Source organism: Phragmites australis, chromosome 5 (genome assembly GCF_958298935.1).
Source record: "Phragmites australis chromosome 5, lpPhrAust1.1, whole genome shotgun sequence".
NCBI classification, from domain to species: domain Eukaryota; kingdom Viridiplantae; phylum Streptophyta; class Magnoliopsida; order Poales; family Poaceae; genus Phragmites; species Phragmites australis.
Genome location: NC_084925.1, coordinates 19418823 through 19490911, shown reverse-complemented (window position 1 = coordinate 19490911; position 72089 = coordinate 19418823). Strand labels below are relative to the sequence as shown.

Genomic DNA, 72089 nt, shown 5'->3' with positions numbered 1-72089 from the left:
TAAAACCTCATTCATCAATCTTATGAAAGTGCTAGGTGCATTAGTTAAACCAAAAGGCATCACTAACCACTCATATAGACCGAACTTAGTTTTGAAAGCAGTTTTCCATTCATCTCTCAATTTCATTCTTATTTGGTGGTAACCACTACGCAAGTCAATCTTTGTGAAAATAATAGAACCACTCAACTCATCAAGCATGTCGTCTAGCCTAGGAATAGGGTGACGATACCTTATTGTGATATTATTAATGGCTCTACAATCAACACACATGCGTCATGTACCGTCTTTCTTAGGAACCAAAAGAACAGGAACAACACAAGGACTAAGGCTCTCTCATACGTACCCACGGTCCAACAGGTCTTGGACTTGTCACTGAATTTCCTTAGTCTCCTCCGGATTGATCCTATATGCAGCGTGGTTTGGCAAAGTCGCTCCCGGGATCAAATCTATTTGGTGCTCTATCCCTCTCAATGGTGGCAGCCCCGAGGGTATCTCAGCTGGAAAGACATCCTTATACTCCTGTAAAAGGTTAGTGACAGCAGCAGGCAAAGAGCTAAATATATCATCAATTGAAAATAAAACCTCTTTGCATACCAAAGCATAGCACAAAGCATCATTATCTTGAATTTCAGCAAGGTCAGATTTAGTAGCAAGCATAACACCACCCTTTAACTTAATGCCTTCGGACCTAGGTGTGTTATTCTCTTTCTTAGGTGGGAAAACAGATTGAGCTACTTGCTGATTTTCAGATTCCAAAACACGTTCTTTCTTTTTTTTTTCAGCTAGCGCTTTATCACATTGCACAATTTTAGCAGGTGTCAAAGGAAGCAAAGTGATTTTCTTTCCCTTGTGCATGAGAGAGTATTTATTACTTCTACCATGGTGTGTAGCATCGGTATCAAATTCCCAAGGACGGCCTAACAAAAGTGAACATGCTTGCATAGGCACTACATCAAAATCAGCATAATCATGGTAGGAACCAATAGAAAAAGGTACTCTCGCAGATTGTGTTACCTTAACCTTGCTGCTGTTATTGAACCACTGAATGTAGTATGGATGAGGATGTGCACGTGTTGGCAAGGAAAGATTCTTCACAAGATCGGAGCTCAATAGGTTGTTGCAACTCCCGCCATCAATTATGGTACGAACACGTGCATCTTTGACAATGAGGAATGTCTGGAATAGATTATGGCGTTGTAGCTGCTCTGCTTGCTCCATTTGAGAACTCAAAACTCGCTTCACAATGAAGGTGCATGCTGCATAACTCTCCGTAGCAGCGGTACCACTAATCTCCTCCCCCTCACTATCCATGTCATGATCGGCTGCAAGATTAGCTTCAAATGCATATTCTTCCTCGACATCACTATGACTAACATATCCACCATCTACTGTTGCGGAGTATGCTCGCTGGCTTGGGCAATCCTTCATGATGTGGCCAATACCTTGGCAGCAACGGCACACAATGCCCGTTGTACGACCCGTGGTAGCTGCACTTGAAGAAGAGCTTGGCATTGGATCCTGCGAAACAGTAGATGTGCTCACCTCACGTGATGGTGGTGGTGCTCCTGCTGAACGCGCCCAAGTGTTGGAGGAGGGGGCAGCAGATCGTGTAGATGTAGAAGGGAATGTTTTTGCTTGTCCCGGTGGTACTCGTGAAGTAGATGTACTCCCAAAATTGTTCCTCAATTTCTGCACCTGTTGTCGACCCTGCAGTTCTTTTTCTGCCAAGATAGCAAAATGGAATAACCTATTGGTAGTATTGTAATCTTTATAATCAACAAGGTCCTGAATTTCACGTCTCAACCCGGAGTAAAAACGAATCATGGTATCCTCATCATCCTCTTGTATATTACAACGAAGCATAGCAATTTGAAGCTCTTGATAGTAATCATGCACAGATTTAGAACCTTGATGTAAGCGTTGCAATTTCTTTTTCAATTCACGTGTATAATCAGGAGGAATAAATCTATTGTGCATGGCACGCTTTAGTCTAGGCCATGATTCAGGTTCTAAGCCACTAGAAACTAAACCATTCCATAAAATAATAGCATAATTCATGAACTCACAAGTGGCTAGTCTAACTCTATGCATTTCAGGAATCATATGAGAACTATACTTTTGATCAATCATCATTTCCCAATCCAAATAAGCATCAACATCGTATGCACCATCAAAAGGAGGTATTGAAAACTTAATCTCAGAATAAGAATCATCGCGACCATTGCGATTAACATTATTACCTCTGTTACCTTGATGACGTTGTTGTTGTTCACGACGTACTATTCAGTAGGACGACGTTGCTCAGCACGCGCATCTTGCCCAACAAAAACCTCACCATCTTCCTGGTCACCATCTCCGTCACCATTATTATTATCATCATGTGAATGTTCATCATCCTGTGGTGGCTGTCGCAACTCAAGGTCGTTCACTCGCGTGACAAGGTTAGCAATGCTTTTTCTAATATCTATCAATATTCTAGTATGATCCTGCAAGGCTTTGTTGAGTTCTTCCTTGGACACACAATTCTTAAAATCCGACGGAGAGAAATCACCTGACATGGTTAGTAGAAAACAAAGGACAACACAATATTATCCCTATCAACTACTAAGTGGTGGAAGGTGGAATCACACACACTCAAGCGTCTTACCACGCTCTTACAAATGTTCTTACCAACGTAGCAAGGAGGAACAACCGGTGACAAGTCTGGAAACCGTGTGAAGCGTGGGATGATTGCAAGAGTGAACCTGTTCGGATTAAAGGAGGTGGAGCTTGGAAAGGCACAATATGGTAGCAAGGATTAGCAATAACTGTAATCAGATGAGCAAAGCTAAATAAATGTACAAAGTATGAATCACAGTTGCTGGTCTATCACGTGTCCCTAGTCCTAGCACAACAGCTGAAACAAAGCTAAACAGGATGATCAGATAAAGCACAAGATAGAAAGACACAGCAAACAACACAATTATCTGGGTGTTCTCTATGTGCTCCTCTTTTTTGTCTTTTAGCACTAGTAGAAATCACGATTTTATTTTGTATTTTTCTGATATTTTTTTCTGAACTAGGAGCACACAAGAAACAACCACATAAATTTTTAGCGCAAACGGATGCAAGATGTGGCCTATAGAAAATCAAGCACATTCTCTGAAAATCGTGCGAAAACTTCGCGACTCGAATACTCAATCTTCCAAGCCGAATTTGGAAAAAAAAAATTTGGTGGAACCCAGCAAAGCAGGGGAGCAACGGATGTAACTTTTTCTGTAGATGTCCGTGAGAAAAACATTTGCCTGATTCCGAGTCCGTATGAGAAAGTTATGGCCGTTTTACTGAACCCCTGTCGAGTTAGGGTTTTTTTTTTCAAAGCGCCTCTTGCAGAAATTATTCTCGTTAAGGTATGGCAAGCAATAGGATCGTGAGAGGAACAAGGAGGGCAGCGGTGGCAGAGCAATTGATACAAGGCGGCTTGCGACCTATCTAGGGTTGGCGTGGCGGAAAGTAACACAAGGCGGCTCGCGGTGGCAAATCGAGTAATGTGGTGGCTCGACTTGTTGGTGGGGATGGTGGCGATGGGATAGCAGCGTGATCAAAACAGCACGGAGCGTTGACTAAAGACCAAGAACACGACTCTAAACCAGCAACAAGACTCGACCACGGACATAAACTCAACAACGCGCAACTGAAAACAAAAATTGCAAAGGCACAAAGGGTTCTAGGGCAGCGGAAATTGACGGATTTTTTTTGGCTTTTTCTGGACTCTAGGTAATGAAAAACAGACTAATCTAAAGGGGAAAACGAAATTACCTAACGGGCAACCTGAAAATCTGATACCAGATGATGGGATTGTTGGCCTGATTTTCCGATAGATAGCGATAAGTCGGTAGGAGGAGAACTCGACGTTGATAATCCAAAGGCTTCGACCCGAACAGATCGTCTCCCTTGCAATCACTACACCACAACTCCATTGGTTATCAACCGTATCGCGCGGTTGACCTTACCAAGAAGGCTCAATCCCTGCAAATGTACCGAGAACACAAGCAAGAATGTAGAAGATGCAATCTGAAATATTGCGAATGAAATTCAAGCACTCGAAGTTGGGGTTCCACAAACACTTGCAGCGGCCTAGTCGGTCCGGAACAAGAGCGAAAATCTCACAATCTGTGTGTAGATCAATATCTAAGCAAAACCCAACCCTAATTAGGGCGGAGGCTACTGTATATAAGAGACTAGGGTCAGCTAAGGACCCCTGGACGCGTCCCAAATGGACTCCAACACGTTACACAGCCCAACGGGCCAAAAGATGGTGGCGCAGCACCCTGACAGATTCTGGATGTCTACTTGTTTTGATGATTCCTGTTGACTCAGAAAGAATTTGGACATGGGACCAGTCCCGTTGGAAAGCCTATCTCCTTATCTTTCCAACCATGTGTAGAATGTCAAAAACGGAGTCCGTATGCGTCCTGGGCGACGATTTTAGTGCAGTCTGATCCTAGACTCCGAAACGGACTCGAACTTGATTGGACCTCCACCTTGGCTTGGGCGCCCTTGCTGGTCTTCTCCTGTGTTCCTAAGTAACAATACATCACAATTATTCAGTAGCATCCCATTCTTATCAAAATATAAAGGAACACTAAGGAACTAGCTCATCTCATGATTTAGTTGACGTGCATGAGCTCGTGTCAATGGACCTATTGTTGGAGGGATACTCGGTGTGTGTGTATCCGAAAGAGTGATGTCCTCATCAGAGGCGGCGGCCAGGGTCCATTCCGTGCGCAACCAAAGGGGAAAAATGGTGTTTCGGGTGGGGAACAGAGCAAGGAAGGAGAAGGTGAGCTTATATAGCCGAGAGACTACGGGGGAGAGCCGGATTCGAGAAGATTGGCTGGTGGCCCCTAATGGCAATAAAGCGATTGTTTCCATGCAAAAGAGAGGGGAATCAAGGGGGAAAGGGTCAGGGAGAAGGTAATGGAGGGAGGGGATCGCGGTGGAGGGCTTTAATTTGCGAATAAAGGCTCAGGGGGGGCACGGATTTGGAACGGCCGGTGATTTGGGGCACTCGGGTGCCGTTCGGCCGGATGAAGAGGAAGATGAGTCTTGGCTCAAGCGGCTTGGCTGGTGGCTTGGCCGGGCCCGCACGGTAGAGGAAGGTGGGGAGCGGCTCGGGCGGAACCCAGCTCGGCTGAGCGGCCCCACCTGGCAACGAGAAGAGGCGGGGAGGGCGGTTCGTACATTGGGCCGGCGCGGGGAAAGGTAGGTCGGCGGTCCGTTCGGGAGAGGAAAGAAGGGAGGGGGAGTGGAAAGAGTGGGCTGGAAGAAAGGATTTGGCCCGAAGCTATTATCAAATTTAGAATTCCTTTTATTTTTTTATTTTGAACCAATTTTCATAAAGGGTTTGAACGAGCGATTTCCAGCGGATTGTTACAAACTTTTTCCACGCATAAAAACCCTATTGCATCTATAGTGGCATGAATGCAATAAACATTTAACCTAGGCCAATTAAATTTAGAAATTAATTTTTTCCTATTGAACAAAATTTCAACCACCTAATTAATTTCTAGCAAAATTTTAAATTATTGCAAAAATTGAAATTTAGGGTGTTACAACTCCGACCACGACACGATTACAAGACCCATCAGGGTCCAATACGGTGAAGCAGCACCTTATTTCTTTTACTTTGACTAAACTATAAGGAATATTTATTCTAGCTCATATTCATTGGAAAAGGCTCATCATAAGCTTTCCAGAATGTCCAAGATTGCCTAAAACGGACTTCGTATGAGAGAGTTATACCCGTTTTACTGACATGCTATCCTGAGACTCGACCACGACCATGACTTTGACAACGACTAGAGCTCAGCCTCGAGTCCGAGTAGACTTGGTCTTCGAGGGCTGATATCTGGGTAAGGTTGTGGTGCTTCTCCCATGTTCCTAAGCAATAAAATATCACAAGAATTTAGTAGTAATCCATCTAAGGAAGCATGAACAATATGGAATGAGTTTACCTGGTGGTCTAATTGTCATGCATGTGCTCTTGTAATTAGATCTTGTATGATTTGAGGATTATTTGCGATATTGATCATATCCGAAGGAGCCATGGGCTCATCATGATTCATTTCGGATACCAACCCGCTAGACCTGTTGGTCAAAATTTGGACCTAAACTTGGACCCATCAGGTGCAGAACCCGTTGGTACCCAAGACCATGGATCCAATTGCCAGCCCTAGGATAGCCCATCGACCTTGTATTTAAATCAGTGTAACTCTTTGTAGAATTGTCCAAATCATGCACCGTTTGTTTTATTATGAAGTAAACTTGATCCTCCTGTTCTTCCCTAATGGAATCGGCCTCCCACTGATTCCTCATGTTTTCTTCTTCAAGTACATGTGCCATTGAACACAACTTCAAATCAGCAAGCTTCATGCCTCATTCCTCGACCTCCAATAATGCTATTCCTTTAAGAAGCAAAGTCCCAATAACATGCTTTTGTCATCGGTGCTTTGTATGCATCAGAGATGTTTTTGGGTTCTTTTTGTGAATTCATGTCGTTCAGATGTACTCGAAGCATTCACAGTAATTAGTAGAACAACATGTAGAATATGAGTAGTAGGGAGATCCACATCATCATGTTCTAAGAGATGATGATCCTCCTCTCACCAAAAAAAGAAAAAGAAAAAATAACAGAGATGTGGATCGATGTAGCAAGGTCAAAACTCAATATGCCAAATACTTTCATACGAAACCACACTACTAAACTCAATATACCAAACTAACATTTTTGTAGTACTATGTGGCACTACCACAGAAACAACAAAAGCAAATAGTATGTCATAGACAGTTTCTTAGGAGCCATCACAGACCAAATATCTGCAAACAATTGCTAAGACAGACGTGTCTATAACAAGCCAGGCATCTAGGTATGAATGAAATCACAGATGAGTTTTATAAATCTGTCTGTTTCTATCATACAGACACAGATGACTTTTAGAAAAATCTATCTGTGACATTCTTACAGATGATTTCTTGTAAGATCCGTCTGTGTATACCAAGTAGACACAGACGGATTTTATAAATACCCATCTGTATTTAAAGATCCGTGAATGTTTTCAAATTTGACCACCTGTCTCCCTTGGCTTTGGCTTCCAACACACACAAACCGCTCGTCTCCTGAGGCTCTTTTGGCTTCACATACACAACCCCTCGTCTTTCCTCAATATCAATTGACGAGGAGTGTTCTTCTTCCTCACTCACCATATCCAAGTGTTCCGCCGCATTGAGAAGTGAGGAGTGTTCTACATCCTCACTCACCATTCGAGTTAGAGAAGCTAGATCTCACAAGTTTGACATCCCTTTCACTGCACCGAGGTGAGTATCATGTGGTTCCTTTCACTGCACTGATGTTTTCATTGCTTTTATCTATGCAACTAATGGCACAACTATGTTTCCATCATAGACCTGCAATGGTGCAGTTTACGACAATCAAGAGGTGGCGGGATGGGGTTGTCCCCATGGCTACTTCGATGGAGCAGATGCTTAGCATCTACTTTGGCCCGATGAAGTTCACAATCTTCGCTGCTATGAAGGCCCCCTCTATCAACATTGTGTACGCCATCAAAATTTTCTCATTCGGTTATACCGGATGAAAATTTCTCCATTGTTATTCATCTGAATTGACATGTTCATCAACTACAAGACATGCTTGAATGCCATTTTTTGATAAACCATGGCTCGAGGTTTCGCTGCAATACAATATGATTCTAGCTAATGCGTGAGATCATCAAGGTGTAGCCAGATCCGGATGATTGTGAGATGCTAATTGAATATGATTCTTGGGTTGACATTGTACTAAAATGCATGAGGCTGAGATGATTTCTATCATTTCATCTTTTTGAAAGACGATGTCAATCCACCCAAGTTTGCCAAACACTTTTTGTCTTTTTAGAAGACGGAATTGCCATGATGTCAATCATTTCCTCCTTTTGGAATACAGTGTTGATCTACCAATAATGATGTATAGGTAGCTAGGTTTTTGTGTTGTGAACAATGTGTGATGTTCTTAACCATTGTAATATGTAAATACATGTGTTTAGTTTTCTGAACAATGTATGATCAATATTGTGAACAATGTGTCAATGTGTTTAATTTTTGAATCATAAAGTGCATATCTGAGTGACCCTTCCCCCCTATAAGTAACTTGTTTCTTGGCTGCGTAGCCAGGAAGCAAATTTGCTTCTAGGGGAGAAGGGAGACACATACTATTTTTTATAAAAATCCATCTGTAACAATTAACACAGACGGGCTTTAAAAAAATCTGTCTGTGACTCTTAGTAGTCACAGATGGGTTTAAACAAATAGCTTTACTCACAGATGAGTTTAAACAAATATCATTGGTGATTATAACTGTGCAGAGATGATTATCTAGAAACTCCGTCTGTATGTAAGTGTATTACAAATGGTTCTGAAACCGTCTGTAACAAGGTTGATATCACAAATACTTTTGCAGAGGTGAAACCTATAATCGTGTGTGATAGGGTTTAAAATATGTATGTAATAATCTGTTCTAAGGTAGTGTTGGCAACCACCACACTACTACTCCTAAAAGACACAACATTCTTCAGTCAAATGACTTAGTGAAGATGTGGCAGTTAGACCAGAATATAGAAAAAAGAAAGTGTCCCAAGTCTTTTTGTTCTTTTGTTTGACCCCGAAGATGGTCCTTATGATAATGAGATTTATTTCTTTATAGGTATGATAATGAGATTTAGAATCTGCATAATTGTAGTGAACATGGCTCTCTTTGCGCATGTGTGTGATTTTGGTGATTAATGATAACATAGTCAATGTGACTAACATATTTGTCAAGTATATGCTTTAGTAGGTCTCATGGATACAATACATGAAGAAGCCATCGCAGCCAAGACAAAGATTAGGTGAATTGGAGGAGTCCTAGGAAAATTGACTACATCAGAAGATCCAGTGCTGGGTCATTTGTACAAATCGGAGTATTTCTGTCAGAAGGGACTAGAGAAGATTGCACTCACTGGACCTTCCGACCCTCAGTCAGTGGCAGCAAAATCAGAAGGACAGAAAAATAGTTCGGTGAACACAAAATTATTAGCACCGGACCTTCTGGCATTCAGAAGTTAGTTTCTGCTCAAAAAAGTCTAGCGTTCAGTGTTATTATCAGCGGACATTCTGGTGTGTGAAAGTTCATTTTGACTCAGTTTGCAAGCTCTCTACAAATTTTTGTCCAACGCATTGAGCTATACTCACTGGATGGTATGCACCGTAGTATTTGTTGCAGAAAATGTTCCAAGTGTTGAAGATTGAAGGTCAATGCACCGGATGGTCTAGCACTTAGAAGTTCAACTCGTCGAAGCAATTCTTGCAGAGAAGATTTCAGTGGCTTGGTTAGGCTCAAGAGAACATGCCGGATGGTCTGGTGATGAAGTGAAGAACACATCTGAATGTCTGATGCTCATAGATGGTTCTGAGTAGAATTCAAACGACTAGTTTTTGAGAATGTACACAATGAATGGTCCAGTGCTTGTACCTCTATTGAAGCCAGATCATCTGGTGTTCATAGTTTCTATGAGCTGTTGGGGCAACGGCTAGTCTATGAGGTTTAGGCTATAAATACCCCTCCACTCGGTCATTTGTAGGTTTGACAGTGTGCTAGAGTCTAGAGAAGCTCACATACACTTGAGAAGACATCCAAGCCACCAATGTGCTTAAAGTGATTATTGAAGGTAATTAAGCACATGATTAGAGAGTGATAAGAGCTAATAGGCCTAGAGAGAGTTGTGTCTAGGTGTTGCTGCCTAGAGAGGGGATCAAGGAGTGATCCTAGCTTGTACTAAGTGGTATGTCGGCACCTTGGAGTCTTGATGACTCCAAGCACCTTGGGCCTTGGTGGCTCAAGTTTGTTGACCCTCTAACATGGTGTGAAGTGGTGGCAAGACTTTTGTATAGGGATGCAGAGACACTTGCCTTGTTGGCTCAAGCTCCAAAGTGAACACGGTGGCAAGTGACTAGAAGAGAGGCTTGTGGTGAGGTCTTGCCTTGGTGGCTTGGTGGCTTAACCTACTTGAGACCTAGGTGTCTCAAGAGCCGTGACCGGGTGCCGTCCGGGAGATATAACCTAGGTGGCTGAACCAACTTGGGGTAGAGATGGTGTTTATACCATCAATACCACGAGATAAAAATCTCTTGCGTTGAGTTTGCTCTATCTACCTTATTTACGTTTCCACATTTACATACTTGCAATTTACCTTTCTAGATAGGTTTTAATTTCTTTTGAACGGTAGATTAGACACACTAGATAAACCTAGAGCACATTTAGATAAAAATCGATATAGGATTATCTTGTGAAGTTTTTAGAGCCAATTAGTTTTAAGTGTCCTAATTTACCCCCATGCCATCTTAGGATGTCACCGATCCCTAAAATTAGTATCAGAGCCTTTTGCTCTTGATAAGGTTTAACCACCTAGAGTTGTGACGTCCGGGGTTAGGTTGGATACCCATAGCGCTCCACATTTTGGCGGCACTAATTTCCCCCAATGGAAAATTCTAATGACTTATTTTCTTCAAGCCAAAGGGTTAGATGTTTGAAGAGTCACCGAGGAAGGGATGAGACAACGCCTCAAAAACAAAGAGAGAAAATGCGATGTATTAGTGAAGAGAATCCTTTAATCATCTTTATGCATTGATGCATTTAATCGTGTTTATTCTCTCACAAATGCACATGATATTTGGACTAGTCTTATTGAAATACATGAAGATACAAAGGATGTGCACAATGAGAAATATCATGTGCTAGTCTCCAAGCTCAAGAACATTAAACAACTTGCCCATGAAAGTGCTAATGACATGTACTCACGATTGAATATTCTTGTCAATAAGATCAATGGGTTAGGTTGGACACAAATTGAAGACGATCAAGTAGTCAGAAGGATACTTCAAGCTCTTCTTTGAAAATACAAGTTGATAATATCCATCATCTATGACAAGAGTGACATAAAGAAGATGACTCTAAGTCAAGTAATTAGCAAGATCACCGCCTACGAAATGATAATGAATATGAGGGTGGAAGCTTTTTCCTCATCTAATGTCAAGAAACTTGCTCTCACAAGTAAGCAAGCTCCATGTCCACACATGAAAGAGAAGATGAGGAGGCAAGAGAGTGATGAAGATGATGGAGATGAAGATGATGGAGATGAAGATGAAGAGAGCTATGAAGATGATGAGTGTCACACCCGGTTTTAACGGACAAAATCAAGTGCGGCTTATGTGTGTCTAGAAAGTTCAACACACATAAGGATATCATAGGTGAAGTAACAAAAATAATACTTTTAACCTACAACTATTTAACTCTTACATTAAAGACTTCACCTAAACAACATATTAGCTTAATGACAACAACTAAATGACAGCAGCGGAATAGAAGCATTAGCGACCTAGCAACTCCATAGGCACCGACCAGAAGACACACTCCTAGTACACCAGGTCGTCATCTTGAAAGTCTTCAAAGTCTTCTACTGAGTAACATATGTATTGTGGGAGATAGCAAGGGTGAGCACATGGATTCCTCAGCAAGTGTGGTAAAGATAATGATATGTAGGCTTACAACAAGAATAGGCTAACACATGGTATATTTGTGTAAGTGCGGGTAAAGAAAACGGTAATGTAATTCAAAAGCATTAAGCAGTTGTTAAGTAAATATAACCCAACAATCCGACAACTAACCATCCCATGAACCTTAACCAACTAGTACCACCTATATTATACCATAACCATCTAATCAAGTGATGATCCAAGTCTACCATTAGCGAGTGCATGGCTGCTATAACAGTTTTACACTCTGTAGATGTTGTCCAACTTTTAGCCACGAGCCTTGATACCCATATTGTTGTATTTGCAAGACACTTAACACACGTCAGTGGTGTGTCACCAGGAGATCACTACGAAGCATGGTCCATCAATTAGGTCCTGGTACCCCAACGAATGCCAGCTAGGTGTCTAATTGATATGCTAAGCCTTACCCATATCGGCCTCGTGTTTGAATGGCAATCTTGGGTTGTCGCTCCTCGAACCAGTCCTTATATGTGGCACTTGGGTAAAGACTATCCAACAGGGAAATAACCAACAAAACCTAACACCTTTTCTTGGAATGTATCCACAAGCCCACCACATGAACCACAATTATCAAACCAACTCGATGCCCAAGTCTTATGGTTCCATGTTACTAAAACAAGTTCATCATCACCATTTCATATGTCCATTAAACATGTATATGACGCTTCCCCAACATCCAAAAAGCATGGCAAAGCAATTCTACACAAGAGACTCATATCAACTACCACTTAGGCTTCAAGGAATGTAAAGGAAGAACTAGGTAAACCCTAACATAGATGACTATCCATCAAGTAGACAGACATTGCATGCAATTTTGTAAAACAAAACATTTAAAAACATAGGTTCAAGATGATCAAGGACACTTGCCTTCTCCTTACTGCTACTCAGTGTACTCTAGCTCCTGGTCTTGACATTCCTCAAGCTAATTTGGGGCGTTGTTGTAACGGGTGGCGTGACACAGGAAGGGCGTCGGTGACAGGAGAGGTGGTAGAGCGAATTGGATCTCATTGGGATGGTGGCTCCGACAGTCGATCAGCGAAGGCGACAACGGCACAAGCTTCAGCGGTCACAGGCGGTTCTTCCGGTGGGCTCGGACAATGGTGTGAGGTTCTGGAATGATGCGATAGTTAACTTGATCGAGGGCAGTAGCAATGGCGATCGTAGCGAACTCATTCTCGGTGATTTACACTAGAACTCGGTGAATTTCCTTGGGGAAAAGGATGAGGAGGGGCCGAGGAACATATATAGGCGGCTAGGGAGGCTCGGCTCGCGCTAGGACTCTAGGGCGGCAGTGGAAATCCTAGTGGAACACGGTGGCTGGCCGAGTTCGACTCAGAGACGACTAATCTGATTGATGGGTCCCACATGGTGGAAGCTCAAGGCGAAGGCGTCTTCAGCGTCGGTGTCTCGGGCAGGCTGGCGTAGAGGCGAACTGAGCCATACATGGAAAACAGGCCAAGAGTGGGAAAGAGCATGGCAGGCCAGGCCGGTTGGCTAGGCAGGCCGAACGGGAGAGGAAGCAGCCCGAGAAGAGTTTTATTTTTTTTCTTGTTCATTTTCTTTTCTAGATTCATTTGAAATTCGAATTCAAAGCAAAATCAACTCAAACAAAACCAAATAAACTCCAAAAAAACCCTACATGCCTATACTCAGCATGAATGCATATAAATCAAATATAACCTATGTTCATTTCGAATTTAATTTTATAAATTAGATTTTAAACCTAGGCTATTTAATTCAAACTCAATTTAAAATCTATACAATTTGAGAAACTTGAAAATTTGAAAATTAGGGTGTTACAATGAGCAAAGCACCTCAAGTGATGAAGAGATAGATCCCAAGATCAACAAACTCATCTCACAAGTGGAGAAGAACATGAAGATAATTAGCATCGAGATTGATTACCCAATCTCCATTGAAGATATAGTCTACACAATTGATCATATGAAAAAAGAGAAGAAGACCAAGATCAAGAAGAGGGAGATAAAGGGAAGAGACAAAGTATTTGCAAGCATACGAAGATGGGTGAGTGAAGATGAAGATTCAAGCGATGAGAGCCTCACCATCCACTCCTCCAAGAGAAGCTATTCCTCAAAGTCATCATCACACAAGTCATCATCACACAAGCCATCATCTCAAAAGTGTCTTATGACTAAAGGTATGGAAAGCGATGTAAGTGATGACGAATCCAATAAGGATTCTCCCTCCCAATAAGAAGAACAACTTGGATTGATCAATGAGCAACAAAGGGACTTAAAGAAACAATCTAAAGAACTTAAAGAAATTCAATGTATTTAATGACATTCATGCTACCTTTGTTTCTAATTATAAATAATTATTGAGCAAATTCGAATTGCTAAACAAGGAGCATGAACAGCTTAAGGCAAAACTTAAGTGCATTGCATCTCAACCTAAGGTCCCTTTGAAGCAATCTACCTCTCTATTAAATTTCAATTCTAAGATAGATACTTCTACTTCTTTTGATGATTTTAATTATTTATCTAGCTCACCCCTTTGCAATCAGATATGTGTTTGAGAATATTTTTATAGAACCATCTAATGAACTCATTGCATAAGAGAATGATGAGCTCAAGCAAGAAGTGAAGAAGCTCAAGGAAAACTTGGCAAGATTAAAGGGGAAAGAACATGTCTAACCTCATCAAGATAACCATGAAAACATGGTGAATAAGCTTGCGTTGGGGTCCACTATGACATGCTTCAAGTTCCATCAAGAAGGTCACAAGTCTTTCCAATGCAATCAAATTAAAAGGGAGACGAAGGAGAAGAAGATGAAGAATCTCTTCAACAAGACCTCCAACGTCCACACCAAGCCCAACTACATGATCAAGACCAAGAGCAAGCACTACAAGCTCAAGAAGAAGGACAATGGCAAAGTGGTTGCACATATAATTGGAAAAAGGACTGGAGGTGGAACCAACCTATTTGGGTGCCCAAGGAAGTCATCATCAACATGAAGGGGCCCCAATCGGTTTGGGTTCCAAAGAAGACTTGAATTCCACGGGTGGACTCGGGGATTTGGAGACTTGGCTCATAGGATGGAGTGAAGGTTCAAACAAAGAAGCCAAGTGTACAAGTTTGGGCGCGTTGATGAAGATCATGATCATCATATTCCCAAATCTCCATCCAAAGGTAAAAGAGGTAATGCTGCTAGATGCAAAATCTTTTCAATTGATGTGCACCTTTTCCTTGTCTAGGATTGCATGTGCTTATTTCAATTTATTGCAATACCTAGTGTAGGTTTTTCATATGGTAGGTTATTTGTGTTTCTCTCGCTAACCCATTAGCAACCTACATGGTTATTAGTCGTAGGTTCCTTTCATGGCATGTTTCTATATTTGATATTCTATATATATATCATGAATCCAATCTATAGGATAAATCTCCCATTGTTATCACTAACAAGTGCATATCTCTAACAAAGTATTCGACATTTGGATGCACACATTTAGGGAGGATATATCCTATAGGTTGTGATTTTGAGACTAACATATGTTGCAAGTGATATCTTTTGTAGTCTCATGGAGAAATCTATATGTCCCTGAAGGTATGCAATGCTTATTTGTCAATTGATATCATTGTAAAGACACTTGTGGTTGCTCCAGGAGTTAACCTAAGTGGGCTCCGCACCGAGTAATGCCTGATTCAAATGGTTGGGGCTAATTGGGAAAGGTTGGTATGAGTGCCCCCTTGGGTGGGCCTATATGGTCACTCAAGCTGTATGGTCCTCGAATCGTATGGGTAAAGTTGTCTCCCTTGCAGGATGTAAGAACAATTTGAATTACCACGCTCTTGGTCATGAGCATGCTTCTATTCATTTGCAGCAGTCATAGAGTTACGAATGTGATGTATGGTATGGTTGGATGAGATGGGTTTGAGATGGTTCGTTTTACAATTATGTTCATGAGATGGTTCCATTTACGTTTATATGCAAGTCAATGGTTACAGAGTAGAAAGGTATATGTGGTTAAGTTTAGGTGCTCACATGTAGGTGTTAAGGTTGCTTGCGCATGTGGATTTAATTAATCTTGGAGCCTACTCCTTGCTAATGACTTAATGCATAATCCTTATAATCGGGTTATTATATGTACCCATTATGGATTAAGTCTTGCGAGTAACTTCGTACCCATACTACTCTTTCAGGTTCTACTAGTGAGGAGGAGCTTGTGTTTGACTACTTCATGCCTGCCGATGTAGGTGGCGGGAATGAGTGACATGCTTTTGGGAAACTACTCGTGTCACATGATTTTGGGTGGAGCCTAAGGGCATATGGCTTCACCTAGCTTTTGGTGTTGTTAGGTGTTACTTTTCCGCTGCGTAGTTTCTCTAATCTTTTGTTGTAAATTGTTAGAAATGGTTGAATTCTTAAGAACTTGTAATATAATTTAATTACTCCCTCTTTCTTAAGCTTTGTTGTGATGCTATATGTTGGAAAGGCATGTGTTCCGATCTTAGGCACAAAACACGTGTCAGAACTACCAAGATGGTACTACGGTTAATCATCGTGATCATGATTAAGCAAATGATTGTCTGTATCATTAATTGGAATACTATTTGGATGATTCCTCATAGCGAGGTATGCCACCATTGTCGGATCATAGCACTGAAACTCCTTATGCACTTGGTTAACAACCAATAGCGAGTCCTTATCACTAACAGGCGTTTAAACCCAAGTGTGGAGGTTGCTCACATTCCAGACAAGAGGTCCTCATATTCCGTAATATTGTTAGTGGTTAAAAAATATAATTAAACTATGTACCTGAGGATGTCACTGTTTGATGAGGTTAGGACCACTCTAGCCCCCTCTCTCTTCAGTGTGAATGGTCTGTCAGAGTGCATGGTCCAATGCTCGCCTGCCTCTAGTCGTTGTACCTGCTCAAGCTCAAAAGATGACCACTCGGCCACAAAATCGACCAGCGCCTGGGATTTGATAGCCGTTTGGGGGACAAACTGGAGATCAAACTCCCCAAGCTCTACTGCTCACTTTGTTGTTCTTCCCGCTGCATCCCTATTATGGAGAATTTCTCTAATCGGAAGCGAGGAGGTTACCTTGATTTTATGGAACTGAAAGTAGTGTCTGAGCTTGCAAGAAGCCATCAGAAAGGCGTATAGCAGCTTCTGAGCCTGTGGGTATCGAGCCTTCATGTCGTGTAGGACCTCACTGACATAGTACACTAGTCGCTGAAGACCTTCTCGCTCGATGACCAGTACTGCGCTAATGACCTGTGGGGTAGCTGCAACATAGAGCAAGAGCTCCTTGTTCGGGCAAGGTGCGGTCAGTACAGGAGGGGAGGGGAGGTACCTTTTTAGATCTTGGAGGGCCGTTTCCACTTATGGGGTCCACCAGACAGCTTCTCAGGGTTCAGCTTCATGCGGTACTTCTAAAGGTTGTCGAACATTATCTAGAGGTACGTGACCAGGTCATCCTTGGTTTTACTCTCTATGAACACATCATCAACATACGCCTCTATGTTTCTATCGAGCTGTGGTCGAAGAATGAGCTGAATACAACGCTGGTAAGTGGCAACGGTGCTTTTTAAACCAGAAGGCATTTTTACATAGCAAAAGACCCCGAAGGGTGTTACAAAAGTAGTCTTCTCCTCATCTTCCCTATGCATACTAATCTGGTTGTACCCCAAATGGGCATCTAAGAATCTTAGAAGATCACTATCAGCGATTGAGTCAACAAGTTGGTCGATCTGGGGTAGAGCAAAGAGATCTTTCAGGCACGCCTTGTTGAGGTCCGTGAAGTCAACCCACATTGTCCTCTTACCATTGTGTTTTTGGACCATGATTGGGCTAGCCAGCCACTCTAGGTATTGTATTTTTCAGGTGAAGCCTGCTTCCAAGAGCTTGTTGATCTCCACACGAAGTGCTTCCTTTCAGTCAGCTACGAACCAGCATGCTTTTTGTTTGACTGGTCGTGCGTCAGGTCGCATTGATAATTTATGCTCGATCACATCCCTAGGGACTCCAGGCATATCAAACGGACTCCATAAAAAGATGCTTGTGTTCGCTCGGAGGAAAGTAATGAGCGCGAGTCCCTATTTGGGGTCTAGGCCAATCCCTATCTGGAACATCCAGTTGGGTCGGAGTCATCGAGGCATACTGCCTTGAGCCGCTCATCTTGGCTGGCAGCAATGTGAACCTTCATCGGGCGACCACTAGGCGTAGCGTTCTCCGGCTTCAACCTGGGAGTTAGCTCAACCATGTCGAGGCTCCTATTATCGCAGTGCAGGGCCATATTTGCGTTGCCAAAGATGGTGATGGCCCCAGTCAGACCAGGGATCTTGATTGCCTGATACGCGCAAGATCCCTAATACGCGTGGTGGGTGACAGCCATAAACGAGGCCATTGCTTGTCGCCCCATGATCATGTTATAGGCGGTACTGAAGTCCACCACATCAAACAAGACCTTTTTGGTACTGAAGTTACATGGCGAGCCAAAAGTGACGGGAAGCTCAACCTACCCCAAGGACCTAGCCAAGGAGCCCGGGGTAATTCCAAAAAAAGGGGGAGATAGTTTCAACGTGCTCCTTGGGATTTGCAATGCGTCCAGCGTGTTAGCAAAAAGGAGGTTGATGGAGCTCCCTCCATCGACCAGTACATGACCCAATCGAATGTTCTGCATGGTGGGATTGACCACAATAGGGTAGCAACTATGTCGCTTGACACTCCTGGGGTGGTCGGCTCGACTGAAGGTAAGGGGCACTTTCGACCACTTCAGGCGTGACCTTGGGCCCGGTGTGGTCGCCCTCACTTCCCAGACCACTGACTTGTATTTCCTATTTGAGGAATATGTTGCAGTGCCCCCGAAGATGTGGTGGACATGTGATTGGCCTACTGGTATCCCAGTGTCGACTGGTCGGGGTCGCCCGCATCCTCACCATCCTCGTTATGCCTGGATTTTCACCATCCAAGCTCCTTATCGATGATGCCCCGCATGACCTTACACTCAGTTAGGTCATGGGCATCTCTGCAGTGGATCGGATAGTAGCCATGGCCCTTCTTCCCCTCCTTTTTCTCAAAGCACCGACGTGGTTTGACTGGTCTGCTCGACCGCCATGACGTCGAATGGTCATTCCTTGCATTTGTTCTTTTTTTCCTCTTCTTGCCAACCCCTTTGGAGGAGGCGGGATGGTTGGAGGCCGGTCGTGACCTAGCATCAATCTAACGCTCTCGGGCCTCAGCGGCCTGTGAGCCCTTATTTGTGAGCTCGGTAGTGCTTCAGATTTCCTTGGTGGCCAACTTCTTGACCATCTTTTGGTCTCTGACCCCTCTCTTGAATGATGTGACCATGGATTCACCCATGATCCTTGGAATAGTGTTTTGGCACTCGGTGAAGCACCAGATGAAGCTTCACAATGACTCACCTTGTCACTGCCTGACTTGGCACAGGTCATCCTTGACCTCGGGTCAAGCATAGGTCCCTTGAAAGTTGGCAAGAAACTGGTCGCATAGATCCTCCCAAGAGTAAACCGACTCGCATGGCAGGTTCATAAGCCAGGACAGGGCTGAACCTGTCAAGGTGGTCAGGAAGTAGTTGGCCATGACTTTCCCATGACCTCCCGTGGCCAACACTATGGTGGTGTAGATTTACAGGAACTCCTCGGGGTTGGTCGAGCTATCATACTTTTTGGCTAGGACCGGCCAGTGCACCTCTCGTAGCTAGACTAATAGAGTGTTGCACCCCATCCGTAACGGGGAGTCACCCGCTGATGGGCGACAACGCGTGCTCGGGGAGAGAGACGATGGTCACATAGTCCTGGGGATGGGATGAAGGAATCTAATGCCTCCTTGCATGGGGGAGGCGAGTCGTAGGACTACTTGCCCTTTTCCTGCTCTCATCGGGCATGATCCTCCTGCTCTCGGGTGGCCACTTGGCTCCAGATCACGCCGCGGAGGTCACGTTGGCGTAGAGAGTCGCGCAGGTCAGAGGGTTCGCTGTCCTAACAAGGCGGGGGTCTCCAAGTGCTCCCCATTACCGAGGGAGGATGAGATCTTTCCTGCCATGGGTTGTGCCACAATTCTTGGCGATTGCGACCTTCACCAGTCCTAGCAACAGATGTGGTGTTAGCCACCATAGTTTGGCATCAGGCGTTCTCAACTAGGAGGGTGAGGTCATGCAACCATGGCGCTACTGGCGAACCCTGCGGTAATGCTATTGGTGGGTGGCTAAAAAGTATTATCACAGTCTACATATTCAACACAGGCATCATGGCCCCATAGTCGAGCTACCGAGCGAGGAGTGGCGACATATCACAAGGAGGGGGAGCCCCGACATTTGTCGGTGTGACAGCCTTGGTGATGATGCTGCCAAAGACCGTGTCCTTTGCGGTAGCTCCTCTGGACAACATTGTGGTGGTTGGGGCTATGTCAGAGCGTCCCCGTGTCCGGTGCCGGTCTGGTTCCCCCTAGACATGTGGCCTGGGGATCATCACCGGCACCCGGAACACGGGAACCTCCATTGCCCCCGTTGCATGAACTGTCATGCAAACTTCCCGTTGAGCCTTGGAGCCTTCAGACTCTTATTCGGTGTCCCATACCTGGAGTATATCGGAATCATCTAGACGTATCCCATGACAAATACCTCGCGGTGACCAGGGTCCTCGAAATAGGACTTAGAGGTTGTCGTGGATCCGGCCATAGGTGGCCTAATCTAATCTCCAACACTTACCGAAATACAGAAACATGCCCCCTACCTGGTGTGCCAACTGTCATGGGTTGGTCCCTAACAATGATTCTAGGGTGTCGATGGGCACATGAATGACGCTTACGGTGTGATATACTCAAGAATACCAAGGGTTATCCAGGTTCAGACCTCCCAAAGGATAACAGTCCCGCGTCCTGTGTATTTTGTTATGAGTGTTTATGAGCTTGTGACAAATAAATTTCTCCTTGAATCCTAGACCTGTTCTTCTCTATCCTCTATAAACCGGGTCATCTCCTCTTTATATACAAGAAAAGGAGAACTTACAAGTAGGTCCCTTTCAGTAGACTCATACCTACCTAGATATTCTTTTCTCAGGCTATCACCACGAGGAACGTGCATGCTGCAACTTGCGCCGGTGGTACTGCAAGGCCCATCCCATCCTCTTGGACTCCTCCACTTTTATCTTACATCGGTAGCTCTGCTTGTCCCTTCGCTATGAGCCACAAGCTTATTTGTTAAGTCATTCCATCCCAGCCTTCCGTGAGCCCACCTCCGAACTCGTCCACTTGGTTGGTCGTTCTGTAGACCATGTCCTATCTATCACGCAACGCCAAGTCGGTCCACAAAACCCTACTCTATAGCATTTAATGCTACGGGACAGGGCACTGCCTATCTGCGCCGACCACGACTTTGTTTGCTGAAGGATGTGCCTCGGGAAAAAAACACTTGAGTAGAAAACAATAAATACGATTAGACAGGTTAGATATGGACATCATATGACCAACAAGAGCTAATAGTGGGATCACAATACATCACAAGGAAGCTACATAAGCTTTTAGGAACAAGAGAAGGACAACAACACATACATAAGTAGTCCAGTTTCTGGAGGCCATAGGACCAACCTCTTAACTAATTATATATATTTCAATCTGGGAAATCATTTGAGTGAATAAAAGCTCTCGCCAAACTGTATATATAAGAAAGATCTTGTAGTCCTATCAACAAAACGAATGTCCTTATGTGCTCCCATCACCGAATAAGAATGGGCGTATCATTCAAGGCACCGAAGTTTAACAAAGTTCAGCTATACTATATATACTATGCCAAACCTATCTCATCGGCTCAATGGATCTATCAAAGTGGGCTTGGGTACCATCAGATCTAGCTCCAACCAAATTTGGAAAAGAGGGTCGGCGCAGTCCAACCACTCCGCCCTAACTAAAATTAATTCATGGAACACCCAATCAAGAAATTTTAATTGGTGTGGGAGAGACATCAACTTCCATTCTGATGGGCAACAAACAGGACTACCCTTCCATATGACTCCCTTATGATTAATGTGCAATCAAGATTTTAAAAATAACTTTGACTACTAATATAACTAGAGTGACCATGCTAGTTTAGTGCTAACATGTTTGTATAATAAAAAAACTTCCAATGAACTATGTTCTCATGGTTTTACCAAGTTTATGCAACGGATTTCGGAAACACACTTTTATTTGAATAATATTTCACAAAACCACACATTTGCATAATGTTCCATAAAAATGTACTTTTTTTAGCATTGTTGTATTTTTTATCTTTATGAGACTGCTCTAGAACTGTTGCTTAAAAGTATAGTTCCCGGTAGTTTAAAAAAATATATATTGTGGTTTTATGAAATTTACTCTTATATTTTGGCATTTTTAACTTTTTGATAAAGTATTTTGGAAAAATATGGACACCTGCAGCTAGCGTCACATGTCCGACAAAAGCCATGCATAAGTAATGTGAGATATCAATCATAGCCACCGCCATGAATGTTTCTACATGAAGCTAACTCCGCCGCACCCTGGCGTAGGGCATCCACTAGAGGAAGAAAAAAACTCAAGTACCGACATCAAAACTCGAACCGAAGAATAGCATTAGGTGAGCGATCAAATCAGCAGATGATGACATGACAGGATTATATTCACAGCTGCAGAAAGGAGAAAGAAAAGGTACCTAGCTGCTACCTGCTGCATGCACAAATATTATTCCGGTATCTAGTAGTAGATATGGTGCTGATGTTGCCCATATGTTATTTGATCACAAGTGCATGCATGGCCTCTGCTGTTAGGTGCATGCATGGCACTAGCCTAGCTTGTCTCTTTGCCTGGACAAAACCCCCTCATGGCCAATGCTGGGCCCGTGTTGTTGCCGTCGTGGACTTCAAATATATAGCAAGGATAAGAATCTTAGTGCGACTGTTACGTGCCATGAAGTAACTGAAACCTTAGGAAGGAACTGAGACCACTACAAAATAACCAATAATTTCTGAGCGCGGTATTACTAAATGGCCGACGGTGTAAATACATTTGGTGTTTATTTTTTTCTTATGCTATATTCGTGTTAGGAATTATTTTATTTGTCGGTAATTTTTTGTTGCTACTTTGCTTTCACCCTCAGAAATGTCTAAATTACACTAGAAATATCCTCAGCCATTTGAGAAAAATTCTAAAGAAGAACAGTAATCGACACCCACTTGCAAACAACACTTCATAATTGTTAAATATCTTCTAGTGAACTGGAGTGATATGGGTATCAGGCTGCTTTCACTACTATAAACCTGGTCAAAAATAGCGACATATCAGTGTCGGTTATACAAGAACCGGAACAGAACTAAAGATGTATCAGTGCCGGTTCTTAGACTCTCTTGCGCAAACAGTGATCGATGTGTTAAAGAACCGGTACTGAAACAGACTATCAGTACCGATTTATGTTACCAACCGGACTGATACATCAGTGCCAGTTGCTAACACGAACCAACACTGATAGTCGACTATCAATACCGATTCCGGTCACAACAGCCACTAAAAGTAACCGGAACCAAAATTTCACTTAAATTGTGCTTTGGCTCATCCTCACATCCGTTCGGCTGACAGCATCATCAGTCCTCACGCGTTTTATCTCTTCCTCAGTCCTTATTTCTCTCCACCTTATCTCTTCCCCTCTCTCCGTCCCTCACTCCTTCCTCACCGCTGCTGCTCCTCCTCTTTGCTGCATTGCCATCGTCCGCTAAGAGGCTGGGCAATGGAGGTGGGGGGCGTGGTGCGACGCCCACTCAGCGACGAAGTTCCTGGTGAGCGGGATCAGGCCGCCCTTGAATTAGTTTGTGTGATTTTGGATTCTATCACTTTAGCTGATGTTGAATCAGCTTTGACATGAGCGACGGGAATCAGCGGCAGTGGGAGCTGCATCAGAGCCGGCTCGGATGCCACTCCCGCAATCAATTTTCTTCTTTTTTACTCAGTTGAAATGGCAACTGTGAGTGGGCAATCGGTACTGATACTAGCTAGTATCAGTGCCGAGTAAAGAGTCTCGGTTAAAAAACGGGCTCTGAAGCCGTTTTTTAACCACACTTTTATGCCTTTTTGTAGTAGTATTTCTAATTGACATCTTAGATTCTCACAAGATGTAGGTTAAAGCCCCGTCATGTAAATGATCTCCGAGTTGGGGCCGGAATATGAACTTTTGGCGCCCTTTTCTGAACGAATCCATGCATGCACCTAAAGGAGATCAACAAACTATGACGTACGACAACGACATGTTGGTTGATAAGATCTTAATTTGACGTCAAACCAGATGTACCGACACGAATATGCAGGAGCAAGCAACAAGGGGTCGGTCGCCGGCAAGGTTAGGTGTCACGTTTTCGTGTGAAGCCACGATTATGAATACATATACCATACATATATGCTCCCAAAGGCGTCCGCAAAGTGAGAGGTCAGGCCACGAAAGGCTATCATACAAATTGTCATGTGGAGTTAATTGTGTGTTATTCACTGGTACTTTGCATGTCGAAAAGCTTGCATGTCACAATAATGCGGTACCCATTAGCTGCATCTCACTATTGATGTCTTCCATTGACCTGGCTTTACTTATTGAAACCTACTCCAGCTAATCCTAAAATAAGTCCTTTTAGACTATATACATGGTCCATGTATCGATTACAGGGGACATGGGGAAGACCATATAACACGAAGAAAAGAGAGAAAAAAATCCTCAAAATCGAAGAATTTATATTTGGAAGAAAGTTGAAAAGACTAAAAGGCGTAAGGTCGGTGGGGTAGGTTTTGTAGTCTGATACTAAAATATCAGATGGTTTGTTTCATGAAGCCAAATTATCCTTGGTTGATCTCACTCATCAAGTAGTCAGGTTAAGTTTATCTCACCTGGCGTTGGCCCCTATGCACATTTTGGCATTTTGCTCTCTTTGCTTGTTTTAGCGGTACCGCTGCTCGATAGTAATTTCTCTAGTAGAAAAAAAAAACTTAGAACGCATGCAGTCAAAGCATATTAATTTCTACCAAAAAGTTGTCCACAACAAAAGTTTTTATGCATGAAAATAACGCGAGCAAAATTGTCGTATAACATTTTTACAATTAATATTACACTTTCATCACCCTTTCTGAATATACAAGAATAAAATGCAGTGGTCAGACTGTCCAAATGTTTGACTTGAAAAGTAAACAGCGCAACTTTTACATACTTGGAGCACAATAACATATAGCGTGCATCACTTGATAATATCAAGGACAAAATGAGCAAACCACGAAAAAATAAGAGAAAAATACATTAAAAAATGTCAATTGAAAGTAGCCTTTTAGAAGGATACATTTCAACAACTTTGAGCTCTCGAATTTCAAAAATAAGCATGGACAACCAATTAGCACCAACTGACTATTAATCTAGAATTCCAAAACAGAAAATAAAAATACAAGTTCACTGGCTAGCACCACTGGACTTTTGTTCTAGTTTGGACAACCAGAGCAGCATTAACAAAATGAAATAACCAACTGAACAAAAACTTGTAGCTCAATAAGAAACTTCCATATTGCTGTATTGCGTTGCCGATCCTCATATTTCCAAAAGGAAACAAGTACAAACTGGCATACACTTTATAAGCAAAGGGGCATCTATTCTCAGTTGAAAAAAAAAAGAAGGAACATCTATTCTGGATTCAAGGGAAAATCAGTTTTCACCACTACCTCCGCTAAACAATATGCAACTAAAACAGCTAACAAGCCTCATGGATTTTCACCCCTTCAGGTGCCGGTTCAGTAAATTGTCCACATCAATTAATTTATTCCATAGAACTCTCCCTAAGACTTAATAAATGTGCCTCTTAAAAGCAACTTCCAAAAAAAATCAGCAATAAATCGATAAACAGAGATAAATAACAAAAAAAAATGCCTCTCACTGCGGTTCATGTTTCCATATGTGAGTGAAACCAATGGTTATTTAGGTTAGATGGTACCAGCGCAAGCTTTGGCTGCAATACAGCGTACAGTTTACAGTATAACCAGTCTCAGGCTTGTATGGATACAGAAATCGATTTCTTAACGTACATTGGGGAAAGGAAACTAACCCACTATTGGCCCAATAAAAAAATTGATTCGTATAGTTACAACTTACAACTGTGGCCACTATTATGTACATACATTCAATTGGTGTTGAGAATACGCTTCCTACCGAATGAATATGGTGCTGCCCAACGCACAAGAGCCAACATAAAAATTACAAAGAAAATTAAAAGATAGGTACAACAGAGAAATTAAGATGGAGCTGCACCGTTCGAAGTGGGTAATGACGTTATTTATATCTGAAGATCATCAAGTGTCAGTTCTTCGGCTGACATCAACTTCAGTTTCTGCAAACAATAGCAATCCTGATCAATTCTGCTAAGATCTCGCATATCAGAGGAGACCAATAACAGCACAAACTACTTACTGTGACGAATTGGGGAGGGTCATCAAGGCTAGATGAACCAAGGATGATTTCCCGCTTCAGCTTGGTTGTAAGCTTGTGTACAGCACGTAACTGGAAAAATACACATTACTGGTTAGAGCGCGCAGGATGAAAATGCCCACATAGAGAATGAGTAATCTTCAAAATACTAAACCACAACATATTTTTATGCTATCTGTGACAAACTGTAGCATACAAACATAAGCAAGGTACTGAACATACCTCTGATCGAGTAGCACCACCAATGACAAAAACAAATATACGCTGACCAAGCTTTTTGAAGTCGCTGGATGCGTGCTTCAACACAGAATCACTGCAAAATGCTCATATGTTCAGCAGATAATGCTGAAAGTTACATGACATTTTATTACTTATATAGTTATATGTGCACAAATTCGATAATACAATATTCAAAGGTTTGTTTCATTAGTACTAGCAAAGATTTTCATGGTGCTTGCATAATCCCAGAAATTCGCAATAGTAATAGTAAAAGCCAGCCTCACCCTGCTCGGCGCTCATGGGCGGGCGGTGCGTCCGGTCGGTTCGGTGGCTTTTTGGTTCTATGGATTCCGGCTATGGTACCCTGGATCCGCTGATCCGTGGTTTTTTGTCCCGTGGACTCCGGCTATGACACGGGACGGGAAAGGAGTAGAGCCTGGCTAAAACATTGTGTCCTTCTCGGAGGTGTCGCATTGGAAATCCTTCACAGCTTTCTGGTGGCCTTCGGCCTCTTTGGTGCAACTTTGGTCAATTTCGGCGTCGGCTTCTTCTGTAGGTTTACTCCTACGTCTTTGATTGTCGGCGGCTCTTCATTCTGGTTTGACTCTTCTCGACGGCGATTTGTTCCAATGCGCGCTCCTCTGAAGTGGCACATTACCGGCTTTGGTGACAGGGAGGTGCGACGCGGGAGCAGGGCTCCGCCGACCGAGTTGTATTGTGGCGGCGTGGGAGCAAAGCTTTGCCGGTCGAGCTGCAGTGGCGTGAAAGCAGGGCTCTGTCGACCGAGTTGTTAGAGAGACAGTCGTTTAGTTGGCTAGCACGCGAATTGAGTTACATTGGTCTTGTCTGTTGTCAGGTTGTTCCGTTTTGGTGTGAGCATCGCTCTATTTTCGAGTTGAGGTCGTATTGTCGTCTCGGGGTTGTCTGTCGATTCCTTATAACCATGCAGTTGTGAGATTTTCGAGCTCAGTTTCCCTTATAAACTAGGTCAATTCTCTTCTATAAAATTTTTGGAAATGCTATTACCATCCTTTCAAAAAAAGAAGTAAAAGACAGCTTCTAATATCCGACGTACAACATTATGATAATATATACTCAGTTCTCAAATACATGTCCTTCACTCCTAGATTCCCTAATGCACGTCATTCAATAATTTTGAAATGACTTACCCTTTCCTCCTTACATACCATCCCCCTCATTCGTATGGCTAATTGGCTATTCCAGAACTCAATTACTTCTATGGACTGGAGTAACTAACTTAAAGCAGTAGCACACAAAGCAGTAACTAACTTAAAGCAGTAACACACAAAGCAATACCTTCAGATAACCTGGTCTTTTCTACGTGTGCTTTGGTTGTTATACAAAACTGGCAGAATATCCTGCGCAATTGTGCGGCTACATTTTAGAATATAATTGTAGTCATCTAGATTTAATAGAGTTGTACTTTGTTTAGGATTCTTATATATTAGATCCAATAGACTCGAATTTTGTTTATAACTCATATCAAAAACTTACTAATCTCCCTCCACCATTATAAACAGGACCCACAAAAATAAGTTCTCCAAATATTTTTTTTCTCTTGATCAATGAGAGAATTTCTAGGATTTTTTCTTTTTTCCTTATGATTTTCTTGATTTTTTCTTTTTTCCTTATGATTTTCTTGATTTTAGGATTATTGTGGTGCCTTGAATACCAGCTACTGTTTTGTATATTAAGATCTCCGAAAATAATATTTGAAGATGAACTTCCAATTTATTTCCTTTTTGGTATAGGGCAATATTTCTGCACCATCACTAAGATCACCAGGTTGGAAAACACCATCCTAGCATGAATAACATTAAGGGTGTGTATGGGCGGCTTTACATGGGCCGGTTTTTATTCCACCCGTGAATAAATTAATTAGATGGGGTTGGATTGGGTTGGTTTGGTGGGTTACGTGGGTCAAAGCTGGACATACTGCAGTAGCCATCCTCTTCTCGTCTCTCTTTGCAAATGGATTAGTACTCCTTGCTTGCTCTCTGGAACTCGTGCTCTTCTCGTCCATGACCACAGCATCAGGAGACGACAGTTATGGACAGTTATGGTTAGTGCGGGCGTCAACATGCCCAGCAGTGACAATGACCTTGCTGCTTTTTCCTCCACCCAGGAATGACAACTGCGCAACTGCTGACGCCTCGCGCCCTTGCCCGTGGCTGCGGCCACCACGGCATGTCGGACAAGAACGATAGCGCTCCGTCCTCTCCGTCATCGTCTTCATTGAAGGGCATGCCGGACAGGGATGAGAAGTTCTGAGGGGGTATTGTGGCCGCTCACAACGATGGGCCTAGCGCTGCTGACAGAGGCATTTCTATGGCTGAGCTGGTGTGGCCGGTGGCATTCGGGCCGGTGGCGCTGGCAGGGCAGATGTGGGGGATGGAAAACATCGCCTCGCTCCACCCGACCTTCTGCGCCTGGGACAATTGGCTCGCTCATGGATGGCCATCAAGCCTCTCGGGAGAGTTGTCTGAGGACAAAATGGTTGTGAGCTACCTTTGGCTATTCCTGGGCCTCCGTGACTGCCTATCGGCGAATCGACTGATGGCACCACTGCAGCTTGCATCCATAGCAATGAGCAATGCTGGCTCATGCAGCCTGGCAGCGACAACATCATGTGGATGGAGCCAACCCATGGGTCTGATGGGTTGTGTTAGTGTAATCCTGTGTGCGTATCTCAATTTGGTTTGAGTCGCTCAGAGCTTGTAGGAGCTATTCTTCAGGGCTTTAGTCAAAGTAGTTAGGAAGTTAGATCATGCCTAAGTTTTAGGTGCCACTAAGGCCATATTTACCAGGCCACTACGGCCTTATCTAGTTGTAAGCACCGGCTATAAATAAAGGGGTAGAAACATCAGAGAAGGTGCTTAATCGTAGCTAGAAACACCGGTTCAGAGTTCTGCTTTTGAGCACTTCCAACAATTGGTGATCAGAGCGTGAGTTGAGGGTCCTGGGCAATGTCTGCTCCCGTCCCTGGTGCGTCCCGCAGCCCGCGTCTTCACAACCGACGCTGTTCCCCTTCGCCGCCACCAAGACGACCACGACACCGTGACCATGGTGGGCGTGAGGTTGTTGTCGAGCGAGTGGTTAAGGAAGTCGGCGGCGGCAAGTACCCGACGCTCACGCGGACGAACTACGCCAAGTGGAGCCTCCTCATGAAAGTGATGCTGCAAGCTCGTGATCTTTGGGACACGATCGAGTACGGCGCCGCCAACGTCCAGGAAGATCGCATGGCACTGGAGGTCATCCTCCATGCCGTGCCCCCGGAGATGATGTCCGGCCTCGCTGTCAAGCGGACCGCGCAGGAGGCGTGGGAGGCGATCCGAGCCATGCGCGTCGGGAGTGACCGCGTGCGGAAGGGCAAGGCGCAGCAGCTGAAGAAGGAATTTGAGTCCATCTCGTTCCGCAACGGAGAAAACGTCAACGATTTCGCGCTGTGCCTCACCAATCTCGTCACCAGCCTCGCCACACTCGGAGAATCGATCGACGAATCAAAGGTAGTCAAGAAGTTCTTACATCTTGTGCCGTCTAGGTTCTCGCAGATCGCATTGTCGATCGAGACCCTGGACGGCACAACACGTAAGAACTTCTCGACTACCTTTGATTCGTCGATCAATTCTCCGAGTGTGGCGAGGCTGGTGACGAGATTGGTGAGGCGCAACGCAAAATCGTCGACGTTTTCTTCGTCGCGGAACGAGATGGACTCAAATTCCAGATGAGTGACCTTGGTTTGCTGTCATTTTATCTTGGAATCGAAGTGCAGCAGGACCGCGACGGCATCAGTCTTGGCCAGGCGCACTACGCCACTCGGATCCTACAGTTAGGCGGCATGGAGGGATGCAATCCCGTCTACACACTGATGAAGGAGAGGCTCAAGCTCAGCAGGGACAGCATGGCCATGGAGGTGGACACCACGAAGTATTGGCGTATCATCGGCAGCCTTCGCTACCTCGTCCACATGCGGCCAGACCTGACGTTCGCCGTCGGGTTCATGGTCGCTTCATGGAGCGGCCAACAGAGGAGCACTTGGCGACTGTGAAACGCATCCTCCGTTACGTCGCCGGCACAATCAACTACGGACTACGCTACGGATGGAAGGTTGGAGAGGCACAGCTGATCGGTTATAGCGACAGCGACCTCGCTGGCGACATCGACACAAGGTAGAGCACGAGCGGCACGTTGTTCTTCTCTGGTAGCTGCTTGGCGAGTTGGCAATCTCTCAAGCAAAGAGTGGTGGCATTGTCATCCTGTGAGGTAGAATATGTAGCTACCACTACTGCCGCGACGCAAGGACTTTGGTTGGCTCGGCTGCTCGGTGAACTCCTTGGGAGAAAAGCTGAAGTAGTCGAGCTGAAGGTGGACAGCAAGTCCGCCTTGGCGTTGAGCAAGAACCCGATCTTCCACGAACGCAGTAAGCACATCGATCTTCGCTACCATTTCATCAGGGACTGCTTGGAGGATGGGAGCATCAGCGCTGACTTCATCGGCACCAAGGACCAACTCACTGACATTTTAACGAAGGCACTTGGGCGAGTCAAGTTCCAGGAGCATTGTGCAAGGATTGGAATGGTCTTAATCAGTTCAGAGTCAGCATACAAGAATTAGGGGGAGAATTGTTAGTGTAATCCTGTGTGCGTGTCTCAATTTGGTTTGAGTCGGTCAGAGCCTGTAGGAGCTATTCTTCAAGTCTTTAGTCAAAGTAGTTAGAAAGTTAGATCATACCTAAGTTTTAGGTGCCACTACAGCCTTATCTAGTTGTAAGCACCGGCTATAAATAAAGGGGTAAAACATCAGAGAAGGTGCTTAATCATAGCTAAAAACACCTGAGTTCAGAGTTCTATTTTTGAGCACTTCCAACAATGGTAGTCGAGAAGTTCTTACGTGTTGTGCCATCCAGGTTCTCGCAGATCGCATTGTCAATCGAGACCCTACTCGACATCTCTGAGTTGTCGCTGGAAGAAGTCACTGGGCGCCTGAAGGAGGCGAAGGACCGCCTCGAGCCGCCGGAGCCGCCACGAGTACCCGGCAAGCTCTACCTCACCGAAGAGCAGTGGTTGGAGCGGATGAAGGAGCACCAGCCGGGCGAGGGCTCCACCAAGTCGGGCTGCGGCAGCGCAGAAGCCGTTGGCGGTCCCAAGCGCCACGGAACAAGAGCGGCGACGGCGGCAAAGAAGGGCCACGCAATGACAAATGCCGCAACTGCGGGCGCCGTGGCCATTGGGCCAACAAGGACTGCCGCCAGCCCAAGAAGGAGCGGGTCAATTTGGTCCAGGCGGAGGAGGCTGACAAAGAACCAGCACTCATGGCTCAAGTTGACGCCATCTCTGCACTACTCGAGCTCGCACCACTGCACATCGACGAGCCGCGAGCACAGGTGTTCCTCGGCACCAACGACGATGGCGACCGCCTAGAAGGATGGTACCTCAACACCGGCGCCACCAATCATATGACAGGCTGCAGCGACGTCTTCGCCAAGCTCAATCGCGCGATGGTTGGCACTATCAAGTTCGGCGACAGCTCCCTCGTCGACATTTGCGGGTGCGGTACCGTTATTTTCGTCGGCAAGAATGGCGAGCACAAGGCATTCAGCGACGTCTACTACATTCCGCGGTTGAGGAACTCCATCCTCAGCGTCGGGCAGGACGAGAGCGGATCACACGTGCTGATTGAGGACGGCGTGCTGCGGATCTGGGACCGGCAACGCCGCCTCCTCGCCAAGGTCAAGCGTGGCCGCAATCGCCTTTACGTCCTTCGTCTCCAGGTCGCTCGCCCGATTTACCTCGCGGCACACCAGGCGGTGGCACGATCGCTTCGGGCACATCAACTTCGACTCACTGGAGAAGATGGGCCGCCATGGATTGGTGCGTGGGCTGCTGCCGCTGGAACACGTAGAGCAGCTCTGCGACACCTACGTTGTCACCAAGCACCGGCACGCGGCGTTCCCGAAGCAGGCCAATTACCGCGCGCAGGAACCACTCGAACTCGTCCACGGCGACCTCTGGAGTCCCATCACACCGGCGACACCAGGCGGGCAACGTTTCTTCCTGTTGCTGGTTGATGATGCTACCCGGTACATGTGGGTGGTGCTTCTCGCGGCCAAGAGTGGTGCGCCTGACGCGATCAAGAGGATCCAGGTGACGGCGGAGGTCCAGAGCGGGTAGCGGTTGCGCGTCTTCCGCACGGACAACGGCAGCGAGTTCACGCCTCTGGAGTTCGCCGCCTACTGCGCTGACCAAGGAGTGCAGCGTCACTTCTCCGCGCCCCACGCCCCGCAGCAGAACTGTGTGGTCAAGCGGCGGAACCAGACCGTGGTGTCCATGGCGCGCGCGCTGCTGAAGCAAAGGGGCATGCCAGCAGAATTTTGAGGGGAGGCGTTGACTACGGCGGTATTCCTCCTCAACCGTTCCCCTACCAGAAGCCTTGTTGGCAAAACGCCCTATGAGGCGTCGCACGGACGCAAGCCAGCGGTCCAGTTTCTTCGTACCTTCGGCTTCCTGGCATACGTGAAGGAGTAGGGCCACCTCTGTAAGCTCGACGACCGCAGCACCCCCATCGTCTTCATCGACTACGAGGAGGGGGTGAAGGCGTACCGCTTTCTGGACCCGGTGACGCAGTGCGTGCGCATCGCCTGCGACATCATTTTTGACGAGGATGAAGGTTGGTATTAGGCGACGGAGAACAACGATGGCACGCATCCTGCCAACAACTTCACCATCAAGTACACCTTCGCCCAGGTTGCGGCGGCGGCGAGTCCTGCGCCAAGTTACAGGGGAGACGAGACCGTCCAGCCAGCGCAAGGAGCTCGGACTCCTTCACCACCCGTTTCAACGTCGCCTGCTCCTACTGCCGCTACTCCAAGCACTCCGGTGACATCAACGCCCGTTCCGGCCCCGCCTGCGCCGGATTTCGTCTCACCGCCAACAAACGACTCCGCCAAGCTCGACGCAACGCACGACAACGAGCCAATACGTTACCGCACCGTGGGCAATCTGGTCGGGGTTGGAACTGTGCCGCCGGGGTTTGCAATGCGGGAGCTGGACGAGGCCGAACTGCATTTGGCAAGCGCAGGCGAGCCATGCTCGTTTTTCGAGGCCGAACGTGACAAGGCGTGGCGCGTGGCCATGCGTGAGGAGATCGACGCCGTGGAACGGAACAAGACATGGGAGCTTGTCAATCTGCCGCACGACCATTGCCCGATCGGCCTCAAATGGGTCTTCAAGCTAAAGAAGAACGAGGCCGGTGCAGTAATCAAGCACAAGGCATGACTTGTGGCGAGGGGCTTCGTCCAGCAGGCCGGCATTGATTTTGACGAAGTGTTTGCTCTCGTCGCCCGCATGGAGTTCATTCGGTTGCTGCTCGCCCTTGCTGCCCAGGAGGGGTGGCTCGTCCACCACATGGATATGAAATCCGCCTTCCTCAACGGAGAATTGAGGGAGGAGGTCTACGTGAGGCAGCCGCTGGGGTTCATCGTCGCTGGAGAAGAGGGGAAGGTCCTGCGACTGCAGAAGGCGCTCTATGGCCTGCGCCAGGCACCGCGGGCTTGGAACGCGAAGCTCGACCACACACTCAAGGATCTCGGCTTCAAGCAGAGCGAACACGAGCATGCTGTCTACCGGCGCGGCCGCGGCGGCACGACTCTGCTCGTCGGTGTCTACGTGGACGACCTGATCATTACCGGGTCAACCATGGAGGTGGTGGAAGAGTTCTGTTTTTGAGCACTTCCAACAAGCTATACCCATCTCGACCCAACCCATGTATCTATCCTTCTCACGGTATGGATTGGGTGGGTTGCAAAACCCATGCACACCCTGAGATAACATGCTACCCATGTCCCACATAGTTCTTGAAAGATTCAACATTGAAATAGCTTCACTTCCTAACTTCTCTTGCTAAAAAGGGTAATTTCAGTTTATGCTTAATATGAACAAAGAACTGAGCATCGACCACTCACCTTGAATATCCATCCTCAGAGCCACGAGGCCTGGCCCAAGTGCCACCTGTTCGTCTAGATCTCATTGAGTGAGCTGGACTTGTTCGGACAGAGGTACTGGTTGGTGGTCCATGGGCACTAGGACTAGGGTCGTTCATACAGTTATATTCATCTTTTGGCAGCTCACCTTTGCTGAGCTTCTCAATCAATTCCTGTAGGACAGGTAAGAACCTCATTCCATATACCAATAAAAACGAAAAACTGATTAAATAAAGGCATTTAAATAAATTCTATGGTGGTGTCTAAATGATTTTAGGGGAAAATACTATTGTTCTGCGATCCAAATCCTTGTGTTTCTGATGGGGAGGATGGTTTTGACAGTAGGGACAGCAGCTGTGATATCTCTAATACTTCGGCTGGAAGAAGAGGGATGAGGAAATAGAGAAAATATAGATGACGAATAGATTTGTATTGATAATTGATTGCCTCATACAGACTGCCAGCCCTCTATGTAGATAGGGGTTGGAGAGTACTAATCCTAGAAGGTTAGGACTCCTATTCCAAACCGACTCCAAGATATCTATCTATAACAATCCGACTCCAACACATCTATCTATAACAAACGGAATCAAGTACTTCTATATATAGCAAAACCGACTCCAAAACTACTACAGCAGTACAGCCTGACTTTATCTCTGATCAAACTTAGTTAATCCAAAAAGTTATTGATTTAATTCCTTTTGAGACGTCTCCTTTGATAAGTAATACCGCACATAACAGCAGCCGTGCATATTAGAGTACTTTCCAGGTTTATTTGATCTTCGACTAGTCTTTTGGTACCCAACATTTATACTCTATATCTGATGGGATGGGATATGATCATTCTAATATTCCCATATAGTAAACTCTCCTCTATTGTGGATTTCTCTTTGTGTGCCTTTGGCTTTTTTCACAAAGGGTTTTCCACGTTAAATGTCTCTTCTGTCTTGATTATATTCTGTTTCTTTCATGCTTTTCTAACAAATACAAAACCAGAACCACAAGTTAGAGCCTAGGGCACATGTCAGCACATCTAATGGAGTTTTCCAACTTGGTTATCTTTGTGATGGTAACAAGCCATATTACCCTTGTAAAAAAAACTTGCAAGGAATCTAATTCACGCTGCACTGCTGAGCTTCTATATCCAAATGAAGCAAAAACCGGTTTGGACGTTAAAATAGAACAGGCCAGAATCCAAACTAGTGGTATTGTACAAAATTTGGGTAGAGTAAATCCTTCATGAAGCTACTACTATGCAAGTCAATAATGTTGAAAAGCACAGGCAGAAACAAAAGATGGTCAAAAGGCATGAAAGTGGTGAGAGAGGTGCGTTACTATGCAGAGATGTACAAAACTTGAGCACAAAAGATAGAATGTGAGACCAATAGAAAACGATGTTAGTCAATGTTTGCAGTTTGTACAAACCAAATTGGAGCTAATCCAGTGCAAACTCCAGGTGTTCGATACTATGAATTGAACTACTTTACTAGCATAAACTTTTTAAATTTTTGACAGATACTCAGATATCTTGGAAGGTCCAGTTGTGCCAAGAACAAGCAAGAGAGTAAATTAAAATTTTAGCATGACAAAGTGAGAAAAGTGGGTTACTTAGATTTCTAATGCAGTGTTCAAGACTATTAAGTCCATGTGATACATGAAGAAAAGAATTGCAAACAAAGTCCAGGCAAAGAATCCAAACTGACAAGTTATAGATGATTTGCTACTAGCATCAAGCAAATAGAGTAATGTACCAAAAACATTATAATACAGTTTCAAATATATTTATACCTCTAGAACAGGATAAAATCGGGAGAGCGCCCATGCTGATTCTTCCCTTGTTCGCTCTTTTCGATGTCCATGTTTCTTCTGTTATCAATGGGGAGAAATTAACAAAGTCTGAGATCCAGATTACTTATAAATACCAGCTGAGAAATGAACTATGTTTACCTTATGAACATCAAACTTCAGTGTAAAACCTCCTCCTGAGGACTTTTTCGCATCAGGCCCACATAAGCAATGCATATTATTTACGGCAATCATGTCATCAGCAGATAATCCTGCCAACTGTTAAATAACAACTCTTCAGGTTCAAGGCAAGTGAATTGCTGATGAGAGTTAACACGAGACCAATTGAAGGAATTGAGGAAGTTAGGAGTTTCACAATAAAAACATTTTCAAGTAAAAGCGAAGAACTTTCTTTTGGCCAGTTCATACCACTGAAGCAGTTTATCATTCATCAATGCTACCATTCGTGCAAAGAAAAAGGCTACCACTCATTTGTATCAATGCACAGGAATACAGGATGCATTGTAGGTGCCAATCCTTATAGCAAGCACATGCCAGCTATTATCAATACAAAGAACATTACATTAGGAAAGGTCCATTTTTCAGCCTTGAACTTTGCTCTGGGTTCGAAAATCAAGCCGAAACTGTAAAACCGGGTGAAACGGAACCTCAAACTCACGATGACAGGCAAATTACCCCTTGCCCCAACTGCATCCCGGTTTTGGGCTCCTGTGGATGCCACGCTGGTGCTACTTGCCCGTCAGCACTCTCTCCAGAAAATAAGAAAACGATAGCAGGACCCACAAGTCATACTCCTATCTCTCTTTGCTCCCTTCTTCCTGAATTTCTTCTTCATCTCACCCTCCTTCCTCCCTTGCCACTGGTCCCATGGTGAACGCCAAAGATGACAGCAACAAGGACTTCGCATTCCAGATCTCCACCGCCAAGGCCACCCTCTCCTCCGCTAATGAGCTCTTCTCCGGAAGCAAGCTTGTGTGGAAAGATTCTGCAGAACAAAACAAGCAATCTGTCCAAGCACAATAGGCCATCCAAACCAAACAGGAGGAATCGAGTAAAGACCGGATGAATTTCCACTCCACTGGAGAAGGAAGAGGTGCACTTGTGTTACATGCGTGTTTGGTTGGATTTCAACTCGGGGCGTGTTCAGCCAGCACTGAGGGCTGAAGAGATCAAGAAAAGTTGGGCAAGGAACAGACAATGTGTTTCTGCTCCCCCTCACCGCCATTGCCAACAGTGAGGCTCTCAGCTCCCTGAGAGTCGTGGGTCATCCTGGGCAGCATCCTGTGCATGAGGGCTGCAGACATTGATCTCCCTGAGGGTGCCAACCTCTTGCTCGCACTCACGGCACTCATTAACCCAGAACAACAATTAAGTTCTCCACGGCCATGGACGCAGCAATGGAGATGCGGCAGGAATCAAGTGGCAGGGGGCGTCGAGCAGTGGTGGCAGGGTTGCCAGAGCAGCCTCCCGGATGGGGAGCAGAAGGGAGCGAGAGGGAATGAAGATAGTAAGGCTGACATGTGGTGCCTTTGTCCTTTTTGTTATCTGCAGTGGAGAAAGAGAGCTGACATGCCAAAGGGTAACAGTGCGGCATCCACGTCTGCCCGAAAGCAGGGTACAAACCACCGAGGGATAATTCATTGAGATCTCTAATTTGTTTGATTTTGTTAATTGAGGGTTGTATTTCACCAGATTTTTTAGTTCAGGGTTGAGTTTTGAACAAAGGGCAAAGTTCAAGGTTGAAAAATGGATCTTTTCCTGACGCTAACTTTGTTCCAGACACATTGCAAAAGAACATTTACAGAAGAACCAAAATGGAAAATAGTAGGCACTGAAAGTTGACAATGCATCTAACAAACATTTTACCATTAAAAATAGTATGCGCAAGTTATTAAAAGAAAAAGGTCTTGAGGTTGACCAATAAAATATAGAACCAAATATTTACCTGCATCAATTTTGCACCCTTGGCACTTTCGAACTTCTCCGGATTAAGTGCTGCATAAATCATCAGCAAGCGCAACTTATTTTCACGACTTACACCCTGCATTGAGTCAGTAAATCTAAATATACAGTTTGGAGAAGTCCAATATGTCAACCTATGTAGTTCAAATGTAAATTACCAATTGTGTTCTCAAAAAGTTGATTAATTCTTTTGTTCCAGCATCACCAAACACGAGATCTTGCTCTAGCTGTCCAACATCCCGAAGATTTTGTTCCCTTATTATGTTATTGAGTTTTCCTGCAATCTGTATAAAATTAAGTGATAGAAATACAACATAGAATCATCCTGTACATGCTTCATATAATGAATAAAATTAGAATATATGTAGAATACTTATCAAGCAAATAACTAAGATCGAATATGACAGAAAAAGCATACCACTTGATTGAAAAACAATAAATTGTCTAACGGCTTTGGGGAAAAAACAAACAACGAATATATCAAGTCCAAATTTGAGAGAAAAAAATCTGATTCTTTTATGGAAATTCCTATTTACATTTTGTGATCCCAAAAAGAATTGCATTTTAAACTGGATGTCTAGAGTTCTATTAGATGAAGTTTTTCTCACGGCAGAAGAAAGGAAATAGGATACAGATAAAAAAAAACTTCTTAGGGCAGAGGAAAGAAAACAGGGCATAGTACTAGTAGGTGCAGAAAAAGATTCTTCCACCAATTTTTTTTTTTTTTTGATAAATAGCGGATTTTATTCAAACACAAGACAAAGTACAGAGGTGAAAGATGGCCACAATATTTGGATAGGAAAAGCGAGGATCTTTTTCTATAAATCCATGTGCGCAAGTCCATGTTTGACTTATGAGCAATGTAGTGCAACACTAGGTAAGTGATAATGCTAATATTTTTAAAGATTGTTGCAGAAAATATAATAACCAACCTCAACATGCAGAGAAAGCTTGTCAATTTGATCACTGTACTGTGGAAGAGCTTGAACCATTTTTTGTAAATCTCTTGTAGATAGTTCTCCACCGGTTCTGATAATTAAAAAACGAAAAAGAAATCAACACTACATCAAGAAGTTAAGAACATAACTAACAAAATGTGATCACTAAAGTCAGTATAAGTGTCCAAGCAAACAAAAAAGACAATCTTAAGAAATTGCTTCCAATTAAGGTTCCGTTTGGCATTGCATTACTAAAAACAGTTATACTATATTACAACCATGTATCATAACAAGCGGCATTACTTAAACCGCATAGAAATGAAATGTTTTATAAATTTCACCATGTGAATATCAGGTGGATGGCACAATATTAGCTCTAACAAACTGGAATGCCACCAAGATAAGTCCAATAAGTGTATTGATTTATTTATGATATAAAACAGTATGATCAATTCAGGAAAGCAATATCAAGTACCTAGGGTACACAGATCTTAAACCCAATGTTACTACCATAGTTGTCATGACGGTAAGGCGAGGCGAGGCGCCTGACTACCTTCACACCTTTTAGGTGAGTATGGCGTGAGGCGAGGCAACGCCATACAGGGACGTTATAATATTGCAGTGTTGTTGTACGAGGGGGTAAGAGAGACATAATTAGCTGCTGCTGTGCGTGACTGCATGCTGGCTGTAGCGCCTACTCCTCCTGGAGTTCTAGGCCTTGCCATTGGCCTACTTGGCCCAAGACATTGAAATAAACCTAAAAGCCTGGAGTTTCCTAGCGCTGCACGGAATGGCAAGTTCTGCAGAGTAGCGCCGCCACCGATGCCTCGCCTCTGCTTGTTCCTAAGCACCGCCCGTCCACCCGCGCCACCGCATCTCCTTGCCTCCCTCCCAATGCTGCCTAGCCTCCATCCCAGCACCGCCCAAGGCAGGTCAGCATACCGTGTAGCAATCTAGCAGATCCGCTGGCGACAGCCTGGACTTCAGCAGCAAGGGCATGGTCTCCGTGATGACAGGGATGGAGATTGCGGCGGCTGCTTGGTGCTTGAAGCCACCGCCTCCTCCTTGAGCTCTGATCAGGTCTGGGGTGCGCAGATCTGGGGCTGCGTTGGGTCTAGGTGCACGAATCTGGTCAGCATCATTTCCCGCAAGTGCTCTCTCTTGCGGCCGCCTTTCCCGTTACGGCGTCGCTGCACGATAAGGCGACGATTTGGTGACACCTAGCTCGGCAAGGTGGACGCCACAGAGGAATTAAGCGAGGTGAGGGCTGAGGGGACCGCCAACGACCGCCTCAACGCCTAATCGTCGATCAGGCGTTAGGCGTACGCCTTAATAACTATGGTTACTACAAAGGGGAGAAAACGTGTCTGCGGAAACCTGGCTTATATCTAATATCTAATTAACGCTCATTGCAGAATGAGGAGATAACAAGATAACACATTTTAGCTAATCAAGAGTTATCCAAAGTAGTTTAATACTCTGGTTGAAACAATAAACCTTGCTTGGTGCAGTTGAGCAGCTTTATTCTTTGAAATGAAGTTGGTCATCTTATCATGCAATCTCTCACTTGCCTGCAATAATGATGGTAATTATACAGCTATCGAATGCATAAATCACATAGGAAGGTAGACTAAGGAGTAATCTCACGTCTGCTATATGGGCATGCCTAAGCTCAAGCCATACAGGGTCATGATCTTCTAACAGGACCTCCTTTTTTTCAGTTGCCGACCCATTTTTGCTCAGAACCTTTTATTTCAGTCACAGAAAAGAATCAATTAACCATCTACAGGGACAATAAAGCAGAATACTACATTAAAACATCAACAAGTATGTTTATATACCCACCTCATGAACATATTTGTTGCCATCCATACATAGCAGATCATGGCACATGGCATCATAAGTCCATTCATGAATAATTGGCGCAATCTGTAGTAACAAAGAAATGAAGAGGCATAAGAGAAATAACACTATATGCTCAATGTAGAACCGGACTGGAGGTCAAAATCATATATGCAGGTATGTTCAACACATACCTGATCTATTGAACGGTCTACTATAAGTAATTCACATGTTTCTGTTTGAGGAAATTCAGGTATTGCTGTTTTATATTTCGCAAGACAATTCCATATACCAGCAGCAAGCTTTGTGGGGACCAAGTCTCGTAGTGTTGTCATTGTAGAAGCATCAATTGTCTTGGCGACACGGTAGTGCACATGGGGGAATTCCTGAAATGAATCAAAAAATGCATTTTAATAAATTGTAAGCGAACAGTTGACTGGAATCAACATGCACACAGGTCAAGCATCGAGGTCCTTGTTGGAAGTGGATGGGAAGCACATTGCAATAACAAAGTTATCTCCAAAATCTAATTCCCGGAACAAAAACATCACAAAGCATCCAAATCATCTGATTTGTCTCTACTTTTCAGAACATGAGTTATCACCAGACTATATCCAGCTTTACTTCATTCTGAACCATTTTTTCTTGCACCTCAAAAAATTATGTTTGTTCCACCATAAATTGGCTACCCTTTTTGTTACTTCACATGAAGGTTACCCTTTTCCATCATAAATTGGCTATTTTAAGTAGGAGCACATGTGGGTTGGGTCAAGCCAACACAGGATACAGCTCATGACGACCAGGAAAGCTAACTGCTGGTCACGAGTCAGGCCAGCCCATGCTGTCCAGTTGGCCCATTGGACCCACAGGACATCATGGGTTAACCCATATAGAAACACAGAGAACAAGCTGATGTAGGGAACTATCCACCATCTAGATCTCCAATGGTGCTACTCCAGGAGTCAAACAACATGCCTACATCCTAGAATAGCTGATACCAGAGCCAACCACCGACGCTGCCAGTCCCGTAATAGCCTCCTTCTACATAGCCCCTCCACATCAATTAGACACATGGCACACACAACAGAAATGGCTGCATAGATGAGGGCTTATCCATTTTCAGTGACATGGCTCGCTCACTGACCTTTCCTCACGACAAGGACTACCTTGGATTCTCATCAGTCATTAGATACCGTTTATTGTTTTATAAGCATTTGGTTTCTTGCGCTTATCACTGTAGGGAAGAGCCTTTAACTTACTACTATAAACAGCTATTGTATTTCCAGAGAGGGGGCAACTACAGTAACTATGAATAGGCCTGGGAAGAGGGAGCTGCTTGTAGGATCTTGGATGTGGGCATGGAGACTAGAAGCAGCAAAGGTGGCCATAGAGCCAACAGGTGGATTGAACGAGAGACTTGGAAGCCAGGTGATTGAGTTGAAGCCTGACAACTTATTGTACATCACAGGCATGTCATTCCGACACCTTGACCTCCTGTTCGAAAAGCCAGAATGTCTCTCCACCACGATTGTCGCCAACAAAGATTAGGGTCTTGTTAGTCCTTCACGCACAGCAGCGATGCAATAGAGAGAAAGGAGGTTGACCTAAGTAGACCCAGGGTGACCTCAAAAACAAAGTAGACATATGTTCACATTTGTCCCCACCCCATTGACGCTGGTGGGTTGGCGCATTGTTTATGTTAGGAATACAGTCATTATCCATTACGTATAGATTAGGTTACTAAGAGTCCTTACATGTACTCTATATATTGCCCCAAGTGCTACTATTGAATATAAGTTGCTATTCTTAACATGGTATCACAGCCAAGTTTTTTTTTTTTTTTTTTGACGCCGCAACTCGTCCCAATGTAGATCTATTCCACCATCGGCTCTTCCTCTCTTCCCATTAGCTCTCTCACTCCTCTGTTCTCAGCTGGATCTACAATACTACGCGCAAACTACTGTTCACAATTCATGCTATATTGTTCATCTTTTCCAAACTGTCACCAATTCGACGATTCGGCTCGACTTCGCTCGATTTTGCCGGCCTCGCCCACAAAGTCGATGGCGGTATGGCGACACCCATGGCTACGCGGGCTCCTCCGCACGCGCCGCCGCCAGATCCATCGCCATTTCCAACCCTCCATCCTGCCACCAAAGGCCTCTGCTCCATCGCCGGCATGGAGGGGCTGCTCGGACCCCGCCTGTTGCCAGTTCTACTTGCCGTAGGCTCGACCGCCTCGTCTCCGCTTGTCGCTCCGTACCAATCGCCTGCCAGCGTGTGCGCATCCTGCAACGCTCTCCCTCACCTTGTGGTGGAAGCGGGAGATGCCCAGGGCCTAGAGGAGATCCATCTGCGTTGCTGCCCACCATCGCGCGACCGCAGGCTCAGCCTCCTCTATCCCCGGCGACGCAGCCTCGGCCTTGTCCCATCCAGTGAGCAATGGGCGTCTGGAGCTCCTCAGCATATTCATCAACTTCATCCACATGCACAATGCTTCTATGTTGCTTTATGGATCTGTCGTGCTACTCTATGGATTGATCTATCGTGTCTTGGTCTTCTACACACCTTTGGGCTTGTTGTTGTATATCTCGGTGACGCATTCTTTGTTGCTAGTATCCTACTACCGCTTGTGCCACTGGTGCATCTCTGCATATGCAAGGCCTCTTCTTCCAATTTGGTTGCTCCTACTTTTGTCTCCACTGCTAGTATCTGCTAGTATCCCACTGATGCTGCTAGGTTGTGCGTCTAGGTCTAGTTTTAGAGTCTTTGCAATCCCGCTGCGTCCACATCCAAGTCTTAGACCATCTCCAACCATATTACCTTCATTTCGTTCCCTTCCCGATTCTCTTCCCCGTTCCCATTCCCTTTATTTTCTCTCATCTCCAACAGCTTCCCTTCGGGAGGAATCGCGAACGGAAAGGAGAGAGAATCCCGTCCTGAAGAGAATGACCCTGGGAATCCCGTCGTGAAGGGAACCGTGAAGGGAAACCGTTAGAGCGCTGAAGGGAACGAGAATCCCTTCACGACGGGAATCTCGCCCACGAAGGGAAGCCCTTGGGCATGGCCTTAGTGTCTCTTTGAGTTTGTATATGCCATGCGAGTCCACATATTCTTTCTTCAATTAGTCGATTTCTTTTGTGATTTGCTAAATATTTGTCTTTGTTTGGCTAATCCTTTCCCGTTATTATTGATGCAACGGTGTCATCTAGGTCTTTCTGTATCCGTAGTTACAACTTTTTTATTATCTTGCTACTCGCCTTCACTTTGTTGTGATTTTTGACCAAGGGCATTCTTTTGTTGTCATCATCATGTCTTCACTCATGTGCTTCATATAGCACTTCTTCGGCTTGATTCGACAGGATTACCAAGGCTTCACTCTACAACAGCTTTGAAGAGAGTTTTTGGATGTATTAATCTAAATTTATTACTTAGTGCATCTCTTCCGAATGCAACACTATTGCATACGCCATGCATTTGAGAGAGGTGTTACGAATATAGGGTCATTATCCATCACATATAGGTTAGGTTACTAGAGTCCTTATCCTGCACTCCCTCATATACTCTATATATTGCCCTAAGGGTTATTATTGAATACAAGTTGCTATTCCTAACAGTTTATTGGTAAATTTAAGGTCAGGCAAGAGGGCTAATGAGACAACCATCCCACTTGCTTCCCTAATTTTTACTCTATCTTCCTCAGCGCAGTAAAACACTTTCTTTTGGTCATGTATCATCACGACACAAACAAATAAAAGGAAATGTATTCGTCAAAAAAAAGTAAAAGGAAATGTACAAGATTCAAGCAACAGAAGCTTTCACAAGTAACATATATATGCATACCCTCATTGATGCAAATACCGTAGATATACGATTAGCCATTGTATTCAGACAAGCATTGTACTTGTGAGATCCTTCTGCATTTTCGCTAAAAAGTTCTTCCAATGCCCTCTCATGGTCAGTTATGAAACCCTGCACGCAATCACTATGGGTTTGTAATACCATACAGAAAGAAGTACATTAAAAGAGTTGATTGCTTAGACTAACATCCATATTATCACAGTAGTATAATTTGCAAGTGACTACTTGTACTAACTTGTAACGTTTGTACATGCGAGTTATTTTCAAAACAACTTAGCCTCAGTTCCAACCATTCCTAGCTATATGATACAAGACGAGCCAACATGTGACAACAAGCTATGTCTGCAACCAATGGTCTTTTTGAAGGGAAATGGTTACCTGAGAATCAATAGCAAAGTACTCCAAATTCATCTGGAAGATTAAAAAAAAAGATATAGTGACTAACAAACATAACAATCATTCATCTTTAAAATGTGCAAGCAAAATAACCTCACTAAGTGCGCCAATACGAGGTAGCACACTTGAATCTTTTTTAATTTGAGCAACTAATTCTTTATGTATAGGAGAACTGAAAAACACATATGCCCTGTAACACGAGTAACACTGCGTCAATAGATGAAACACCAAAGCAAATGTACAAAATAGAAAGTGAGTGGAAGTTATTGTTGCACATACTTCTTGTACAAAGGGCTTCTGCCTGACATGTCTGATAGGAACATGACAATGCTGCAATCACCACAATATGATGGTTAGAGCATCAAATCAAGGATGGTGCATACGGCTGTAAGAAAAGCTTCAGGTTTGTTTTCTGGCTCAACTTGAAATGGACTAAAAAGAAAATGATTTTAGTTTGAGCACCTTGCTCAGCACCTTATATTAGATCAAAAGCGCTGAGCAAGGCCACGCAAAAGCGTACAGAGTACAGAAGAGTCTTACAGATAGAATAGTTACAAAGTAAATCCCAGCATACATGATTATAAGCTCGGTACAGCTTAGAATATCTTTCTTATCTTAATTGTAATAGATGCAAACAGGTTTAGAATACTTAGTTCCCTTATATAGTTGCACCTTCAATTTATAGCACTCTTAGATGCAAATGTATATGTCGCCTATTACGATTCAATACTGAAAAAATATTTATAGTTTATGACAATGTCATTGTGATGTCATTTTAAATGTTCATTAAACTTTGTGTATGTTTTTCCCACAGGTGTATCCAAATTAATTTAAAAATTTCCTTGTAACAAATTGATCGTTAAGATTTTAATTTTTATTTTTAGCATGAGGTCAGCTCGAGTTTGGTATGAGTTCAGTAAGAACCAACTCTAGCTCAATCTTACTTGACTGAATTTAAAGGCCCACTTTTTAAAATGAGTAGAGCTAAGTGTAGTCCAGCTTGCTCAAACCAACTCATTTCCAGCCCTAATGGAGCATCAGAAAAATTCAGTCAAACTACAATCGCGAGCAACAAGTAAATGGCCCAGCAACATTATGGAAATATAAGAAAACATGGCATATGGGCTAATGCTATATTGGTGAGCTAGTCTGGCACCATTGTTACAACTTAAAAGCGAAGGGAACCGAGGGGGGTATCCTGTGAAAATGCCCAGAAAGTTGTCAATTATATAAACCAGCCTTAGAGTTTTAAAAAATTCTCAATGAATTTATGAAACAAGGGTAGGCATGTTCTAGACCCACAAAAAAAATTCAAGATGATACTAGATTGCATTTGCGAGATACGAAAAAAACAAAAACGGAAATAGTGATATCAGTATTTCACTTAATATTCATATTCTTTGTAACTCGCAAATATAATTATATGATCTTGAAATTTTGTATTGTACCTTCCCCTATATTTTGTACTTTTGAGATTTTTCGGGAATTTTTAAACTTGATTTTCACAGAATCTATAACTTTCAGGGCAAACGTACAAGATATTAAAACCTACAAAAGTAAACAGATCAAACAAAACTAAGATGTCATGTGTACAGTTGTTAACAGTTGTGTTTTTTTTTTTCTTGCGAGGGCAGTTGATTTTATTTATGTGCACAATAAAGACATCATCAAGAACCTGTGGCAAACATAGCTCAAACAGAATAATACAAAAGTAGTATGAGCAGCATGCTGCATGCCCAGTACACAAAAGTCAATACATCATCACTGGCCATGAAAACGAGGAACTTGCATGTAACTATAGCTAGCATGCTACATTGCCAACATGTCATATTCCCAAGCATCTGTTAGCCGTTGCTTAAGAGTGGCATTCCAGTGTAGAAAGTGAATAGTGAACGCAAATGCTTTACTAAATGCATTGGAATTCCCTGACACTTATGTGCCTCTTAGGACTTGTACTAAACTAATAACCTGCTAAGTTGGATCTGAATCCCCCTTTACGATCATGCCCCTGAGTCGGTTTGCCACCTTACCTCGATAGCTTAAGTTTTTTAGTGCAAGTGTTGGAGCATCAATCTTAATATGGTGTTATAGCCAGAGTTCCTGAGTTCAAGACGAGATCGAGACTTGACTGGTGCCATTTAAGAAAAAAGATTGTGATGAATGAGGGGTTTGGTTCGGATAAAGAGGGTCCCAAAGGTGGAACAGGTCCAAGGCTCCCGGCCTATGTCGACTCCAAGTCGTAGGCATGGCTGAACCTAGATTTGAGGATAAATGTCCTGCCTTCCCTCAGCAGCTTAAGTTTGGACGAACTGGCTGGTGTGTGAAATTTAACAAATTATTATGGCACCTCATTAAACCACAGGAATTATATTGGTCATTGATTTCTCACACATTGAATTGAAGGAATCGGATGTTATGCCAGTGAGCCCGTACATATCAAGCCTTTTGGCATTTTGGAGCCTCCAGTGTTGATAGAACATTTTTGGTACAAAGGCCAGAGATAGCATCAACTGCAACGTGGATATAAGATTAATATGTCCAAATTATTGGGCAACTTTGGGCAACTCCCAGTATACTGGATCGGCATTTTACTAACCAAAAAACCTAGTAGTGGAATATAGATAACTATTGTAGTCACACTTCTCCGGTTACTAGGTTCTATATAGGCATACAGCTACTATTTCCCATGGTAAAAAATGAAAAGAGTATCACTGTATGGCCCAAGATTTGTAACACAATCACTTCAAGCATGATAACTTACTTTTCTTTAGTTGGTTGGATGAAATATATGGCATCCAGTGAAGGCAATGGTTGCCTCCGTTTGTACAAATCTTCAACCACTGCAAAAGAATTATGATAGTTGGGATTTTTATGTCAGACTATGCATCTAGTGGAAAACTCTAAGGTCCAAGTGAATATGAATTCAAAAAAGTTATAACAATGACAACGCAACAAGGTGATATGCAGCATGCCATATTCAGGAAGTTCAAGGAGAAGATGTTACGAAAACATGACATGGTGCAACTTTCAGAAAAATACCTTTTTTAAGCACAGATGTGGTATTAAGAAGGAGAGTTTTTATACACTATAGTTGTAATTTAATAAAGCTTCATGCTATAAAGACAAGAAATTTTGTTTATGGGATGGGATCCATTCAAGAGTGGTCATGCACAACTGCAAAAAATGTAATTATGCTGCACACACAGGAGAGACCATATTACAAGAATTTGCCATCGAAGACTATATTCCCATATTATTCCGTGGTGATATCAACATGGTCCTTGCATCAGTCCGGAAGAAATACTCCGCACCAGTGATTTTACAAACAACGATAGTATAACCCAACGAGCCTTCTAATGTAACACGCCTATAAGGTTACAAATTTCTAGTACAGAAAAATAGCGGCTATACTACATCTAAAGCAGTAAAAACAATTATCACACCCAGAAGTAGCTACACCCTAGTGGTTGAATCAACATTCTTGGTAGGGTGCAGGATCTGCCACTATGAGTTGCCAAAAGTACCTCAACTAATTAGCCATCCCCCCCCCCCTCCCTCCTGAACTTGAAGCATCATTCCGATCCCTACAAAATTGCCTCTTTGATAACCATGGAAAGACGTTTCCAAATGTCCCAAAAATTCTCAAATAAATTCTAGAAGTAATACATGTTATTTCAAATGTCTCCTACAGATTTCATGACCATACACATATCAATGGGGATGTACAGTAAAAAGGAATGTTTATGACAATGTATGATATATCAATTGAACCCTTTTTTTCGACATGTACCACGTATGATCAAGATTATCCCTGAAAAATGCAAACATGCCTGAATTAGCATGTCCTGCATTTATGAAGTTCTAGTATTTATGACTATTATGAGATATAAGTGCTAAACTACACCCTAGGTGTAGCTACACCACACTGAATTACTAAATAAAATTTCAGTGGTAACTACTGACATGACTACTTAGGGCCTACTACTGAACGTCTACAGAATGTAGAATATTATTCTACACCCTGCGCTACCGTTTATGCGATCTAAAATGCCTGAATAACATGTGACTGTAGCGACCTACTGGTTTACATTTGCTTTTCCCAATTTCATATTTCATATATTTTAGTAACAATGTAAAAGGAAACTATTTCTTTGCAAGTAAAAAAAAAATCATATAATAAGAATGAATCATGTCTGTCTACTTACATGAAACCCCTTCTTCTGTGATATCTGCCATCTTACATGCGAATGACATAATCTTGACTGTAAACTTATCCATGATAAGAACCTAGAGGAGGTCATAACAATTTATGTATAAGATGCTAGAATTTTGCATAATACTTTTTTAGAAAATGGGATTAAATCAAATGTTGCAATTACGACATGCTTTTGAGACCATATACCAAATATATCTATAAAGAGTTTTAAGTTCTTATACATATCTAAAATCGTTGTTAGTTACACCATGTGAATAGCTATGTTGGCATATTAGTCAAAAATTTGAAATGTGCAGGCTAGATAGGATGTCAGACTTCAAAAGAATCTGTTGGACCCAGTAATGTTGTTAGGAATATAGAGTCCTTATCCATTATGTATAGGTTACTAGAGTTCTTATCATATACTCTCTCGTGTACACTCTATATATTGCCCCTAAGAGCAACTATTGAATACAAGTTGCTATTCCTAACATAGTATCACATCTAGGTTTAGGTTTTTCTTTTCGGGATGAGTTCAATTTCAATCTAGATCTATTCTCACCGTTGGCTCCCCTTCCCGATCTCTCTTCCCGTCGGTTTCTCTCTTGCCTATTCATCCTGATCTTAGCCCACCCACCCGTCGGCTTCCCTCTCCTGTCGACTTACCTCCCCTGTTGGTTGCTTGTCTACAGTCGAATCCGGTCTTCCTACGCTCGATCCTCCCTGGGAGCGGCCACCACGTGCAGGTCGTCGTTGATTTCGGCGTTGACCATGGCTCGTTTGTGCTACACTCGATCCGATCTGCTACCCAGAAGAAGGGGTCCGCCGCAAGGGCCTCCTTCCGCGGCCGTGGCACGAGGCCAGTGGCTCGTTGCCCCGTGATCCGCGCCGAGCAGTCCGACGGTGCGCTTGTCTCTACCCGACGGCCATCTCCGCCTTGCCCCGGCAGAATTTGGCCCGCCGAGCCTCGCCACCTCCAGATCCGCCATGTTCTGCCCGATTTGTGCCACCTTGGATCTGTCGTCGGCCTCGCTGCGGCAGCTCTGGTGCTCCTGTTCTCTCACTGCGGTGGCTCTGATGCTCCTGCTCTGCACCTCCTACTACTCAGCTGGCCTCACCTAGCTGTCCTCCCGCTTGGTGTCCCCCACACCGGAGTGGAGCCCCAGCCGCCCGTGCTTATTCGCATATTGGATCTCCAACACAAGCGGGGATGCCCGCCACTACCTAGTGCAGTTCTGCTTCGGACCGAACTGGCCGTCGCCAGTTCCATTACGAGCTACTGCTTTACCTTCTGTTTGCACGTGTCTAGTGTTGTTTCAGGAGCAGCTTTTGGGCCACATATGGGCCAATCTCCTGTTGCACGTATGATGGTATTTGCTGCAAGGCTTTTGTTCCTGTTCATGTTGTGCTAGTGTTGTTGCTGTAGTGCTAAGCTTTGCTCCTACTATATTCATGATTCTATTTGCATCTAGTTTTGGTCGTGTCTTCCGCGGCGTCCATCCAAGTTTCAATCTCTCCTTGAGTCTATCTGTGCCATGCGAGTTCACATATTCCTTCGTCAATTAGCTGGTTTCTTTTCTGTCGTTATTGATGCAACTTAGCCATCTAGATCATTCCATAGCTTTTGTGACAACTTCTTTTGTTGTCTCGCTACTCGTCATCTTGGTCTAGGGTGTTCTTGTGTCATCTAGGTCTTTTCGTAGCTTTAGTGACAACTTCATCTATTGTCTTGCTACTTCTCATTGCTTTGTTGCAATTCATCATCATGGGCACTCTTTGTTGTCATCATCACGACCACTATGCTCCGCTATGCACTTCTTCGGCTTGATTCGACAGGATTACAAGCCTTCACTCTACAATGGCTTTAAAGAGACAAGTTTTTTTTTATGGGTTAGCCTAAGTTTATTAGTGTCATCTCTTTCAAATGCAACGCTATTGCATACGCCTTGCATTTAAGGGGGGGGGGGGTGTTAGGAATATAGAGTCCTTATCCATTGCATATAGGTTACTAAAGTTCTTATCCTATACTCCCTATGTACTTTATATATTGCCCCCAAGGACTACTATTGAATGCAAGTTGCTATTCCTAACAAATGTCAATTTAAATGTGGAAACAAATTAAGCATTGCAAGAGTAGTTCCTCGCAACATGTTCCAATTTATTTGTACTACCCATAGTCCCATTATTGTCTTTGTTTTCCAGATGAAGCAAAGTTAGTAAAACCTAGCAAATGACAGCAAGTTGTTTAATTGACCAAGTAGGCAAGCACATAAATCAATCAAGAGCTACCTCCTACGTTTCTCTATTCACATAATTCAAACTATAAGACGCACAAAATGCCACTGTGTTAAACTGATATAGGTAATTTGGGCATACCTAACCAATAACATAAGAAACCTGATAATTGTTTCTCTTAAAAAAATTCAAAACTGGTGCCCCTAGAAATATACATAAATGAGGGATAGAAATTAAATCATCACTGACTAGCATGTCAACCATATATATACAGCTAGCAATAGTAAGGTGGAAGCACTAGAAAAGGCAAGTACTTCATACTATAGGGAGACATCAGGAAAACCATGTCAAACATTAGTAATAATATCTTTTGGAAAAAGGATACCTTCCATGTGGATTTTGAATCCTTCCTAGTTGATCTGAGCATTTCAAATAATAAACCTGCATGATTAAAGCACAAGCAAACAAGTGTACCTTAAAACTGATGGACTATATGTACAAAATGGAATATATTTGTAAAACACAACTAGGAAGTTGGGGTATTTGTAAAAAACAAATGGAATATATTTGTGAGAAAGTCTTTTAGTCTCAAGCAAGTTGGGGTAGGCAATATATTTGTAAAACACAGACATAAAGAATTGAACCATTGAGCATGAAGATAAGAATAAATTGGACCACAAAAGTAGGCTGCAAAGGTGCACTGATATATGCAATCAATTAAATAAAACAAACAAGACTGTAAATGATGGAGTGAGCAATAAAATAAGGATTTTAAAATTACAAAAAAGAATGAATGTTTAACTCAGCAAATTTTTAACAACTATGCATGAAAATCACACCATATCATGGCCCTTTTCTAGACAATAATATACGACTTTTTCCATATAATATGGACAACAAGATGATGTTCATCATAAATGTGCATGCAGCAATAAATGTATATGAACAAAATTTAACAGAGCATCTTTCTTTTGAGATTTTCACCTTGGAGTTTAAGGTGAATCAGGAATAAAATATAAAATTGTGGTGTAGAAAGTGCCAATGTTAATTAGTTTCATAAGCACAAAACACAACCCCTTAGTGCAACAATATCTCATCATTTCTAGAGCTATTAGTCCAACAATATTTCACAATCATCTTAGCTGTACTCAATCCAGCAACTTCTATTACTTTTCCAACTAAATTTTGGCCCTGTTACTTCTAACAGATATCAAATGGTTTGACTACTAGTGGAGAAGCAAGCACAGTCAGCAGTCCACTTCATTACATTGCCACTACTCCCTTGAACAAGGCATCCACAAATCTAAGTGTTGGAATTTGGCTCATGGAGAGGGCCAAATTCTGAAAATTCCAAAGCTTTTCTTTTCTCTATTTCTGTCAGCCATAAGAGACAATTAACACGGTTATTTGGTCGGTTACTAGCAATGTTACCGGAACACGGGTGCGGGTGTTGGAGTCTGAGTCGGGTGCGGGTGTCCAATTTGGCAAACTCTAGAAAATAAGATTCGAGGACTCGTCTAATTTATATTAAATTATATTAAAAATACATTATTTATATTTTTATTAGTAAATAATATCATTATTTCTGAAATAACACATTAATTTGTGATTAAAACACATCAAAACATCCAGTTGTAGCTTTGTAGATATAAAAGATGTGTAAACAAACTACAGAAAAGCTGCAGAAAAATAGAAAAGAAAAAGAAAAAAAGAGAAAAGGGGAAGGGATTGGGTTGGCCTAGCCCAACAGATCCAGGCCAGCCCTTCCTACTGAGCCCACTAGGGCTTCAATTGCTCACATCACCGCCTCCCCTCCCGAGTCCTCCTCTCCTCCCCCGCCGTCGCCTCCTCTCCTTCGACGTGGCCTGAGGTGTCTGATCCGCGTCGTGTCGTGTCAAACGCGAGTCGACACGCCGAAATTTTTTGGACACGCGTGCCCCAGTAACACTGGTTACTAGTGGGTTGTTATGATGCTTAATTCAGCAGTTTCTAGTGGTTGTTTATGATACTTATTTCAGCCATTTCTTTGCTGTTTATTGTGATTAATAGCAGCTGTTACTAGTGACTTACTGCTGCCTATATAAGTCCTAGAGACATCCAAGCATTAGGGTGAACTATGAGCCAACAAGTCTGCGAACAAATCAATCATGTTCCTCTTTTCCCTCCTCAGAGTTGTTGTGTTGTTGTGTTGAACTGCCGTTCTACGTCGACCTTCTTCCTCGGCATGCACCGGAGAGGAAGATGAGCGGTATCTCCAAACTGCTGTCGCTGATATCACTTGCACGGGGGCAGCAATAAGGTTTTTGGGCAGCGCGGCCACTTGAGTGACCGCTCCGCAACCATCTACAACTTTGTGCGACCTCCTGCTTCTCTGGTTGGTCTCCTCATCAAACTTGGTCAGGTCGTCTGCACTGCCTCAACTCTCTGCACCGATCCTCCACTGCGTCAAGCCGGCACAGCATTCTGGTCTTTCATCAAGCTCAAAGTAAGAATGGCTTATACTCTGTTGGCATTCTTGCTTACGTGTAGAAGTATTATTCTAAGTAGCCTGCTGCTTTGGATATGTAATATGAATAATCTAAGTAGTGCATCATTTAGTTTCTACTTGTTTTGCCTCTCTTTGAATTTTGGGATTAAATTTATGCCCAAATTTCCAACACTAAACAGTAAGCAAAACGAGCAATAAATATAACGAATTCGGGAGCAGAGTGAAGCCACAAGTGTTGCTAATCCAACAACCATATACAAGTATGCAACTAGTCTCACTCGATTTGATGGCAATGCAGGATTCAAGCACCATAGCAAGTAAAAATCAACTACGCCGTACAATACTCCACTGCAATTAGAGCCCGAGAGAAACAAATTGCGCGGCGATTATTCCAACTCCGAAAGCAATTTTGCCAGGTCCATTCCCAGCAGCAGCAAACAAGCAAGCAAATCCGAAGCGGGAAAGGGAGAGTAGTAGTTACGATCTCGCGTGATCTGACGGAAGCTCCGGTGGTCCCCGCCCTGCGAGGAGGCGTCCGAGTCCAACGACATGGCGCCGAGATCTCCCGCCTCCTGCTGCCGGTGACGCCGCCTCGCCCTGGGCTCGTCGGCCGCAGAGACCCCTCGGCTCCGACTAGGAGCAGAAGCAGCGGCGATCGGAGGCACGACGGCGACGACGAGGGAGCGTGAGCGGAAGCAGAAGAATTGCCACGTCAGAGTGAGGGAGGGAGTAGCAAACTAGCAATGGGGAGGACGAGTCTCGGTTCTCGAAGAGGTCGTCGGCCGCCACTGCCCTAGGAATTTACCGGACTGCCCCGCTGTTGCGTTGGACCGGGGATAACTGCCCATGCGCACGGGGCCGAGAGGGACAGGAATACAGGATTGGCGGGTGTCTCTGCTCGCCGTTACGAGTCAATGACCTGTGGGGTATGGGGTATGTGGACCCACTGGTCGTTGTCTGTTGTGGGCGTAGGTATATTCTAGGCTGAGTGCTGTTGGACGAGAGACGCCGTCGGGTTCTTCCGGGTTCAACGTGAAGCGCCAAGTTTCTACCTTTCGCACGAGTTTACGCGGTCTGGCAATCGGAATGAATCAATGATGTTTGCTTAGCCAAGTTCTTCCGGCCCGAAAGGTCCCAAAAATTAAAAAAAAAAACTAGGGTATCAAGCAATGGTGCGTTGATGAGCTCATGGCTCTTTCAAATACGATTAATACAGCTAATAATCTCAAATTATACAAAATCCAACTATAAGAGTATGTGCACGACAATTAGATCGTCATATGAACGAGTTTCTCACTGTTCATACTTACTTAGATGGATTCCTATTAAATTCTTGTAATGTTTTATTACTTAAGAACGTGGGAGAGACACCACAACCTTACCCGAACATCACTCCTCGAAGGCCAAGTCTACTCGGACTTGAGGCTGAGCTCTAGTCGTGGTCGAAGTCGTGATCGTGGTCGAGTCACAGGACAACACATCAGTAAAACGGGCATAACTCTTTCATACAAAATCCGTTTTAGACGATATTAGATATTTGAAAATGTTACGACGGGCTCTTTCCAATAGATATGAGCTCGACCAAATATTTATTATAGTTTAGTCAGATTCAAAGAAATAAGATGATGCGCCAATGTTTTGGAGCTGATTGGGTCTTGTAATCGTGTCAGGGTCGAAGTTCAAGTTGTGTACGCCCTTTTCTATGGCTGCACAACCCTAGGTCGACATTCTCATGTTTCGCCGATATATACACAGTAGTCGTCGTAGTCTATGTTTAGGTTTTGTTTAGATTATTCTATTTTATACAGTTTCGCCACTTGTTCGGTTTGTGGAACTCCAACTCGAATACTTAATTGGTAATTAGCAATATTCAGATTGTATCTAACTGTTCTTACTTGTATTCTCGATTCGCTTGCAGGAAAAACCTTCTTAGCGAGGTTAATCATGTCTTAACACAATTGATAACTACAGAGTAGTGGTGTAGTGGTTGCGAAAGTTCTCGATCTATTCTGGTCGGAGCCTTTGAATCATCGATATTGAAACTCTATCAATCGACTTATCATATTACCTTTAAAAGATCAGGCAAATACGCATCAAGTGGTATCAAAGCCTCGGTTGCCTGTTAGGTAATCTCAGTTATCCCCTTTGTTTCATCGTTTTTCATTACCTAGAGTCCAAAATATTACCTCATAAAAATATTTAGATATTAGTTTTTCGCTGTCCAAACCACTTTATACCTTCACAATTTTGTGTTACAAGTTTATAGGTTTATCTATAAGAAAATCTGTCCCTAATGACTCAATAATCAAATCACGTTAGAAGATTACAACTGGATTGGATATATTTCTATCTATACTTCCAGTGTTTCTTATATGACAATAATTTGTTTCTTTTTATCCAATATTTGCCGCAAATTAATGATTAATGGAAATAAAATAGAGATGTTGTTTCTATATATGATGGAACATAATGTGATTTGTTGAATGAATAATGATATACATGGTAACTTCTCATTCATCTGGTTGAATATGGACTTGATCATCACTAGTAATCAGTTGTTACATAATTGTTTATTGATCATTTGTAAGAAAGATTTATGATATGAAAGATCAATGACTCTAGCATTGGATTAATGTAATTTTGGTGACTAATGTTAACATAGTCAATGGGACTAACATTATTTGTTAGTATGCAAGATTTAGTCTTATGGATGCGCTATGATGAATTTGGGGTTCCAAACACTTCAAATGGATGATCATCAAGGTTAAAGAATAGCTTTATAAAGATATGATGATCTATTATTTAGACAAATGATCATGATATTGAAAGCATCACTTGTGTAGATAGGTTTGTTTTCTTTGGTCGTACTATGAAGAGGTTTTAAGTTTAGTAGCTTGTTCTAGTGTCTTTAGGTTAGTTACCTAGTAGGTAATGCACATTAGATTTGACTAGCTCTAATAGATCAGAGAAAGATTTAAAATATCAAGGAAGAGAAGATACAAGGACCATGACTTGAGATTCATTAAATTGGACAAAGTGCCCTCTAGAAAATAGGTCACCATATGATACAGTGAGATCACCATATCATACTGTTAGGGTCACTATAACATATGGTGGTGGATAGATAGAAGGCAACAAAGTTCTCCAAAGTTATTGTACCATATGTTGAGGTCACAATATCATATGGTGGGATCACCATATTATACAGTGGGCACTATATCGTGAGACAAAGAGTTTGTCAACCAGTGCCCCTTGAAGAACATGTCATCGTATCATATAGTGTGACAAGTCACCATACTATATGTTGTCGATGATCTGTAAATGACTACCGATATATTTGAAGGTAAAAAAGGCCAGATACCTATATATCACATAAAGAGTATCACATAAGAGACACGGATTTATACAGGTATGGGCCTCCCGAAGAATAACAACCCCCTACGTCCTATCTTGCTTTGATTATCTTAGGCTATAAACAGTATAGGGGTATATTTTTCTAGCCCTAAGAATCTAGGCAAATTGTGTGGTGTTCTTGGTTCTAAGCCCTAGTAGAATGATGAGGTTTTATACCATGGGCCTTCGATATGGTTTCTACCTGACTAGGCTTGATCTAGGGTTTCACAACTTCAGGGATATTGTAGGTGCGAGTTGCTCTGCTGTTGAAAAGCTTGTAGCCTTGTGTAGGCGTAGTTTGGACGTAACCCCTCCACTCTTTTTATAGTTAGGATAAGGTACATGTAAGCTACTCGGACTCCCTCTAAGCATATTCGTCGATGATTGGTGAATCGTCAATCTTACGAACTTGTAAAAATAGTAGGAGATGCTTCGAGTAGACAAATCACAGAACACACAAAGCTCGGCAAGGTTACTCATGACCACAAGGTAACTATCACACTCCTCATCATTGATCCTAGACTTAAGCAACCCAAGTTCAGAAGATGAACACTCTAGGCTACACTTGAGTTCCTTAACCTCCCTAGCCGCCTTCTTGAGCAACTTATCCTAGCTAACAAGCCTATCATTCAAAGTGTCAATCTGAATAGAGAGCTGTTCGTAGGAAGATGATACCTTAAATGAGTCAAGCTCAGGGTCACTGTCGTTGTCATCCGCCATGAAGCAAAGGCCAATGAAGTTCTTGTTCTTGTTCTTGTTCTTGTTCTTCATGGATGGCTCCTCCTCCTCTAAGCTCTCCTCATCGCTTGAGGAGGTGTCGATGTCACTAAGCGACACCATAAAACCTCGAGATGTCACCTTAGCCGCCTTCCTGGCCATCTTATCGTGGTTCTTGACGAAGGATTTCTTGTTCTTCTTGTGCTTGTCATTGTCGTGGCCGCGATCTTCCTTTTTCTTGAGTCTTAGGCAGTCTGCCTTGAAGTGAGTGGTGTCATCACACTCAAAACAAGCCCAAGAACCATCTCTCCTCTGGTCTCTTCTGTTGTTGTAGAAGTGGATGAACTTCTTCACGATCAAAGCTAAATCTTCATCACCTAATGTGTCCATCTGCTCCTCTGTGATAGAAACCAAAGTGGGCAAAGCAAATCCACTAGGTAAAGGGTTAGCACAAGAAAATCCAACTCTAGCATGACTACCACCGCTAGGTCCTAGATCCAATGTTATATTATGAGATATGGGGTTTCCTAGATCTATTCTAGCCGTATTGGCTATCTTGGTGGATTTGAGTTTATTGAAGAGTTCATCACAAATCAATGTGTCATAACTGGATGACTCTTCAATACTCTGGATCTTCACTTCCCATATGCTACGATCAAGAACATAGAGAAGTTTGATTGCTCTCTCATGATTAGAGTAGGGTAGAACACCGGTGGATCTGAGGATGCTAACATTTCTATCAAACCTAGCAAACATAGCATCCAAAGATTCTCCAAGTTCTTGCACAAACATTTCATATTCTTGATTGTATGTGCTTTGGCGTCGTGCCTTGATTTGATTAGTGCCCTCATGAAAGACACTAAGAGTAGTCCAAATCTCACAAGCAGTACGGAGGTGCTGCACTTTGTCAAACTCATTACAACTTAGACTTGTGAACAATATATTTCTAGCCTTGTTGTTGACTTCATATTATTCGATTTATACTTGAGTAGTACGAGTAGCAGGGATCCAAAAGAAGAAGACTAGAAGGAGGTGAACTCAAGCATATACAAAAACACTCTCTTCATTAAGCTCAGAGAAACGCCATCTTTTGACAGATTACAAAGTATTTTTCTCACAAAAGCTCTCATCTAAACATAAGCTAAACACTCATCTCTCCCTCTCCACACAACAAAAATGGAAGGCTTCCAAAACTCTTCAAAAAACTCTCCAAGGCTCACATGTTTCCACTAGCCATGCCTAAGGGACTTGCTCATAACGCCTTCATAATTTAGCTTCGCCTCGACGCAAGCTTCGCGATGATGCCACATGCACTTTATCCTCCATGATTTTTGCAGCCAAACTGGGAAACCAGCTTGCATGCTTCTCAAAGCGTAACTCATAGCCACTTGCATACACCTTATGCAAACATCTTGATGACGACACGTGTACTCCGTCTTGCGATCTTGACCACCGGCAAGTCTCTCTCGCTCTCGATTCCTCAGGCCATCTAGTCACTTGCACCAGCATCCCTTTCGCTTGAATTTGTCAACACGTCGTCTTCATCCTCCATCTCATGTTTTGTTTGAACTCCACATGTATAGTTGGGATCACCCTTGACTCCACCTAGCTCCTTCGATCATCCGACACCAAGCTCCTTACTTAGCCTCGATCTTCCCTCCGTCGGCCACGAAGTTGCATCCACTACCTACACATCATGAGACAAGCAAACATATATTTCTAACACCATTTAACTTCATCACAAGTTAGTTAAAATCAAAATCTCTGCAGAAATGACATAGCTCTGAAAAATCATGAACGACGAATGATCCGGTTTTCACTCCTCCTAAGCGCTTGACCATCCTACGTGTTCAACTCAATTAGCAGACCAGGCCGCCTGAAATCATTTCTGTGAAGAAATAGTCCAGCATATATTCATGCCCGATCACTGGACCATCCGGCGTATCCATTCTTGCCAGAACCCGTTTTGCACCCTCTCTGGAAAAATTATTCCGACGAAGCATCCGACGTACACATTTCCTAGCGTTGGACCATCTGATATATACAAGTCCGCCAGAGCCAGTTTACAGCCTCTCTGCAAGAAAAGGTCCAGCGTTCACTGATGCCCAACGCTGGATCATCCAGCGTATTCTTCAATTTTTGCTTCTTCATTGAAATGTTCTAGCGTGCACTGCATATGAATGCCAGATTATCTAGCGAGTTCATTTTATTTAACACCAGATCATCCGGCATGTATAATTTTTCTGGACTCAAAGACAAACACATCAACTCTATTTTCTCTGCAACTTTGGTTAGTCTGATCATAATTACAGTACACAATCATGCCTATGCAATCTCAAAATTATCAAACAAAATCAACATTATTGTCAATCACTCATCACATATGAATTAAGCACATTTCAACTTAATTTCTCACTAAATAAACCTAAAGAACATTTAAATAGAAATTAATTTAGGTATATTTTTGTTGTATTAAGCCAAATAGTTTTTTTTAAACCCTAATTCAACCCCCCTAGGACATGCCCTGTCCTTACAGGATGTCTCTTAGCTTTTTTTTTCCATAACAATGACGATCAGCTGTTTGAAAACTTAGCTTCATTCTATTGGAGTTTGGATTTTAATTCATGCTACTTGTTTTAACTTCTGGACACTTTGGGTCTAGTATATTATGGATAACACTCCTAGGTCGAGCATGTAAGGTTTGGTTTCACAGTGATTGGAGCATGTATTGCAGATAAAAGATCCTAAATCATTTCATTGGAGTTTTGAAATGTGATTTGTGGCATTCTTTTCTACCACATGGAGTTTGTGGGTGTACATGAAAACGGATAAGAAAAGTGACTTGTAGGGATATATTTCTTTTGATAGAATTTCCTTTTCCTTCAGGTGCGATAAGGCATCTTCATTGACACATTTTGCTTGGATCAAAGGAATGAATTAGATTGCTATAGAACACCGGAGGTAGCTGATCCAACGGGATAACTTAGAAGACGATGCACATAAAAAGTTACGTTCAACCAAAGAAAGTTTATCTCACCAGTGATTAAAATGAGTCCAATCCATCATGCCACCTTGCCGTCATCCATCGTTGCCTAAGGAAAGGCACAATCTTGGTGCTACGGAAGGAACACTCCCTGATTGTCTCCTCCAACCTGGTTGTTGATGCTCCCACGTCGTTATTTCACCTCAGTTAGTCTCCCTCTTGCCTTCACCACTCATCACCCTTGTTTCTATCGCGACTAGTGACCTTAACTAGCCATCATCGCCCGATCTCGGTAGGTGCAGCTTCTTGACTTGGCAACAACAATGAGAAGAAGAGATAGAGGCAGTGGAAAATTGGCATGGAGAACCATGTCTCGTATAGAGCGGTGGTAAGAATATGTTAGATTTATAACGACTTCTCATACAAGTCACTTGAACATACTAATCTCTTTGCAGTATCGTATCTGGCACAACCACGTGAGGGTGGGTGGACACGGCTACAATCTAAAGAATCTTAAAGTTGACAATATTTTGATCATACTCTATGTTTGGACATGACATGTTTTTGATTGAGCAATTTGAGTACATACCAAACAATTCCCTCTTATCCAGTACAACCAAATATGCACAGATAACGATGTGATAGACCTTGATTTGACCGAATGTAGTGACGCGTTCAACAAGCCATCATGGCACCATTTATTACTAGACTAAGACCGACCTCAACGGCTTCCCGTCCCCGCCCTCATTCCCGTCGCGATGGGAAAACGTCCTCGACGGGAACGAACGTCGCCCAACGTGTTCCCTTCCCGGCGCGGCGTGGGACGGGAAAGGAGAGAGGTTCCCTCGGCCGTGGGAACCTCTCTCCGTTCCCTTCGCGCAAAAGGTAAGCGGGGAAGGCTGAGGCCGTTGGCGTCGTGTGCTGGGGTGGAAGACATGGAGAGGAGGGGCGGAGGTGGCGCGAGCAGGGAGGAGGGCGGCGCAAGGGTGGGCGCGCGGTGCTATCGGGCCAGGTGGAAAGATCGAGCGCGTGGGGAGGGAAGCGGCGAGGACTACAATCGACAAAAGGTACCACCGTTTCCCCATCTTCTTGCTCTGGATCCAGGGTTGGGGAGGTCGAAGAAGGGATTTGTTGAAAGGTTCGGAGTAGGGGATGGATTTGATTAGTAGGGGAAGACGTCCTGCAGCGGCGGATGGAGGGGCTGGGGGCATGAGGTACCGGCCCAGGGGTGCGCTGGCGGTGCCATCGTTGATGGTTTGGCCTCCAGCTCATAGGATTCCGTGGTGGATGTTGTAGATGGACGCGGCATCTCTGGCAGCCCTAGTCTCCATGATGCAAGACCATGTGCAGGAGGCCGCTGACGCGTTGAAGAAGTTAGCGAACGACAACTTGAGACCAGAGAGCACCCCGGCGGCAGTGGACCTTAACATGGCGCTACTAGAGGTGGACGCCATTGCCGCCGATTTGGGTCAGCTCGTATTCTAAGTGGAGGATGCGCTTCGCGGCTCCTCCGTGTCGATGGCTGCTGAATTGGCGGACATCAATAGCGTGGGGGAGGAAGAAGACCCATGGCTGTCCAGGAGCAACGACAGAGATGACATCGTGCTGTCGGAATGGAGCACGGATGATGTGCTTTGTTCCAGTACGGAGGATGGCATCTCTGTTGAATCAGATAGATCCTAGCGACTTTAATTGGGTCTCCTGTTTGGTTTCCAAGTAGTGAGTTTGTTGTACTCGATTAGTGCTTCATCCCTCTCTTGCAGCACAGCTACTGTTAGCTTTGAACTTGTTCTTGTAGTTGGCTTCCTCTGTGTAATGCCACTTAATTGGATTCATGTATGAATGCATAAGCTTGTGTGCCCATTTCAATGTTCATGTGCCATTTGTTTAGGTATCTGGTTGTGGTTCATACCCCATGTGGATATTGGTCTGTATGTGTGCTTCACCTGGAAAGATTATATTGGCATTTGGTACATATGTTTTCATACATGTCATGTCTTGCTCACATGGGTAATAAGTTGAAATGATCTACAAGAATAATATGGACATTTGGGATGTCTAGTATACAGATGCTTTTGGGGGTTCAATGGCAGCTGTGTTTACAAATAATGGCCGTGGTAGAACACATTGGTTTTGGTTACAATTGCCAACTGTGTTCCAAATGTGAAGTGCTAGCGCTATGAAATGTCCTTTTGGTTTAATTCTTGCAGTATGATTATATGATGTATGCAAATACATATTGTTAATGGGTCATGCTATGATTATATGATGTATGTGTGCTTGACCTGGAAAGATTATATTGGCATTTGGTACATATGTTTTCATACATGTCATGTCCTGCTCACACGTCCTGCTCACATGCAAGTACAAATTTCCTCCAATGATGGTGTACATATTCTGCTCTTTGCCTTAACATATAATCCCTGCTATAGCTGAATTGAAGGGGCGGTATGGATCCTTTTTATGACTTGGCCGGGGCAGGAGATGGGGACCCATGATGGGTCATCTGACGTACTCAACCCTGACCTGTCACAGTTTGGTGTATCTGGGAATCTTGTTGGAAATTCGGAGGTAGGTCAGTTCAGCTTGGGCAGCAACGAGAAGGGTTGGAATAAGGTTACCTCGAAGAAGAAGAAGAAGGTGGAGCCAAAAACTGACCGAACCAAGTGGACAGACAAGGAAGATGAGTTGTTTGTGTCGGCTTGGCTAAATGTGAGCCAGGATCCGGTTGTTGGGACTGATCAGTCGAAAGAGACCTATTGGGGACGAATCACCAAGTACTTCAACACATATAGGAAGCCAAGCATGATGACAAGGTCTGACAAGGCTCTGATCAACCACATGAAGCTCATCACTGATGCGGTTACCAAATTCACTGTTCATTATAGGAAGGTAGAGCAGCTGAATCCTAGCGGTACCAACGAGCGTGACAAGGTAACCATGGTCGGGGCTTTATTTTTTCATGTTCATGTACCATGATTGGGATGGACAAACTGAATAATTTTTTTTTGCAGATGGCTCGAGCATGCACGGCATATAAGGCAATTGAGGGCAAACTGTTTGCCTACACTTACTGTTGGGTGATGCTTGCCGACCACCCTAAATGGCATGCACACGAATCGGCTAAGGCACAGAAGCTCCAGGATGTTATGGATGCACAATGCAGCCAAGCTACTTGCAACAATGTGCTGAATGATGCGGCGTCGAACGCGTCCACAGAGCTTCCCCGACCTATTGGCCGTGACCAAGCCAAAGCGGCCCGTGCGCACAAGTCACCGTCCACCTCCTCACTGCCAACCGTTTCAAGAGGTATGTATGAACGTCACCTTGCTAACCTCACTGAAACAAAGAAGGTTATGGTGGAGTTGAAGAAGGAACAGATCGAGGTGATGCGGCTGCAAGCGTCGGTCCGAGTGAATGATCAAGACGAACGGATTATGAAGGTGGACTTGGACACTGTTAGCGGGCCTCTACATGAGTACTACAGGAAGAGACAAGAAGACATTTTGGCACGGTGGAAGCTCGTAGAGGATAAGCTGTAGGCCACTTCATTCCTGTTGGTACGGATGTGCTTGTCATTCACAAGAACATCGTCCTCATTTGATAAGAGTGAAGGGTACGAGTTCCGTCACTAATAACGGTTATCATCCATCACTAATGATTTTTTTTTCATGTAGTAGGCATACGGAACGCTGACGATGATGTCGTGGGAGTTGAAGGCGCAGGCAGCGGCGCCGATGCGCTAGACCGGATCGGAGGCCGAAGACAGAAATCATTGCGCCACACCACCCATCATGGCCATCATCTCGGCATGATATTAGGCTCTCCAAGCACGTTCCTCGGCTATCATCTGCATACACAAACTCAACGACAACTGCTCCACGAGGCCCATGACAGTGATCAACACAAACTCGACGGTAGCGGTGGTGGGAAGCAACTCTGATACTAATTGTCACATACCTTGCTAGGAAGACAGAACTAGAGAGGAGATCTATAGGAAGAGAAGGTGTCTAGAGGTAGGAGAAGAGCAGTAGGGGAGGATTCGAGAAAAGATGCTAGTTTGTGTCTTCTGTTCTGTTCTATTCATCAATATCTAGTCCCTATAGCCCCTTTGTAAAGGATGTCTCGACAGCCAGGGGGTGGCCAGCCTGGCGCCCGCCTAGCAGGGGCAATCCCTAACAGTTAGGTACTTTGCAGGAAGTGTAAGGTCAATGTGTGCTGATTAGAACAGCCTCACATCAATATCACTAAGAGATGTTCGTATCAGCAATAGAAAATACCTTTTAAAGAAGGAAATCACAAGCCAACATTGCAAAGTTACAGGAAACATCAGTTTACTGCTTGTTTTAAAGGCTCTCTACATTAGAATATGAGAACAAGATATATCTTCCAACAGAACAAGTTATTGATATCCAAGTCATCGGTTGCAATCGTAATTAACTTACATAACCAGAATTGAAACTCCAAAAACTGAACTTATGTTAACACATTAGCAGTCCACATTCTTCTTCCTCTTCTATACCATTCAAGCTTGTCAGTTTTTTCTGCAACAATAAGGATAGAAATCCAGTCAAAGGTCTTGCATCACGTTGCTAAATTTCTCCACGCTAATCTACTCTTACAAGTATTAGTAGGCAAGTGGTTCAAGATAGCAGTTGTTTGACAAAAGTGGATGATTAAAGGGAAAAAAATCAGCAAGCAGAAGAAACAAATATGGAGACGATCGTGCTTGCATCAAACCAAAAAGTTGTACAGGGAAAAGGTTTAACAAGATTACCAATTCATATTTCTTCTGAGGGTATTGATCGCTTCATTATGGCATAAAACGTACATTGGTTACGCACAGTCCGAGCTAGGGATGGTGTTTGTGGAGAACCTTGAAGCCTAGGAGCGAGCCAGCGACGTGATGGTGCCCTGCTCTTAGCGCTACAGGACCTACCAACGCCAGTGTACCTAGCCGTGCGCTGCCTTGTCTGGGAAGACGATGATGCATACACTTAGCAGGTGCATGCATGTGATGCCTCAAATACCTCCGGCCTCGGTCGTGGCGAGGACACCAGCGGAGGCAGGTGTACCTCCCCCATGAGTAAGCAGATTTGGCCATGAGGGCGCCAGATCTGATCGCTAATATCGAGAATGAGGGTGCCCATCAGATCTAGCATTGAAAAAAAAAATCCTAAGAAATCTTCTTATCTTACGCCTTCTACTTGTGAGGCTCCAGATGGCGAAGGCCGACGGCATCGAAGGGGTGGCGCGGAGAAGGGTTGTGGCCGCGTGGTCGTGTCGAGCAGCGGTGGCCACGTTTGTCGAAGGTGTCGTGCAACAGCTCGTGTGGAGGGTGCCGGTGTCAATGTCGTTCCAGGTTTGATGTTCTTCCTACTCCAATTTGCTGGGTTTCAGTAGTGTTCAGGTTGCAGGTGCCATCTGCTGTTTGATCTAGCGAGAGAATCGTGCGCCGTTTGAAGTGAAAGGAGATGAATTACCAGATGAAAAGGAGATGTCTAGTATGAAAGATAAATAATTGATGATTGATAGTATTTTTAGGAAAAAATATGATCTAACTTTACACGATGACTATTTAATTAACTCGGATAGATGATAAGGATCGTACAGATCTATTACAATTGATGTATTTTATAGGAATATAAATATAGATAAATGATTAGAGGGTGAGAACACTAGCGTACACGGGTGGCCAAAACAGTGTGTGTGGCATTTGGAAAAAGTAGGGATCACATCATATCACAAGTGTCCATGTATTTTTCCACAAGCATCTAGCTTATCCCATTCCGTCCACCGGTATTCAAGCTTTTAGTTGTGCGTATTTGCTACTTGTGGGAAAATGAGCGTGAATCCTAAAGAACATGTGGACGGTGGATGGTGTAGGTGGAGTTTACCGTCAAGGATCAAGAGGATGGCGAGTACCGCCACGGCGACCAAGAATAACCCTGCTAATTCTTTGCAAGATCTACCAGTCACGCCCGTGCACGAACCGTGCAGATGGGTCCGCATCGAAGCCACCTCCTATCGGACCTCTGCTCTTCACTTCTCCTGCGTCAGTTCTGTTGGTCACGTCGCACACGGCATCCTGCGCAGGCGAGACGGACTGATGGAGTATTTTGGAGCCTTGCTCACCTATGATGGGCTGCTCTGCTAATCTTGGGCTCCTGTGTTGTTGGCATTGTTTCTTGGAGATGTTGATCACTTCCATTTCCATCCCTCCAAAAGTTTCACTCCCACGAAACAAATTAGAGATTTTCAAACCCCTGCCTCTTCTCTCACCAATTATCCCAACCAAACACACCGTCAACGCAAACTAGAGGCGTCTCCAACTGATCAGAGTGACCATGACTTAGATCTTAGCATATTTTGAAGTTCTTCAACGTGTTTATTCATTAGTTGCTGGAAAAAACAGCATATATTATTGTGTTGTGACATATATATTTTAAATCCATTTGTCTGGATTATCTGGAAATGTATTCGAGAGTACTTTAACAGCGGAAAGTTACGTTTTTATTCAACTGGAATCTTTTTGGAGGTGTTTATTCGTCTCACTATGACTTCTTTTGGTTTAAAGTTAAGCATCACTCGTTTCTAGTTTCTTCCATTGAGCTAAGAACTGGGTAATGCGCACTACTTAGTAGATGAGAAATCAACACAGTTTGGTCAAACTCACATAAACGACACTGGTGGCTAGTGCATATGCAAACGAAGCATTCTGATTTATGACACGGAAGTAGAAGAGCAACAGTTTTGGAAAACAACATGCATGCACATGCAGATGCGAACAAGTCGATCGAGTATGCTATGGATTGAAGAGGATACAGCCAAGAAGAATATCATAAATCAAGTATGGACTATAGAGGGAAGAGGACACAGCCAAGAAAGTCACAAACTTAATTGATCAAATGGAAATTTCAACATTGCAGAATTCCCAATCGCCAGCGATCCACGATGGAACACCGTCAAGAAAGAACTAGCCAAACGACAGTGTGCATCCAATCAATCGCACACCAACAACCTTTAAAACTGATCGAGGATCGATCATCTCAACACCATCGCAACACCTAGCAGCACGCCGCCGGCGTGACCTCTCTTTCCTTGCACCTGTCCTCCGCCTGCGCCCTGAACGCTTGGAACCCGGCCTCGTGCCCAGCCACAGCCACGAGGAGCACACCGCCGTTGAACAACATGGAGACACAAACGTGGTCCAAGATCCTACGGCTGGAGGAGGTGCTCAGCCGCCATCTCAAGACCTCGCTGGAGATCACACCCCTCAACGACGAACACAACGACGAGGATGTGGAGGACAGGGAAGGCGACGGTCTGGAAGGAGGAGGTGAAATACCGTGTGGATGGAAAGGGGAAGGAGGTGAAATATGAAGGAGATGTCTAGTATGAAAAATTAATAATAAGTTATTGATAGTATTTTTAAAAGAAAAATAATATCTAATCTTGCACGATGACCGTTAGATCAATTTCAGTAGACGGTGAAGATCTTATATAGAGGTATAGATGAAGGTCATAAACTTGTTGATGCCCAAACAAGCTCGACGTAGTCCCAGTGGTTAGTAGGGCAGCCCTGAAAATCATGTTTTGGAAATTGTTGTGAACACCTACAAACAGCCCAAAAGGCATGTTGTATAGGTTCGTCCGATAAGTTGTGTGGAGTGTCACGACATCACCAAAGTGAGAGTAGTCAGTCTTGTTTTTACCGTTGCACCAGATCATAGAGCTAATGCGGCCTTCGTCACTGGTCTCCAAAGACACGGAGAAATTAGGATTGGCTCTCTAGAAGTCATATAGTAGCTTCATCGCCTTGCCAATATCATCTAGGATTGGGATGGAATCCTAAGCGAGCCACGAGCATAACCGCGGCACGGAGTCCTGTGAAAATGGAATGGCAACGCTTGAACCAAAGGTGGACCCAAGGACACTGTATATATACTTGGAGCGAGAGATCGTCTTGTGCTAGCAAATACGACGAGAGTTTCTTTTAAGTTTCTCAAGCTTGGAGACGAAGTTTGAGAGAAATGGACATTGAAAATGTATTGATAGTAGAAAAGATTGATCCTTGGTCTGGTGACCATGGCCCTATATTTATAGGACTACCCCTGACGTAGCGTATAAGTTATCACTACTAACAAAGATCTAGGACTGATCGAATTACATGGCGCAAGTCTAGGTAAAACTACTTTTTACCTTACTCAGGAGATAATATCTACCACGGCAAATACAAGGGTTGAACCAACCTTAGGATCGGTGTAGGGCCGGACGCCAAATACAGCCCGGCGCTGCGCTATCCGGTGTGTCAGATGTCCTTCACTTGCGTCATCATGTCAAGATAGTGTCCACTAGCCTTGTTACGGAATACCGGTCACATCCTTGTAGGGGAAGGATGACCGACGTTCCCCCTCTAGCAGATCTTTCTTGAGACCTGATGATTCACCCCGTAGCCTTCAGGAAGCCTGCCCAAACTCTGGAGGCTGGGGCTCCGAGAGGCATGGCTCCGGGACGCTGAGGCTTCCCCGAAGCCCGGAGGTCCGGAAGCGGCCTTCGGGGGCTTAGGTCCATAGGCATAGGCTAGCCGAGCCAAAGGGCTGTTGGGGGTCCTTAACAATGACCTCCAACAGTAGCCCCTCGCAAGGGCAGCCAGCGGAGTAGTCGGGCCCGCTGTTCTTTCGGAGCAGGGCCTCTGGAGGTCCCTAGCTTCGTTGCTGATGGCTTATGGCCTATAGTATTGCTTGGCTTGTCTTGGAAGATTCAGCCTGTTTGATTGAACCGACCGTTCGGTGGCGCCGGTGACAAGGGGCATTGAATGCGCCCTATGAAAAAGGTATGATTATGCCTTGTAAGGCGGATGTGGGATGTGTGGTGTCTTGTTTGTTGGGGGGTCGTGGGAGGTGGTTCTGCTGCCCCATGACCGTAGCATGGCAGGTGAAGGGATAGGGCATGCGCTCGTTTCCTTAGGGGAAGTAATCTCTCTCTTATCTTTGTAAGGAGAGGGATTATTCCGAGCGACGATCTCGCTTTGCGCCTCATTCTTATTTGCCTTTGCCTCCAGTCGTTCTTGTCTTTGTGCGTGCATTCATCGATCGTTGTTCTTCTCTCTTTCTTGCCATCCAGCGCCTTTCGCCACCTTCCTGCGATCTGCATGGCTAGCTCAAGTGCCCCGGGTGGAGCCGAAACTCAGGCGGCAAGCGAAGCCGCCGATACGGCCGTGGCGGTGGGCCTTCAAATGGTGTCGATTCCTCCGTCGTCGTTGGGGCCATTGCCGGGAGTGGAGCTCTGCCGCGCCAGCAGGACGCATCCCCAGTAGACCACAGTGCTTGGTGTATCTGCCATTGACGACGAGGAGATCGATCGGATGGTTAGGGAGGGGCAGATTCCCTCTAGAGCCATCGCTTGGTCTCCACTGGAAGAGGAGGTCCCGGAGCCTCTAGTCCACGAGGTCGTGGTGTTCGAGGCCTTCTTTGAACCGGGCCTGGGCCTTCTGTCAGTGACGTTGCTCTAGGAGGTGCTCCACCACATCTATGTGGAGCTTCCGTAGCTCCATGTCAATGCCTTCGCATGCCTAGCCATCTTCAAGTGGGCTATGCGGGAGGAGGGGTGCGAAGGGAGGGTAGATTTCTTCACAACCTTCCACTTTGCCAGCTGCCAGCCGAAGATGTTCAAGGAGGACGGGGTGAAAAATGCCCTCAGCTTTGGCCGCGTCAATTTTCAGATACGGTCGCAGTACCATGATGCCTTTCTAGCGAAGGCCATTAACAGCCGGTGGTACACTGGCTGGTCGCAATGATGGTTTTATTATAACATCGGTCTCGAATCCCCCCTTCTCTCCACAAACCGGGATATCGTGTATGTCCAGGAGCCGAAGCCGGACATAACGTACGACTAGTTTACTTCGCAGCTGGCCCTCCTCCAGAAGGTGGCTGGAAATTTGAGCATGTGTGACCTCATGGAGGAGTTCATCATGTTGCGCATTCGACCCCTTCAGGCGGGATGGGACTGTGTCTTTGAGCAAGGTGTGGAAGGGTGGCCGAAGGTGTACTCTGGGCCCCCCGTTAGCTTTGGTGAGTCCTCTTCTTTGTCTAGTTTTGGATCCACAGATCTGAGTCGCCTTTTCCTTTCAGAGAGCTACATTCTACTAGAGTGAGCGGTTGAGATACGAAGGTGATTCTGGGTCCACCTACTAACACGGAACGGAAGTGGCAGGTGGCTCTGACAGGGAGCTGGGAGTGGTACAACCGCGTCTGCTATCATCTTGGAGTGGTGGCTCCAGCGTGGTGGGATTTGCTGGAGCCTAAGGTTGTTGGGAAACGAGCACACATGACTCCTGCGATTCGTGCGAAACCACTCCGCGCTCGACGGCTTTCTGTTTCTGAAGGCTCGCATACCGGATCAATGGCTGAGTCGTTCGAGGTGCCAATGTTTCATAGGAAGCGCCAGACGCGGGTCAGAAGCGCAAGTGGCTTGTCCGAAGGTGAGGGTTGGCTCGGAGGTGGTGACTGAGGGAAGGGCCTGGCCTCTCCAGACATTGCCGGCCACATCCAAAGCTGAAGAGGAGGTGTGGCCTCCATGGAATATGACTTTGGGTTTGCTGGTTCAGACGTTGATGACGTCATAGGCCCTTCTATGATAGGGGTTGAGGGACTTAGTGAGATATTCTTACTTCGTTAGTTATATCTTGTTTTGGTTGTGCACCAGAATCTTGATTTGTCCTTCTTGGGATCTTGCAGTGACCACCGAGGTGGATGTGTCCTCGACCCCTCCTCCAAAGGTTTCATAGCCCTAGCAGGGGTCGGGGACCCCTCCGAAGGAGTCCTTGAAGGCTACTTCGGGGAACGTGGCCTCACCGCCGCGGAGCGTCGAGCCGGTTTATAACTTGACCCTGGCAGCCTTTGCTGGGGGCATTGGACCCTTTGCAGGGGCTCCCTTCGCAATGGCCGAGGGGGGCCCTGGCCTTGAGGTCTTGACCCCGGATGACTTT

The 72089-nt window shown here is 44.2% G+C and overlaps 2 protein-coding genes across 12 annotated transcripts; one reads left to right on the top strand and one right to left on the bottom strand.

Moving 5' to 3' along the window:
- Positions 1-24168: 24168 nt before the first annotated feature.
- LOC133918889 (probable protein transport Sec1a) lies at positions 24169-54821 on the bottom strand. Of its 11 annotated transcripts, XM_062362995.1 has the most exons (22): positions 51904-51959; positions 49294-49375; positions 48613-48672; positions 47850-47928; positions 46033-46114; positions 45368-45418; positions 45182-45278; positions 45071-45103; positions 44675-44803; positions 41026-41217; positions 40835-40918; positions 40637-40735; positions 40487-40560; positions 38984-39080; positions 38210-38335; positions 38035-38130; positions 36231-36347; positions 36072-36149; positions 34266-34456; positions 26288-26378; positions 26048-26137; positions 25539-25967 (listed from the first exon to the last, which is right to left on the bottom strand). In XM_062362995.1, exons 4-22 carry the CDS (start codon positions 47881-47883, stop codon positions 25914-25916), a joined length of 1815 nt encoding a protein of 604 aa, XP_062218979.1. In that variant the 5' UTR covers positions 47884-47928; positions 48613-48672; positions 49294-49375; positions 51904-51959; the 3' UTR covers positions 25539-25913. The 11 variants fall into 11 exon arrangements, 9 of the variants coding, with proteins under 9 accessions (XP_062218982.1, XP_062218979.1, XP_062218977.1 ...); XM_062362993.1 differs by lacking the exons at positions 46033-46114; positions 48613-48672 and adding an exon at positions 54488-54820 and having other exon boundaries at positions 36072-36146; XM_062362992.1 differs by lacking the exons at positions 48613-48672; positions 49294-49375 and adding an exon at positions 54488-54820.
- An 8762-nt stretch (positions 54822-63583) lies between these two features.
- LOC133917854 (glutathione S-transferase T2-like) lies at positions 63584-64641 on the top strand. Its single transcript, XM_062361685.1, has 2 exons — positions 63584-64033; positions 64114-64641. The coding sequence occupies exons 1-2, from the start codon at positions 63584-63586 to the stop codon at positions 64639-64641; spliced, it is 978 nt and encodes a 325-aa protein (XP_062217669.1).
- The last annotated feature ends 7448 nt before the right edge of the window (positions 64642-72089 follow it).

What these genes read in the sequence shown, in the direction of transcription:
- LOC133918889 (XM_062362992.1), bottom strand. Translation starts at nt 54,557, where the DNA reads ATGTCGTTGGACTCGGACGCCTCCTCGCAGGGCGGGGACCACCGGAGC. An exon ending in ACTTTGCTATTGATTCTCAG is followed by an intron (nt 44,804 to 45,070) that starts GTAACCATTTCC and finishes GATTGCGTGCAG; the next exon opens with GGTTTCATAACTGACCATGA. An exon ending in GGCATGCCCATATAGCAGAC is followed by an intron (nt 40,561 to 40,636) that starts GTGAGATTACTC and finishes TCATTATTGCAG; the next exon opens with GCAAGTGAGAGATTGCATGA.
- LOC133917854 (XM_062361685.1), top strand. Translation starts at nt 63,584, where the DNA reads ATGGGGACCCATGATGGGTCATCTGACGTACTCAACCCTGACCTGTCA. An exon ending in GTACCAACGAGCGTGACAAG is followed by an intron (nt 64,034 to 64,113) that starts GTAACCATGGTC and finishes TTTTTTTTGCAG; the next exon opens with ATGGCTCGAGCATGCACGGC.